The 65592-nt window shown below is 51.3% G+C and overlaps 1 protein-coding gene across 1 annotated transcript; it reads left to right on the top strand.

Annotated features, from left to right (window-relative positions):
- Window positions 1-18690: 18690 nt before the first annotated feature.
- LOC142906304 (uncharacterized) lies at window positions 18691-43921 on the top strand. The gene is made up of 14 exons (XM_076053846.1): window positions 18691-18694; window positions 19994-20182; window positions 23363-23623; window positions 29840-29958; window positions 31588-31695; window positions 32698-32878; window positions 33164-33302; window positions 34630-34733; window positions 35356-35444; window positions 36548-36701; window positions 37521-40355; window positions 41051-41325; window positions 42566-42663; window positions 43495-43921. The coding sequence occupies exons 1-14, from the start codon at window positions 18691-18693 to the stop codon at window positions 43658-43660; spliced, it is 4722 nt and encodes a 1573-aa protein (XP_075909961.1). The 3' UTR covers window positions 43661-43921.
- The last annotated feature ends 21671 nt before the right edge of the window (window positions 43922-65592 follow it).

The following is a 65592-nucleotide window of genomic DNA, read 5'->3' as shown; positions in this document are numbered from 1 at the left end:
ATGTGCAGTGTTGAGTCTATGTGCAGTGTTGAGTCTATGGTGCAGTGTTGAGTCTACGGGCAGTGTTGAGTCTATGTGCAGTGTTGATTCTATGGTGCAGTGTTGAGTCTATGGGTAGTGTTGAGTCTATGGTGCAGTGTTGAGTCTATGGTGCAGTGTTGATTCTATGGTGCAGTGTTGAGTCTATGGGCAGTGTTGAGTCTTTGTGCAGTGTTGAGTCTATGTGCAGTGTTGGGTCTATGGTGCAGTGTTGAGTCTATGGGTAGTGTTGAGTCTATGGGCAGTGTTGAGTCTATGGTGCAGTGTTGAGTCTATGGTGCAGTGTTGAGTCTATGTGCAGTGTTGAGTCTATGTGCAGTGTTGAGTCTACGGGCAGTGTTGAGTCTATGTGCAGTGTTGAGTCTATGGTGCAGTGTTGAGTCTATGTGCAGTGTTGAGTCTATGGTGCAGTGTTGTGTCTACGGGAAGTGTTGAGTCTATGTGCAGTGTTGATTCTATGTTGCAGTGTTGAGTCTATGGTGCAGTGTTGAGTCTTTGTGCAGTGTTGAGTCTATGTGCAGTGTTGAGTCTATGTGCAGTGTTGAGTCTATGGGCAGTGTTGAGTCTACGGGCAGTGTTGAGTCTACGGGCAGTGTTGAGTCTATGGGCAGTGTTGAGTCTATGTGCAGTGTTGAGTCTATGGGCAGTGTTGATTCTATGGGCAACGCTGAATCTATGGGCAGTGTTGAGTCTATGGGCAGTGTTGAGTCTTCGGGCAGTGTTGAGTCTTCGGGCAGTGTTGAGTCTACGGCAGGGGTCACCAAACTTTTTTCGCAGTGGGCCGGATAACTGAAAGAACGACGAGCGCGGGCCGAATAATAAATAAATATTCCTGGAGCGTCGGACCTGTGTTGACAGCTGGAAAATCTGGAGGCGGGAAAGATGCGTGTTTGTGTGTGTTGTCATGGAAACCATGGCAACGTGTTGCCATGCCGTTGCCATGGAAACCATGGTAACCTCAGAGCGTAGGCGGAGCTACCACAAGCCGGGGAAGTACTTGGGATGGCGCGAAATAAGTAAACATTAGAATAAACAAGAAAATCTAGATACAATAATTTAAAATTTAAAATAGTAAATTTAAGGAACATAGCAGTCAGGAGGTCTCCGCACGCGTGAAGATCTCCTAGTATTCTAAACATAATTTTTTAATTTAAATTGTATCACAACGTCTCGTGTTACATACGTTTTATCAAACAAATTCAAGTACCGTCGGAGGGCCTGATGGACTGACGTCGCGGGCCGGATGCGGCCCGCGGGCCTTAGTTTGGTGACCCCTGGTCTACGGGCAGTGTTGAGTCTATGGGTAGTGTTGAGTCTATGGGTAGTGTTGAGTCTATGGGTAGTGTTGAGTCTACGGGCAGTGTTGAGTCTATGGGTAGTGTTGAGTCTACGGGCAGTGTTGAGTCTACGGACAATGTTGAGTCTGCGGGCAGTGTTGAGTCTATGGGTAGTGTTGAGTCTATGGGCAGTGTTGAGTCTATGGGCAGTGTTGAGTCTATGGGCAGTGTTGAGTCTACGGACAATGTTGAGTCTATGGGCAGTGTTGAGTCTATGGGCAGTGTTGAGTCTACGGGCAGTGTTGAGTCTACGGGCAGTGTTGAGTCTACGGAGAATGTTGAGTCTATGGGCAGTGTTGAGTATGGGTAGTGTTGAGTCTATGGGCAGTGTTGAGTCTACGGGCAGTGTTGAGTCTATGGGCAGTGTTGAGTCTACGGGCAGTGTTGAGTCTATGGGCAGTGTTGAGTCGATGGGCAGTGCTGAGTCTATGGGCAGCGTTAAGTCGATGGGCAGTGCTGAGTCTATGGGCAGTGTTGAGTCTATGGGTAGTTTAGAGTCTATGGGCAGTGTTGAGTCGATGGGCAGTGCTGAGTCTATGGGCAGCGTTAAGTCGATGGGCAGTGCTGAGTCTATGGGCAGTGTTGAGTCTACGGGCAGTTTTGAGTCTACGGGCAGTGTTGAGTCTACGGGCAGTTTTGAGTCTTCGGGCAGTGTTGAGTCTATGGGCAGTGTTGAGTCGATGGGCAGTGCTGAGTCTATGGGCAGCGTTCAGTCGATGGGCAGTGCTGAGTCTATGGGCAGTGTTGAGTCGATGGTCAGTGTTGAGTCTATGGGCAGTGTTGAGTCTATGGGTAGTGTTGAGTCTATGGGCAGTGTTGAGTCTATAGGCAGTGTTGAGTCGATGGGCAGTGCTGAGTCTATGGGCAGTGTTGAGTCTATGTGCAGTGTTGAGTCTATGGGCAGTGTTGAGTCTACGGGCAGTGTTGAGTCTACGGGCAGTGTTGAGTCTACGGGCAGTGTTGAGTCTATGGGTAGTGTTGAGTCTATGGGCAGTGTTGAGTCTATGTGCAGTGTTGAGTCTATGGGCAGTGTTGAGTCTATGGGCAGTGTTGAGTCTATGGGCAGTGTTGAGTCTATGGGCAGTGTTGAGTCGATGGGCAGTGCTGAGTCTATGGGCAGCGTTAAGTCGATGGGCAGTGCTGAGTCTATGGGCAGTGTTGAGTCTATGGGTAGTTTAGAGTCTATGGGCAGTGTTGAGTCTATGGGCAGTGTTGAGTCTATGGGCAGTGTTGAGTCTACGGGCAGTGTTGCGTCTACGGGTAGTGTTGAGTCTATGGGCAGTGTTGAGTCTACGGGCAGTGTTGAGTCTACGGGCAGTTTTGAGTCTTCGGGCAGTGTTGAGTCTATGGGCAGTGTTGAGTCGATGGGCAGTGCTGAGTCTATGGGCAGCGTTCAGTCGATGGGCAGTTCTGAGTCTATGGGCAGTGTTGAGTCGATGGTCAGTGTTGAGTCTATGGGCAGTGTTGAGTCTATGGGTAGTGTTGAGTCTATGGGCAGTGTTGAGTCTATAGGCAGTGTTGAGTCGATGGGCAGTGCTGAGTCTATGGGCAGTGTTGAGTCTATGTGCAGTGTTGAGTCTATGGGCAGTGTTGAGTCTACGGGCAGTGTTGAGTCTACGGGCAGTGTTGAGTCTACGGGCAGTGTTGAGTCTATGGGCAGTGTTGAGTCTACGGGCAGTGTTGAGTCTATGGGCAGTGTTGAGTCTATAGGCAGTGTTGAGTCGATGGACAGTGCTGAGTCTATGGCCAGTGTTGAGTCTATGTGCAGTGTTGAGTCTATGGGCAGTGTTGAGTCTACGGGCAGTGTTGAGTCTACGGGCAGTGTTGAGTCTACGGGCAGTGTTGAGTCTATGGGTAGTGTTGAGTCTATGGGCAGTGTTGAGTCTATGTGCAGTGTTGAGTCTATGGGCAGTGTTGAGTCTATGGGCAGTGTTGAGTCTACGGGCAGTGTTGAGTCTATGGGCAGTGTTGAGTCGATGGGCAGTGCTGAGTCTATGGGCAGCGTTAAGTCGATGGGCAGTGCTGAGTCTATGGGCAGTGTTGAGTCTATGGGTAGTTTAGAGTCTATGGGCAGTGTTGAGTCTATGGGCAGTGTTGAGTCTATGGGCAGTGTTGAGTCTACGGGCAGTGTTGCGTCTACGGGTAGTGTTGAGTCTATGGGCAGTGTTGAGTCTACGGGCAGTGTTGAGTCTACGGGCAGTTTTGAGTCTTCGGGCAGTGTTGAGTCTATGGGCAGTGTTGAGTCGATGGGCAGTGCTGAGTCTATGGGCAGCGTTCAGTCGATGGGCAGTTCTGAGTCTATGGGCAGTGTTGAGTCGATGGTCAGTGTTGAGTCTATGGGCAGTGTTGAGTCTATGGGTAGTGTTGAGTCTATGGGCAGTGTTGAGTCTATAGGCAGTGTTGAGTCGATGGGCAGTGCTGAGTCTATGGGCAGTGTTGAGTCTATGTGCAGTGTTGAGTCTATGGGCAGTGTTGAGTCTACGGGCAGTGTTGAGTCTACGGGCAGTGTTGAGTCTACGGGCAGTGTTGAGTCTATGGGCAGTGTTGAGTCTACGGGCAGTGTTGAGTCTATGGGCAGTGTTGAGTCTATAGGCAGTGTTGAGTCTATGGGCAGTGTTGAGTCTACGGGCAGTGTTGAGTCTATGGGCAGTGTTGAGTCTACGGGCAGTGTTGAGTCTATGAGCAGTGTTGAGTCTATGGGCAGGGCTGCTCAATGCACAGAGGAACTTGATTCTAGTGGAGGGATGCAATGAGAGGGGAAAATCGAAAACGGGATTGGGCACAGGGAGAAGCAGACACACAGAGAGAAAAAGACACCGCGCAGACCCAGCTGTTCGGGTGACAGCGAGAGAGAGATCGGGTGAGGACATGGGAGTCTGGGTGTTTCAGTTTTCAGTTTTATTTATTTGGTATAGCCCTGTGAGCCATTCGGATCTTGAATCGGGTGCAACCGCAACAAACAAAAAAACATTAACACGACCAAGAAAAACATCTTAAAGTCACTCTGTGACTATACAAACAGAAAATCCAGGAAAAAAACAGCTAAATATTCCTGAAAAGCACCATACACCAACGCTGTGTGCAAAAATCCCAGTGGGATGCAAGTCAAACGACAACAACAACCACAATACAACTTAGATTAAGGCCATCAGTCTAACTCCGTACTACGACAAAACACACACGTGGCAAAACCAAAAAACTTTTCGACATCACCAAAATAAAGCCATAAAAGCAATGTAACAGTGATCATAGGAACTGTCGCCGAATTTTCACAATAAACTACATAAATAACATGTAACACCAAACCCTAGAGCCATAGCTGGCTGCATGAGTCACTCCACAACAACAGGAGCATCAGTCGGAGTATCAAATTTTTCAATGCACCTTTAAGATCAGCAGACTAAATCAAAATACACATAATACTTTGCAGCGGTCATCCGGAGCGAAACATTTTATTTTATTTTAGGCCACTGAATAGCAGTGGCAGCTAGTGGTGTACAACTCTTCCAGAGCAGTTTTGAGTGAAGATCTCATAGGTAGTGATTCAAGTTGCAGTTTATTGGCAATAGCATTCCAGACCCTGGGGGCATCAATAGCAAAGGCCCTTCCTCCAGTGTTTGTACGGCAATAGGGAATGTGAAGCTGGTAAATGAGCGAAGACCTGAGGTCAAATTTGTTCTTTGAAACAGAGAGGAGATCCAGCAGGTAGTCTGCGGATTTTTTTGTAAGTACATCGTGAATAAATAAGATCTGGTGCACAAGCCGTCGAACATTAAGAGATGTTAAGTTTGACCCAATGCAGAGATCACAGTGGTGAGCTCTATATGGGCAGTTCAATGCAAATCTTAAGGCCGAGTGATAGATGGAATCAAGCTTCTTCAGGACAGTACTTGGGGCTGATTTATACACGATGTGACAGTAATCAGGTAGAGGCAGTATGGTAGCTTTTATCAATTCCAAACGGAACATAGGGGGGAAGCAGTGCTTGTGTCGATACAGAAAACCAATTTTTTTTGTCTTTTTACCAATATAATCAATGTGATCTTCAAAATTCAGTTTTGAATCCAGGATGACCCCAACATACTTATAGATCTTGACTTGCTCTATATGATAATTATTTAAGGAATGTAATTGGGGAAAAATAACTTCCTGCTTTAGTCCTGGTGAGGTATTCAGGACTAGTTTAAGAGCAACTAGCTGATGTTGTAGTTTGTTGAAATCACCCTGGAGCTTAGCAATCACGTCATCTGGAGAGCGGCCAGCAGTAATCAGTATCGTGTCATCTGCAAAAATATTTACCCTGGAATGATCCAAGTCAGTGCCCAAGTCATTGGCATATAGACAGAACAAGAGGGGGTCGAGGATGGAACCCTGTGGAACCCCTTTTGTTATCTTAACACTGTTTGAGCTCCAACCATCTGTGAATACAGTTTGGGTGCAAGAAAAGAGGTAATTTTTAAACCATTTTACTGCGTTTTCGGAAAAACCGAGGCAACTTAGTTTACTAAGCAGGGTGTTGTGGTCTACTGTATCAAAAGCTTTGGACAGGTCAAGAAAAAGACAGGCACAGTACTGCTTATTATCAAGGCTGATGTAAATGTGATTCAGAGAGTCTAATGCAGCAGATGTGGTGCTGTATTTTTTCCGGAACCCAGATTGTTTTAGATGTAGTAGATTGTTGGTGGACAGGAAACTGCTAATTTGGTAGTTCAATAATAATAAAAAAAAATCATCAACGGGGACAAAATTGAGATAGGTCAGTAGTTATCTGGATCATCTTTAGGGCCCCTTTTGTGAAGTGGACGGACATAGGAATGTTTCCATTCTAGAGGAACTGATGCTTCTTTGATGGACAGGTTGAAAATATGGGCTATAGGTTTGTATATTAGGTGACCAACAGTTAGTAGAGCAAAGACGGGAATACTATCTGCTCCGGTAGAGGAGGACCCTTTGAGGTAGGACAGTTGTTTCAGAACATTACTTTCGTGGATTGGCTGGAAACTAAATTCGTTTAATGTTTGGACAGGGGTGTAGAAATTTGTATGAGCAGGGGTGACTCCCAATACATTATCAAAAAAATGACCAGCTTCAGAAAAATGAAGGTTAAAATTGTCAACTATTTTTTTGGGATCTGAAAAATATTCCCCATTTCGGTTAAGCTCAACGGGCAGATTATCTGTTTTGGATGCCTTTTCGATACATTTAATTGTTTTCCAGAAAATCCTGGCATTTCCATGTGATTCCAGGAGAGTGGAGGAAAAGTAGGCATTTTTTGCATGCCGTATTTTTTTTACGCATCTATTCCTTAAAATCCTGTATTCTAGCCAGTCATTTACCAAATTACTTTTCTGAGCACATGCCCAAGCCTTGTCCCTAGTTTTCATGAGCTTTGTGATCAAAGGATCAAACCATGGTGGGCGGTTGCCTTTATTTTTAAATCTAACCAACGGAGCATATTTGTTAAGAATTTGGAGAAACGTGTACCTGAAGGTCTCCCAAGCCGTAGTCAGGTTGGGGATATCACAGACCTTGTCAATATCCGAGTGAAGCACATCATTAGTAAATGCCTGAGTGCTAAAGTGTCTCATAGAGTGCTTCTCAACCAATTTAGGGGGGGTTTGGGTCTGGCTGATGATCTCACCCCAAAAATGAAGGAGTGATCACTAAGGTTATTACCCAGAACACCAGTCAGTGCGAAATTGTGACGGGCATTTGTCAATAGGACGTCAAGCAGAGATGATTGTCCCGGATTTTTTAGGTTGGGTCTTGTGGGAACATTTATTAATTGAAACAGGTTAAATTCATCTGAACCCGAGAAGGCACATGACCGGATGAGGTAGTGACGAGGGTCAAAGAGGAGGTGACAGGGACACTTGATGTGGGCCCAGAGTCTCCGATCTTGGCTGTTCGTGTCTGGGAATGGAATCCGCCGGCAAAGTCTTCGGGCTTCGGGATTCACGCACGGCAATCGTGGACCAGGCAGGTGGTTTAGCTGACCTGGTCCAAGTATATGGTGATCCTGTTGAGTGGTTACGTGGCTAGCCGTGGTGGTCGCCATCCTAAGTCGTTATCCCGTCAAGTGGTTATATAGTTACCCCGTGGTATTGAGAACAAACGTGCTGCTGCCTCCCAAGTTCGAGTGTTCGCCTCTGTGTCACATTCAGCGGACACGCAACGGTCCCTGTGTAGCCATAACAGACTGCTGGGGCAAGTGCTGTTAGCGAGCAAAAAAGGCACACGAGGGGGGTGGGTGGCCAGCACCACGCCCGGCCGCCTTTGTCTCCCCAGTGGCGATGTTTAGAACACACCGCACCAGGTACTCAGTTGAGGCTGAGTCGACCTCGGGGAGGCCCAGGACCGGTTCGTAGGAGGGAGGGAGAGAGGAAGAAGGCGGCAGGGGGGAGGAGAGGGGGGGGGGGGGAAGAGACACGAGGGAGGGGATAGAAGGGGGAGGGAGAAGGTAGAGACGGGGGGAGGGAGAATGGGGATGGGTGGGGAGGGAGCAGAGGGAGGGGGTTGGGGGGAGGGAGGGAGAAGGGGGAGGGGGGAGGAAGCAGAGGGAGTGGGTTAGGGGGGAGGGAGAAGGGGGTGAGCAGAGGGAGGGGGTTGGGGGGAGGGAGAAGGGGGAGGGGAGCAGAGGGAGGGGGTTGGGGGAGGAGAGAATGGAGAAGGGGACTGGGGGAATCCCTTCCCTTTGTTGATATTTAAAAAAAAATGTTCGTAAACACAGCAATTTCAAGTTGGCAGTGGGGCGAGCCACCGCCTCGGAAAATGGTAAAAAATTAGCGGTGAATCAATGGCAAGAGGATGAATTATATAATAACATCAATCGTGCCACTACCTCATCGGATGTTTCATCACCCCCCCCACCCCCGGCATGTGTCAAGATTTGGCGTAACGGGGGGGGGGGCGGGGGGGTGTTTGATTCTCAGCGGTGGAATAACCGAGAGCCGGCGAACAGAATCAGAATCTGTAATTATCCCGGAGGAAGTGGATGAGCTATGAGGCTGTTTTTTTTCCCATCGCAGATGTCCAGTAGGGGCGGGTCAAAACGCTACAGCAACAAACCGTGACAACAAACACGATAGGAGTGCAAAGTATGGGAATGGTAAGCAAATCGCTAAAGAAAATATACAAATATAACTTAGTTATTTGATTTCAGTAGTTAAAGCACACTGAGCGATTAGCTTCCTTAATTCAGAAGCTACCTGGCCACAAATGATAGCTCAACGAAGTGGCTTATCGCCAATGTATAAGAAAGGTAAACAAAATTACGTTCTTTAAAAAAAAAAGTACGCAACAACAACAAAAACAAAGATCCCCGTGTAGCCTTTAGCAGACTGTAGGGGCAAGTGCTGTTATCGAGTAGCACATGTCAAGACCGGCACGGCGCACGAGGGGGTGGGTGGCCAGCACCACGCCCGGTCGCCTTTGTCTCCCCTGTGGCGATGTTTACTACACACCGCACCAAGTACTCATTTGAGGCTGAGCCGACTTAGGGGAGACCCACAGACCCCTTCAAGAAAATCGTCGCCGGTGTTGGCCGTGAGCTGCCATTGAACTCGCGTCGCTGGGTTCAACTTTCGCTAAGAGGCGACGTTTCGGGCATGAGCCATTCTTCAACATTTAATTTTCTATGCAGAAGGGTCATTGACCGAAACGTCGCCTTATTATATATTGCTTCCTTTTAAGACCACACACGCACGGTGTGTTATTTTTTTTTTATCGACAAACGCGTTGCGTTGGTTTGCTGTTGCTGTTGTTGTTGTTGTTATCTGTGCCCATGTACGATTATCGACGCAGCAGCAGCAGCAGCAGCTGCAGGTGGTAGTAGCGGCATCATCGACATCATCGACATCTCACCAACGTTTAACAACCCACGATGAAGCCTGGAGAGCTGAATGGAGTTCAAAAGAACGGCCACGCTGTGAAAGACACAAACGCGCAGAAGATTCCCTGGGGGGGGGTTTCGTCTTCCACGGCGCTGCTCATGGTCACACCCTAAACGGCATCCACTGCACAAACCAAGAGACCACGCAAAGTGCAATGACGCAATGCCTCGGTCCAAAAAATACGAAGGAGACATCACAGCAATGATGACGACGATGATGACGACGACGACGACGATGATGATGATGAAGATGATGACGACGATGATGATGACGACGATGATGACGACGATGACGATGATGCTGATAACGATGATGATGATGACGATGATGATGACAATGATGATGACGACGACGACGACGATGACAACGATGATGATGATGACGGAGATGATGACGATGATGACGACGATGATGATGACGACGATGATGACGACGATGATGATGATGATGACGATGACAATGATGATGACGATGATGATGACAATGATGATGATGACGACGACGATGACGACGACGATGATGATGACGATGACGATGACGACGATGATAACGATGACGACGATGATGACGACGATGATGATGATAACGATGACGATGATACGCTACTCCGCTACTCCTGACGCCCGGTTATCTGCGGCTTGACCACGTGAGTTTGAGATCGCAGTCGCCGCCTCTGCGTCTTACGTCGGCAGCCGTACGACGAGAAGGATCACGCGGATTAATCGTTGATCGTGCCTTCGTGGACGGCGGGTGACACGGAAAAGCACGCCTGGACTGCGTAGTCGGCACCGCGCCGGTTTCAATTTTCGCGCAAGGCAAATCTACCGGGTGCTCGTTTAAGGCTTAGTCGACCTAGAGGGGATGGAGAGGGGTAATCCTAGGCAGGGCACCAGAGGAATGGTCACGTGCCAGATGTTCAGAATCCACGTGACGCTGAGGCGCGCTACGTGCAACGGGCGGTGACATCGGCAATTATGAGACAGTAAAGAATCAGAATCTGTATTTATCCCGGAAGAATCCCGATAAGCTTTAAAGCTCTTTTTAACGAATGTCCAGTAGGGGGTACAACCACAGACAGTGCAAGCGCACGATAGGAGCGCACACGATGGGAATGTTAAGCAAACCGCTAAACAAAAATATACAGATAAAACTAAACTGTTTCACTTTGGTCCTTTCGCTAAAGTCACGTAAGAAATAAAATAAAATAAACAAAATAATAGAATACGACGTTTCGATTGCAACACCAGCAGTCGTCTTCAGGTACGAATGAATGAGAAAACCTAGTAAACTTAAAAATAGAATGCAATACAACACAGAGAGTCGTCTAACATAACAGTCAACACCCCACCTGGTTGATTACGTTAACGTAATTACGTTAACGTAATCAACGTAATCAATCAGGTAGGGTGTTGTAATCAATCAGGTAGGGAGTTGTATTGCATTATTTTTCTAAGGCTACTAGGTTTGTTTTCTCATTCATTCTATTATTTATTGTATTTTATTTCTACGTGACTTTACCGAAAGAACCGAAGAGTAATAATGCCTGCAGTCACGAAAGCTCCGAATCAAGTTTTTTTTCTAACTATTTCATTTCGGCAGAAAAAGCCCACCGAGCTGTGAGCTTCATTGTTTTCAGAAGCGACCTGGACACAAATGATAGCTCAACGAAGTGGCTCGTCACCACAAATGTGGAAACGCACAGCGGCCAAACGCTCTGAACGCGTGACGCCGATTACTGAACGTGGAGTGGGGAGCGAAAAAAAAATAACCGGCGGACCCAGAGACAAGAATCCACGCGACCACGGGGGGGAGAGAGAGATGAGTGACATTCAAGCTACAAATATACAGCAGGCGGCAGGGGCAATACCCTGAGCCGACAACGCTGGGATTTGTGTTTTGTTATTTTAACAAACGCCGCTGACGTCGCGGGTCATGGCCACGCCCATCGCTCGCTTCCCCCCCCCCCCCCAAAACGTCACAAGTACGACGGTCACGTGCGCCATGACGGCACGTGGCAATTAAGTCGCCTTAACTCGCTGAGCCTGCTAAAGAGACGCAGCCTCTCCCGCACCCCCCGCACCCCGCGATGACACCATTGAGATCACAACAACAACAAACGACGATGACGTCACCGCAGCACTAGTGCCAGGCTAGGTGCACTTTTAGGCTATCACGCGAAGTGTCGAAGGCTCCCGCCGCTGGCAGGAGGTCACGGGACAGATCCGGCAGGCGCCATGGGTTGACTGACCGAGATGACTGGCAGATGCACGCCAGATGCATGCGTTCCCCACTGTGCCAACGTGTTGCGTTTTATCCGCCCGACGCTCCGCTCGCTGTTGTGAGCATCGCTCCTCCGCTCGTCGTTTGTTGCTGGAGGGCGACCGCCTCGCAAATCCCCATCAGCGTCCTTCACGAACCTCCTCCATAGAGGCAAAGACAAAGATCCCCCCGTATAGCCTGTAACAGACTCTTGGGGCAAGTGCTGTTATCGAGAAACTATGAAGGACGGCACGGCACACGAGGGGGTGGGTGGCCAACACCACGCCCGGCCGCCTTTGTCTCCCTCGTGGCAACATTTACACACCGCACCACACACCGAACCAGGTACTCATTTGAGGCTCAGTCGACATAGGGGAGGCCCAAGACCGCTTCAGATAATCGTCATTGGTGGTGGTGGTGGCCGTGAGCTTGAATCGAACTCGGATCACCGGGTTCGTAGCGCTGCGCGCTAACCACTACAAAGACAAAGATCCCCCGTATAGCCTGTAACAGACTTTTGGGGCAAGTGCTGTTAGCGAGCACCTATGAAGGCCGGGACGGCACATTAGGGGGTGGGTGGCCAGCAACCACACCCGGCCGCCTTTGTCTCCCCAGTGGCGATGTTTACGCACCACACCAGGTGCTCATTTGAGGCTGATTCGACCTCGGGGAGGCCCAGGACCGGTTCACATAATCGCCACTGTGGTGTTGGTGGCCGTGAGCGGGAATCGAACCCGGGTTTCGTAGTTGCAGCGTAGCGCTTAACCGCTACACCGCCGCGTCCACCTTCGACGCTGAATTCCCACCATACCACCACGAGCACCCCGCCACCGAAGCTATCGCTGTCACGGACAGAAGAAAACAAATCACCAGTAATTGCGCGTGTGTGTGCCTGGGTAGGCGTGCGTGTGTGCGCGCGTATGTGTGTGTGTGTGCCTGCGTAGGCGTGTCTGTGTGTGTGTGTGCGCGTGTGTGCGCGCGTGTGTGCGTGTGTGTGTGTGCCTCGCATTATGGACTAAATGGGCGATAATGAGGGCTTATATGTGCGAGGTCCCAGAGGGATAACTACGCGCGGCTGAGTCCAGATCACGGCCACCAGTGATGCGAGTGGTCGTTCGCACGTGCCGGAAACCTACGGCGTGAACTTCAAGGGAATATTTACATTCATATAAATAACTTGAAAAAGAAGGAGAATAAATCCACGTGGCAAATTCGGTCGAATTATATGAAAAAAAATACCCCCCCCCGCCACAAAAAAAAATCACAGTAGATAGCGCGGAGAATTTGAGAGAGTGGAACTCTTGGTTTGGGAGTGGATTTTTTTTTATTGTTGTTGCTTCATTTGTTTCAAGTGATTTGGCTACGTTTATCACATCCGTCAAGCCCACTCGTCCGTCATGTTCTTCCGGAGTGAGTATTGACCTAAAGCTTTCGTGACTGCAGGAATTCGTGTTCTTTGGGTCTTTCGTTAAAGTCACGTCGGTAGGTTCAAAATAAAATATAACAAAATAACTGCGACGTTTGTGATGGCACCACAAGCGATCGAAACGTCGTCGTTTTTTTGTTTGTTATTTTCTTTGAGCCTATCTCCGCGACTGTACCGAAAGACCCAAAGAATAGGAGTGAGTATTGAGAACGTTTCTCGTGCCTTGTTGGTGGAATAATTGCAAAAAGGGCCTTTGCCCGAAACGTCGCCGATGATATAGATATTTATTTTATTTTAAGGCCGCTTTATTATTGACACGTGTGTATGTATGTTGCACTTATTTGGAACCTTACGTAGCCAACCGTGCTAAGCTGAGGTGCAGGGGGAAGGACAACAAACGGTTCTAAGGAAATTAGTTCGTCAATTTGGATGATGATTTCAAAGGGCACAGCTCCAGCGGCTTCCGAATATCGGCAGCAAGAATGTTCCAGACGGCCGCAGAAGCAGCGCGTCTTGAAAGCACGCGAAACGCTGACAGCCGTTTTTGTTCGATGGTTACCCAAAAAAGCCTGCTGCGACGATGACCGGAGTTTGCGTGTGTTTGCTTATTAGGAATATCGGCCACGTATCGAGTGGACTTTGAGATGCTGCCGTTGACCTACAAGGCAACCCAATGGTTTAGCAACGCGACATTTGCGGTCACTGATCCGTTGTCGACCTCTCTCCAACGAGGTTCCCGAGATCTACGGATCGCACTGCAGCTCAAAGGACTCCGAGGCTACGGCCTCCGTTCCGGGGCTCATCGGACTTTTTGCCACCGTGCAGTTGCCAGACTGTGTGGAACGACGCTTTGTGTGCCGTTGCTAATCTATTATCGGGCGATCGGAGTCGTTAGAGCTGGCTAAGCTTCGTCTTGAGTGAGTGGGTGAGTAGGTGGTTGCGTGAGTGGATAAGTGAGAGAGTGAGTGAGTGGGTGAGTAGGTGGGTGAGTGAGTGGATAAGTGAAAGGGTGAGTGAGTGGGTGAATGGGTAGATGGTTGAGTAAATGGATACGTGAGAGAGTGAGTGATTGGGTGAGTAGGTGGTTGAGTGAGTGGATAGGTGAGAGAGTGAGTGAGTGGGTGAGTAGGTGTGTGAGTGAGTGGATAAGTGAAAGGGTGAGTGAGTGGGTGAATGGGTAGATGGTTGAGTAAATGGATACGTGAGAGAGTGAGTGATTGGGTGAGTAGGTGGTTGAGTGAGTGGATAGGTGAGAGAGTGAGTGAGTGGGTGAGTAGGTGAGTGAGTGAGTGGATAAGTGAGAGGGTGAGTGAGTGGGTGAATGGGTAGATGGTTGAGTAAATGGATACGTGAGAGGGTGATTGATTGGGTGAGTAGGTGGTTGAGTGAGTGGATAAGTGAGAGGGTGAGTGAGTGGGTGAGTAGGTGGTTGAGTTAGTGAATAGCTGAGAGAGTGAGTAATTGGGTGAGTAGGTGGGTGAGTGAGTGGATACGTGAGAGGGTGAGTGAGTGGGTGAGTAGGTGGTTGAGTGAGTGGATAAGTGAGAGGGTGAGTGAGTGGGTGAGTAGGTGGTTGAGTGAGTGGGTGAGTGGGTGAGTGAGTAGGTGATTGAGTGAGTGAATAAGTGAGAGGGGGAGTGAGTGGGTGAGTAGGTGATTGAGTGGATAACTGAGAGGGTGGGTGAGTGAGTGGGGAGTAAGTGGGTGAGTGAGTGGATACGTGATGAGGGTGAGTGAGTGGGTGAGTAGGTGGTTGAGTGAATGGATAAGTGAGAGGGTGAGTGAGTGGGTGAGTAGGTGGTTGAGTGAGTGATTAAGTGAGAGGGGGAGTGAGTGGGTGAGTAGGTGATTGAGTGAGTGGATAAGTGAGAGGGTGGGTGAGTGAGTGGGTGAGTAAGTGGGTGAATGAGTGGATAAGTGAGAGGGTGAGTGGGTGAGTAGGTGGTTGAGTGAGTGGATAAGTGAGAGAGTGAGTGAGTGGGTGAGTAGGTGGGTGAATGGGTGGATAAGTGAGAGGGTGAGTGAGTGGGTGAGTCGGTGGGTGAGTGAGTGGGTAAGTGAGAGGGTGAGTGAGTGGGTGAAGTAGGTGGTTGAGTTAGTGAATAAGTGAGAGAGTGAGTGATTGAGTGAGATAGGTGGGTGAATGAGTGGATACGTGAGAGGGTGAGTGAGTGGGGTGAGTAGGTGGTTGAGTGAGTGGATAAGTGAGAGGGTGAGTGAGTGGGTGAGTAGGTGGTTGAGAGAGTGGATAAGTGAGAGGGTGAGTGGGTGGGTGAGTAGGTGGTTGAGTGAGTGATAAGTGAGAGGGGGAAGTGGGTGAGTAGGTGATTGAGTGAGTGGATAAGTGAGAGGGGTGGGTGAGTGAGTGGGTGAGTAAGTGGGTGATGAGTGGATAAGTGAGAGGGTGAGTGGTGGGTGAGTAGGTGGTGAATGGGTGGATAAGTGAGAGGGTGAGTGAGTGGGTGAGTCGGTGGGTGAGGTGAGTGGGTAAGTGAGAGGGTGGGTGAGTGAGGGTGGAGTAAGTGGGTGAAATCCTACTTTATCTACTAAGTGGATAAGTGAGAGGATGAGTGAGTGGGTGAGTAGGTGGGTGAGTGAGTGGATAAGTGACAGGATGAGTTAGGATGTGAGTGGTGAGTGAGTAAATGCCTATTCACCGCGCCTAGTTCGAGCCGTTTACCCCTATATGTTCATGTTTAACCCGCTCTTCTTTGTCTATTAGTTTATTGTCCTTCCCCCGCACTCCGATTAGCACGGTTGGCTGCGTACGGTGCAAAAGAAGTTCAACACACGTGTGCATGCATTTCCGTACCCGGGGCACATCGGGATCTACGGATGAAATGCACCCTTTACAGCCGTGTAATGTTATATTGACATTGTGCGTGGCACCAGCGACACCTGCTGGTAGCAGTCATTATAGATGTTTAACACGAAGGCTTTCACGACCAATATCATCCATAATACAGTATAGGTTTGGTTTAGATGAGTCGTTAAACCCGCCACCACCAGACACAGCCAATTATTAAGGTTTGTCATATAAACAGAACATGGCAAAATTTGTCTGTCCTCCTGATGATGCTGGTTGTAATTACTGGCGAAACGTCGTACTCAGATTGTAAATGTCGTGGCTTGGCTCTTCAACACACCGGTGTTGCTGTACTAGTATACTACACTATATACTACACTATACACTACACAACACACGAGTGCTGTACTAGTGACGAATTGGCCACGTTCTGTTTACGTGACAAACCTTACTAGTTGGCTGTGTCGGGTGGTGGCGGGTTTCACGACACATTTATACATTTGCGCGACCTAACCCCACCAAAAAAAAACCTGTATTATGTATTATAGATGTGTTTGAATGAATGAATTCTCGTGTCGTAGATTTGTTTTTTTGACTTGCCATCAGCTGCGACGAGAATTGCCCCCTGCTTTTGTTCGTGGAGTTTGTTGGGGCGGTTTTTTTTTTCCCCCCCGAGGGATTCTTTATCCGATTATTGGCCACGGCTGATCTCGAAATTGCCTCTTGGCTACGCATCTCACTGCGGGGATGTCCCTTTGCGAAAATAAGACACAATGCCACGCTCTGCACGAGACGTCTCGCTGCGTTGAGGATGTCTGTTTAAATTTATATTGAAAAATAAATTATTATTTTATTACCTTTTTTCTATCTACGTGGCTCTACCGAAAGACCCAAATAATTTGAATTCCTGCAGTCACGAAAGCTTTAAGTTTAAGATGTCTGTTTTATAATAATAATAATGATTTACATGTATTTTATGATAGCGCCTTCCACTCGTGTCCCAAGACGCCCTGTGAGAATGTGGATCATTGAAAGGCCAGGAGGGAAAGAGAAGCTCAAAAGAGGAAACTCCCTTAAGAAGACGTGGGTTTAAAGGCGAGCCTTTGATGAATCCGCATTATCGGATAGGCAATTGTACTGCAAATCGCACAGGGGGTGGTCTCTGTCGCGGATGAGACGTCAGTGCGTGAGTGAGCGTCGCCACACATTATTTGAAACCAGTGGGGGGTTGACACAGTGCCGGATTATCCGCCGGAGCAAAAGTGGCTACACATGTAGTCGTAGTAGTAGCTATACATGTAGTAGTAGTAGTGGCTACACATGTAGTCGTAGTAGTAGCTACACATGTAGTAGTAGTAGTAGCTACACATGTAGTAGTAGTAGCTACACATGTAGTAGTAGCTACACACGTAGTAGTAGCTACACATGTAGTAGTAGTAGCTACACATGTAGTAGTAGTAGCTACACATGTAGTAGTAGTAGCTACACATGTAGTAGTAGCTACACATGTAGTAGTAGTAGATACACATGTAGTAGTAGCTAGACATGTAGTAGTAGTAGCTACACATGTAGTAGTAGTAGCTACTACTACTACTACACTTGTAGTAGTAGCTACTACTACATACTACTACATATGTAGTAGTAGCTACTACTACACATGTAGTAGTAGTAGCTACACATGTAGTAGTAGCTACACATGTAGTAGTAGCTACACATGTAGTAGTAGTAGCTACACATGTAGTAGTAGCTACACATGTAGTAGTAGTAGCTACACATGTAGTAGTAGCTACACATGTAGTAGTAGTAGCTACACATGTAGTAGTAGTAGCTACACATGTAGTAGTAGCTACACATGTAGTAGTAGTAGCTACACATGTAGTCGTAGTAGTAGCTACACATGTAGTAGTAGTAGTAGCTACACATGTAGTAGTAGTAGTAGCTACACATGTAGTAGTAGCTACTACACATGTAGTAGTAGCTATACATGTAGTAGCTGCTACACATGTAGTAGTAGTAGCTACACGTGTAGTAGTAGCTACACATGTAGTAGTAGTAGCTGCACGTGTAGTAGTAGCTACACATGTAGTAGTAGTAGCTGCACATGTAGTAGTAGCTACACATGTAGTAGTAGTAGCTGCACATGTAGTAGTAGCTACATATGTAGTAGTAGTAGCTACACATGTAGTAGTAGTAGCTACACATGTAGTAGCTACTACTACTACACATGTAGTAGTAGTAGCTACGGACCCCGCACTTTCAAGGGCCCCGCGCTAAACGCTCTCAAGCTATCGATTCAGGTTCGGCGATTCCGCACTTGCTCTATCACTATAGTACTGTACCGCCCTTCAACTTTTATGAACGACCGGGTGTTTAAGGTTAGCGATTTGTCGTATTATCTGGCTGTATGGCAAATGAAAAAAGCAATTACTTTACTATGCAAGTAAAAAAAATGTGTGTTTTAATATTTACGCGTTTTTAATGTTATTTAGGGCCCCTTTATAACGTCATGCTACAGGGCCCCGCTCTTAGCTTCATCCGGCACCGGTTTGACAGCAGCGCGATGATGATAATGATGATGATGGGGGGGAGGGGGGGGGGAGTGTTTGCCTGTCGTCAGGGGGCACGCACTCAAGGCCACCGAGGGGCCGACAAGTGATGAAGAACGCTGGCGTAGAAGATGCTCCTGCAGACATCAACGGGGCGTGCACGGCGTTGCATCGTTGTTACAGAGCCCCATCTGTCTACAAGATGCGTGGCGGTGGCCCATTGCGCAGGAGATGTCTCAGTGGCGGAGACGTGTCTGTGGGGGACGTCTCAATTGTGTTTGGCGTATCTCTGTGCCGAAGGTGTATCGGTGTGCACGCTCGTGCCTGTGCTTAAGATGCCTCTGCGCAGACGACGTCACACTGTGTAAGGGATGTATGCGCAGACATGGGTCTGCCTGGCAGATATGCTGGCGCAGAAAACGTCTCTGTGTTGGTGTATCTCTCCGGGTACTTTACAAATAGCCGTTGATGAATCACGGAGCCTTTCGCCGTTGCGTGAAGATCGCCCTCGTGCCGCACAGGGACAGCTGCCGCTGGGGGTGCCCCTAGGCTAGACCACACCGCAGGCCGGGTCTGCGAGACTGCAGCGGTGGCGCCTTCCCACGTGATGATCGTCCCCCCCCCCCCCCCCCGTGCTTGCTATATAAGAACGATGGCGCAAATACCACGTGTGCTGAAACTGAACATGTCAATACGTACAAATCGATTGGCCCACATCAGAGGCGGACTCGATCGTGGCATCGTCTCACCGCCAAGTCTTAGACCGGAGAACAGCGCCACAGTCATTTTGTAATCGCCGAATAGAATGCGGCCACTGAATCGCGCGCATTCGGATGCGAATCCGCGGCCGTCTGGAACGCTCTCCCTTCCCATTGTGGAAAGCTGCTGGAGCTACGCCACTTTTAAATCATCATCAAGATTGACAAACTCATTTCTTTTAGAACTGCTTTTTTTTTTCCCCCGTGTGTGTTTAGTTTATTGTCCGTCCCCCGCCACCTCCGAATTCGCGTGGTCGGCTACGTGCGGTGCGAAAGAAGTTCGGCATCATACATCAGTGTCAAAGACAATGCATGTATTATTATCGAAGCATGTTTGTGCGCATGTTTTACCACACTCATCCGTTCATGCAGACCTGATGATGCCCTGCAATGGGTTTGTCTATTTGGTGTTTGAACATCCGAACACCTCCTGCACTATCATCATCATCATCATTGCCGGAGATGACAAAGCCTTTTTCATTGTTCATCAATCGATCCGCTCATCCGCCCACCAGCTCACCCGTTCACCCACTCACCCGCTCATCCGGTCACCCGCTCATCCGTTCAACCGCTCACCTGCCCACCCGCTCACCCATTAACCCGCTCATCCGTTCACCCATTCACGCACTCATACGCTCACCCGTTCACTCACTCACCCGCTCATCCGCCCACCCGCTCATCCGTTCAAACACTCATCCGTTCACCCGCTCACCCGTTCACCCGCTCATCCGTTCACCCGCTCACACGCTCATCCGTTCACCCGTTCACCCGTTCACCCGCTCATCCGTTCACCCGTTCACCCGTTCACTCACTCACCCGCTCATCCGTTCACCCGTTCACCCGCTCATTTGTTCACCCTCCCACCTCGCTACACCCATTCCACCCTCCCCCCCGCTAACCCCCCTCCTCCTCCCCCCCACCGCGGCGCAGGGCGCCTCAAACTTCGCGCCCTCAACCTGCTGAGCCGTCGCAGCGACGAGAACCGCGCGGCGCACCGCACGGGGCGATTCGCGTGCGACGAGGCGGTGCTGCGTCGCGGCCAGCCCTTCCGCCTGCACCTGCACTTCAACAAGGCCTACGAGGCCGAGAAGCACGCCCTGGCCCTCGTGTTCGACTACGGTGAGCCCCACTCCCCCCCAGCTCACACCCCCCAGCTCCCCCCCCCAGCTCCCCCCCCCCAGCTCCCCCCCCCCACAGCTCCCCCCCCAGCTCCCCCCCCCAGCTCCCTCCCCCCCCACAGCTCCCCCCCCCCCCACAGCTCCCCCCCCCCCCATTCTCCGTTAGATCCTTACAATTTTCCGAACAATAACAACAATAACAACACTGACAACAACAATAACAACAACACACGTTTATTATTGTTCCTGTTGTCGTACATCTGTTGTCGTACATCTGTTGTCGTACATCTGGCTATATCTGTGTTTTTGGGTGAGATCGCGTGAACGTGAATGTTGTCGTTAAAGCCACCAGCACCACCACCACCACCCCCACCACCACCAGCACCACCACCACCCCCAGCACCACCACCCCCACCACCCCCAGCACCCCCACCACCATCACCCCCAGCACCACCACCACCAGCACCACCACCACCACCACCCCCAGCACCCCCAGCACCCCCAGCACCCCCAGCACCACCACCAACACCCTCACCACCACCACCACCACCATCACCCCCAGCACCACCACCACCCCCAGCACCCCCAGCACCACCACCCTCACCACCACCACCCCCACCACCCCCACCACCCTCACCACCCCCAGCACCACCACCACCCCCAGCACCACCACCCCCCCCCCCCAGCACCACCACCCCCCCCCCAGCACCACCACCACCCCCACCACCCTCACCACCCCCAGCACCACCACCCCCACCACCACCCCCATCACCACCCCCACCACCCCCACCACCACCACTACCCTCACCACCCCCACCCCCACCACCATCCTCACCACCACCCCCCACCACCATCCTCACCACCACCCCCCACCACCCCCCACCACCACCCCCCACCACCCCCCACCACCCCCCACCACCACCCCCACCACCCCCACCACCCCCACCACCCCACCCACCACCACCACCACTGCATGTCTCTCTCTCGTTCTCTGCCCGTCATCGCGTGTGAATGCCAGGTCGCTTCTGGAAGAAAAAAAAAGGAGCTCTATAGCGGCTCAGTGGGGCATTACACCTGGTCAAATAAATTTAATTAGAAAATAGCTTGTAGTTTGTAGGCGACCGGCCGATGTACCCACGATGTGCTCCACAGCTGCGCCAGGGCACGGTCCCCACCCACATACGTTTTCATTTTAACCCCTTTACAATTACGCCATCGAATTAAGCCCCGCGCCCGCTCTCAGGCCATTAGCGATCTGAGCAAACGCCCCTCTCTCGCTCTCTCCCACACACACGCGCACGCGCGCGCGCACGTTCACTATGCGGCATTTAATTGGGTCTCTCCCACGTCAACTAATTGCGGGATTGTTTGAGACACTGCGGATTTTGTTTTTGTTTCGCCATCTCTTCCCCCTCCCCTCCTCCTCCCTCCGAGCGTTATTGTCAATTGCGGACGACAGATCACCCCACACACCCCCCCCCCCCGCCCGCCCTATGCGGGTTTGCTTTGTGCGGTATCGCACAAAGCGCGGTGCGCACGCCGCTTACCATCTCATGGTCTTCACACATTTTCAGGGAGTGGGAGGGGGGGTGGTGGCCACTTTCGCCAATAAGACATCATCAGCGTGACGGCTCCCCCAGCCGTTATTTGGAACCATTGTGGGGTTTGACAGCAGCAGCAGGATGATGATGATGATGGGAGGCGGGGGGGTTTCACATGTTTCGTACTGGTGGGAGGCCCGCACGTCATGGGGCTGCGCTGAGCGGGCCGCACGCCAACGTGTTGAGTCTACGGGCAGTGTTGAGTCTACGGGCAGTGCTGAGTCTACGGGCAGTGTTGAGTCTATGGGCAGTGCTGAGTCTACGGGCAGTGTTGAGTCTATGGGCAGTGTTGAGTCTATGGGCAGTGCTGAGTCTACGGGCAGTGTTGAGTCTATGTGCAGTGTTGAGTCTATGGTGCTGTGCTGAGTCTACGGGCAGTGTTGAGTCTATGGGCAGTGTTGAGTCTACGGGCAGTGTTGAGTCTACGGGCAGTGTTGAGTCTACGGGCAGTGTTGAGTCTACGGGCAGTGTTGAGTCTACGGGCAGTGCTGAGTCTACGGGCAGTGCTGAGTCTATGGGCAGTGTTGAGTCTATGGGCAGTGTTGAGTCTATGGGTAGTTTATTTACATTATGAGACCTCCTTTGCCAGTAACAAGATATAGGAATAGGTTTTACCCTATAGGAATAGGTTTTACCCTTTTAACTGGCACAAAAACTGACACCTTTATTCAAGGCATCATGGTTGCAATAACCACAACACAGGCAGTCAAAATGCAAACAAAAGAGACAACTCTGATAATAATATGCACTGTCCTTGAATTTGATTGGTCCACACCCGAGACGGCTTTTCTTAGAGCCTAGTCTCCACTGGTGTTGGACCAGAAGACGCCAAAAGGCGTACAACTCAAAAACAGCGCACTATCAGAGTATTGAGGGCTCGGGGTGAGCATTTACATTATGAGACCTCCTTTGCCAGTAACAAGATATAGGAATAGGTTTTACCCTTTTAACTGGCACAAAAACTGACACCTTTATTCAAGGCATCATGGTTGCAATAACCACAACACAAGCAGTGAAAATGCAAACAAAAAAGACAACTCTGATAATAATATGCACTGTCCTTGAATTTGATTGGTCCACACCCGAGACGGCTTTTCTTAGAGCCTAGTCTCCACTGGTGTTGGACCAGAAGACGCCAAAAGGCGTACAACTCAAAAACAGCGCACTATCAGAGTATTGAGGGCTCGGGGTGAGCATTTACATTATGAGACCTCCTTTGCCAGTAACAAGATATAGGAATAGGTTTTACCCTTTTAACTGGCACAAAAACTGACACCTTTATTCAAGGCATCATGTTTGCAATAACCACAACACAAGCAGTCAAAATGCAAACAAAAAAGACAACTCTGATAATAATATTGGCACTGTCCTTGAATTTGATTGGTCCACACCCGAGACGGCTTTTCTTAGAGCCTAGTCTCCATTGCTGTTGGACCAGAAGACACCAAAAGGCGTATAACTCAAAAACAGCGCACTATCAGAGCATTGATGGCTCGGGGTGAGCAACCCCGAGCCCTCAAAAACCCCCTTCAAAAAAACCCCTTCTCCGCTATCCCCCCCCACACCCCCCCGCCGCCCAGGTTCCCACCCGTGCCTCGAAGACGGCACGCGCACGCTCCTGCGTCTGGACCTCCAGGACGCGGAGAGCGGCGCGGCCACCGGCGGCCCCTGGACCGCGCGGGTCACCGAGTCGTGCGGGAGCGACGTGACCGTGGTGGCGTCCGCGGGGCCGGACGCTCCCGTGGGGCTGTACCGCTGCTACGTGCTCACCGACTCGCCCGGAGGGAAGTACAAGTCCCGCAAGACGCCCGTCTATCTGCTCTTCAACCCCTGGTGCAAGGGTGAGCGAGGGTGGCTCCGTGGACGTGCGGGAGGAAGTTCAACACGCGCGCACGGGCTCACTCATCGCGCGGAGAACCCATAGACTCACGCCGAGATTCAGAGACTCACACATACATACAAAGACTCACGCCGAGATTCAGAGACTCACACATACATACAAAGACTCACGCCGAGACTCAGAGACTCACACATACATACATACAAAGACTCACGCAGAGACTCAGAGACTCTCACATACATACATACATAGACTCATGCCGAGACTCAGAGACTCACACATACATACATAGACTCACGCAGAGACTCACGCATACATACACAGACTCACGCAGAGACTCAGAGACTCACACATACATACACAGACTCACACCGAGACTCAGAGACTCACACATACATGCATACATAGACTCACGCAGAGCCTCAGAGACTCACACATACATACATAGACTCATGCAGAGACTCACGCATACATACACAGACTCACGCAGAGACTCAGAGACTCACACATACATACACAGACTCACACCGAGACTCAGAGACTCACACATACATACATAGACTCACGCAGAGACTCACACATACATACAGAGACTCACGCCGAGACTCAGAGACTCACACATACATACACAGACTCACACCGAGACTCAGAGACTCACACACACATACATAGACTCACGCAGAGCCTCAGAGACTCACACATACATACATAGACTCACGCAGAGACTCAGAGACTCTCACATACATACATACATAGACTCACGCCGAGACTCAGAGACTCACACATACATACACAGACTCACGCAGAGACTCAGAGACTCACACATACATACACAGACTCACACCGAGTCTCAGAGACTCACACATACATACATAGACTCACGCAGAGCCTCAGAGACTCACACATACATACATAGACTCATGCAGAGACTCACGCATACATACACAGACTCACGCAGAGACTCAGAGACTCACACATACATACACAGACTCACACCGAGACTCAGAGACTCACACATACATACATAGACTCACGCAGAGACTCACACATACATACAGAGACTCACGCCGAGACTCAGAGACTCACACATACATACACAGACTCACACCGAGCCTCAGAGACTCACACACACATACATAGACTCACGCAGAGACTCAGAGATTCACACATACATACATAGACTCACGCAGAGACTCAGAGACTCTCACATACATACATAGACTCACGCCGAGACTCAGAGACTCACACATACATACACAGACTCACGCCGAGACTCAGAGATTCACACATACATACATAGACTCACGCAGAGACTCAGAGACTCACACATACATACACAGACTCACGCCGAGACTCAGAGACTCACACATACATACATCGACTCACGCAGAGACTCAGAGACTCACACATACATAAATAGACTCACGCAGAGACTCAGAGACTCACACATACAAACATACATACACAGACTCACGCAGAGACTCACATACATACACAGACTCACGCCGAGACTCAGAGACTCACACATACATACATAGACTCATGCAGAGACTCAGAGACTCACATATACATACATAGACTCACGCCGAGACTCAGAGACTCACACATACATACATAGACTTACGCAGAGACTCAGAGACTCGCACATACATACATACACAGATTCACGCAGAGACTCGGAGACTCACACATACATACATAGACTCACGCAGAGACTCAGAGACTCACACATACATACATAGACTCACGCAGAGACTCAGAGACTCACACATACATACATACACAGACTCACGCAGAGACTCACATACATACACAGACTCACGCCGAGACTCAGAGACTCACACATATATACATATACTCATGCAGAGACTCAGAGACTCACACATACATACATAGACTCACGCCGAGACTCAGAGACTCACACATACATGCAAAAAGTTCAACATACATACCACGACTCAGGTAGAGATCCATACTCATACTGAGACCCATAGACTCACACAAACACGCATAGATTCACACAGTGATCCGTAGACTCACGCAGAGACTCAGAGACTCACACATACATACATAGACTCACGCCGAGACTCAGAGACTCACACATACATACATAGACTCACGCAGAGACTCAGAGACTCACACATGCATACATACAAATAAATTTAACATACATACTTCGACTCACGCAGAGATCCACAGACTCACACAGAGACCCACAGACTCACACAGTGACCCATAGACTCACACAGCGAACCATTGACTCACACAGAGACCCATAGACTCACACCGAGACCCATAGACTCACACAGTGACCCATAGAGTCACACAAACACGCATAGATTCACACAGTGATCCGTAGACTCACACAGTGACCCGTAGACTCACGCAGCGACCCATTGATTCACACACATAGACCCATAGACTCACACAGAGACCCGTTGACTCACGCACAGAGACCCATAGACTCACCACACAGGGACCCATAGACTCACACACAGACCCATAGACTCACACAGAGACCCATTGACTCACACAGAGACCCATTGAAACACACACATAGACCCATAGACTCACACAGATACCCATAGACTCACCACACGGAGACCCATAGACTCACACAGAGACCCATAGACTCACCACACAGAGATCCATAGACTCACACAGATACCCATAGACTCACCACACAGGGACCCATAGACTCACCATACAGAGACCCATTCCCTTAGAACTGATTTTTGTGGTTCGTGTTGTCGTCCTTCCCCCGCACCTCCAATTGCCACGGTTGGCGATGTGCGGTGCGAAAGCAGTTGGACATTCACATCCTCGCATTCACCATAGTGCATTGCGGCTCTTCAAATACTGATTTGGATTTAATCTCGCCGAATTCGACAAAAATGGCTCTTCATGTTACAGTTTTGGTTTTCCCGACCCCTGCTTGAGGGTTAGTTTCACGGGTTAGGGTTTAGCGGCCAGAGCTAGGGGTTAGGGTTTTGGTTAGGGTTTAGTGGTCAGAGTTAGGGTTTAGCGGTCAGAGCTAGGGGTTAGGGTTTTGGTTAGGGTTTAGTGGTCAGAGCTAGGGGTTAGGGTTTTAGTTAGGGTTTAGCGGTCAGAGCTAGGGGTTAGGGTTTTGGTTAGGGTTTAGTGGTCAGAGCTAGGGGTTAGGGTTTTGGTTAGGGTTTAGCGGTCAGAGCTAGGGGTTAGGGTTTTGGTTAGGGTTTAGTGGTCAGAGCTAGGGGTTGGTGTTTTGGTTAGGGTTTAGAGGTCAGAGCTAGGGGTTAGGGTTTTGGTTAGGGTTTAGTGGTCAGAGCTAGGGTTTAAGGTTTTGGTTAGGGTTTAGTGGTGAGAGCTAGGTGTTAGGGTTTTGGTTAGGGTTTAGTGGTGAGAGCTAGGGTTGAGGGTTTTGGTTAGGGTTTAGTGGTCAGAGTTAGGGGTTAGGGTTTTGGATAGGTTTTAGTGGTGAGAGCTAGGGGTTAGGGTTTTGGTTAGGGTTTAGCGGTCAGAGCTAGGGGTTAGGGTTTTGGTTAGGGTTTAGTGGTCAGAGCTACGGGTTAGGGTTTAATGGTCAGAGCTAGGGGTTAGGGTTTTGGTTAGGGTTTAGCGGTCAGAGCTAGGGGTTAGGGTTTTGGTTAGGGTTTAGTGGTCAGAGCAAGGGGTTAGGGTTTTGGTTAGGGTTTAGTGGTCAGAGCTAGGGGTTAGGGTTTTGGTTAGGGTTTAGTGGTGAGAGCTAGGGTTTAGGGTTTTGGTTAGGGTTTAGTGGTGAGGGCTAGGGGTTAGGGTTTTGGTTAGGGTTTAGTGGTAAGAGCTAGGGTTTAGGGTTTTGGTTAGGGTTTAGTGGTGAGAGCTAGGGTTAGGGTTTTGGTTAGGGTTTAGTGGTGAGAGCTAGGGTTTAGGGTTTTGGTTAGGGTTTAGTGGTGAGAGCTAGGGGTTAGGGTTTTGGTTAGGGTTTAGTGGTCAGAGCTAGGGGTTAGGGTTTTGGTTAGGGTTTAGCGGTCAGAGCTAGGAGTTAGGGTTTTGGTTTGGGTTTAGCGGTCAGAGCTAGGAGTTAAGGTTTTGGTTAGGGTTTAGCGGTGAGGGATAGATGCCACAGGTCTTGATCAGGGTTCATTCGTTCGGGGTGAGAGTTAGCCCGCGGCAGTAGCTGCCTGCAACCCTGCCCTGCGGAGGCAGCAGCGTGGGTTGGTGGATCACGCTCTGAGATGCTGCCGTGAAACTCCCCTTGTCATGGGCGTGGAGGAGGGAGCCGTACCCCTGGCTCGCCAGCAGAAGTCGCTACCCAATATTCCTCTGTTCCATCTGTATGGGAATCGAGTGTTGCCCCCTTGCACGCGTGAATTTTCTCCGTGTGCTCCCGTTTACTCAGTATTTGTAAACACTCTTGACCCAGCAAGGTGTTATGGGGTTACCTGCCTGAGATGCACCACCTATGCTTCCACTGCGCGTTTTATCCGCCCGGCGCTCCGCTCGTTCTTGTTGTTGAAAGTTTTTTTTTTAATAAAAACTAGTTTTATTTTTTTTATTTAAAGCTTTCGTGACTGCAGTAATTCATATTCTTAGTTCTTTCGGTAAAGTCACGTTGAAGGGAAACAATAAAATAATAAAATATATAAAACAATAAAAATTCTCACGACGTTTCGACCATAACACAAACGGTCGTCATCAGGTGTATCGGTTTGCATAAATGTATCTATTTTTAAACGGCGCGTTTATTTATTTATTTAAAAAAACGTTAGCGCCACGCGCAGCGATTTGGCAGTTTATTTAGAAGGACGAGTCCATCTATGTTCTGAAAAGAGGAGGGGGGAGACGAAAAATTTAATGTATGCTGTCTGAAAGCCACTGTAAGCGTGAACAATCAATTAAGACCTGAAATGGTTTATCAAATCTTTCCAATGACTGCTAAGACAGAATCCATCTTCTCGGTTGAAATTGTCTCTGTGCTTGTATATGTGGATAGCCTCATGAACGAATCTCTCATGGTAGCCAGATGGCTTACAAAGAACCTCTGTCTTGGAAAAGTCAATCTCATGTGAGCCTACTGAATTATAACAATGATCTGCCACGGCCGAGGTGTTGGTCCTACCGTGTTATTTTACCAGCTAATGCCCACCGAGCTGTTTGACTCCTCTTCAAAAACGAACCTGGCAACAAAAGATAGCTCAACGAAGCGCCTTATCATCACGCGGAAATAACCGATAGCGGGCCCAATAATGTGAACGCGCGTTGATTCTAAACGTGGATGGAGAGACTCGGAGAATTACCCACGCGACCACGTGGAGAGAGCGAGCGGAGAGCGAGACGCGCAAACTCCAAATAATCAGCAGGCGTCATCCAGAGTCGGGATCGAACTCACGGAGCTCCTAAATACCAGGCGAGGTAGTGGTTGGTCGTACATGTTATGTGTATATCGTTTATTGTTAAATTTGAATCACAGTTCCTGTGATCACCGTAAGATTGTTTTTTGTATTCTTAGCTCTTTCGGTAAAGTCACGTTGAAGGGAAACAATAAAATAATAATATATATATAAACATAAATATATTGTCACGTTGAAAGGAAACAATAAAATAATAAAATATATAACAATATTTATATATATTATTTTATTGTTTCCCTTCAACGTGACTTTACCGAAAGAGCTAAGAATATGAATTACTGCAGTCACGAAAGCTTTAAATCCAAATTGTTTTTGTAGCTTTATTTTGGTGATTTTGAAAAGTCTTGGTTTAGCCATGTTTGTTTTGTTGTAGTACAGAGTTAGGCTGATAACTTTAATCTAAATTGTCTTATGGTTGTTATTATCTGACTTGCATCCCACTGGGATTGTCTGACTTGCATCCCACTGGGATTTTTGCACACAGCGTTGAAATACGGTGGTTTTCCTGGAAGACTTTGCTGTTTTTTCCTGGATTGTTCTGCTGCGCGTAGTCACTTTGAGATGTTTTCTTTGTTCATGTTTTTGTTTTGTTGCGGTTGCACCCGAGTCAAGAGCCGCACGGCTCACAGGGTTATGCCGAATAAATGGAAACTGAAAAGTCACGTAGTTAGAAATAAAATCAAACAAATCACGACGTTTCGATCGCAACACAAGCGTGAAATCCATACAAAGAGTATGGTTTTCTGCAGTCACGAAAGCTTCAAATCAAGGTTGAAACTGAAAACTGAAACATCTCGTGTCACTGTATCTGCTGCTGCTGCTACTGCTGCTGCTGCTGCGTGTAGGTGACTCTGTGTACATGCCCAACGAGGAGCAGAGAGACGAGTATGTGCTGAACGACAGCGGCGTCATCTTCCACGGCTCTGCAAGCGAGATCTGCACTCGCTCCTGGTTCTACGGCCAGGTGATGGCTGTGGGGGTGGGCGGGGCCGGTGGAGAGAGGGGGCGGGGGGCCGAGTTAGGGGTAACAAAATGTAGACAAAAGATCACCCGTATAGCCTTACCCGGATTTTGGGGCAAGTGCTGTCAGCGAGTTGCACCTATTAAGGCCGGCACGGAACACTAAGGGGACGTCCATAAATGACTTCACGCACCTCGGGGGGTGGGGGGGGGGCTAGACATTTGTGACGATGTGCGACGAGGGGGGGGGTTTGAGAAATGTGACGTCACATCAAAATGCGCAATTTTAAATAAATATGTAATTGTTATAACAACACTAATTGTTATAACAACACTAATTGTGTAATAACAACACTCCTACAACATCAGAGTGCAGCGCCACATTAAATACGCACTACAATGACAATAGTTTAAAGCGATTTAAAGCATGTTTTATTTTCAAAATGTAAATATAGTTTTGTGGGGGGGGGGGGGGGCAGAGCTTTGTGACGTCATATTTGAGGGGGGGGGGTCTGACTTTTTGTGACGCCGTGTGATGTGGTAAAAAATCGTCCAAAATCGCGTGACATCATTTATGGACGGCGTCCAAAGAGTTGGTTGACCCCAACTATGTTTTGTTATTTATGCCAGGCGAGGCCCACTGAGCTATGTAGCTCTTTGTTCAGAAGCGAGCTGGCTCAACCACGTGGCTTATCATCATCACGCGGACATTTATTCGGAGCCAAATACCTGAAGCGCGTGGTGACGTTGATTCTAAATGTGGGGAGAGAGGCACGCAGACTCCAAATATACAACGGCAGGCGTCAGGGTCGAGATCGAAACCCACAGCCTCCTGTACAGGGGTGGAGCCAGGATTTCAGGCCGGGGTGACATTAAACAAATGTTAATTTCAAGAATGATTTAGAGAGTCAGGATGTTGAACTTAGACGCCATCGGTTGGTGACACACTCTGACAACGCAGTTGCACGGAGTCCGCCAGACCGAGTGTCGTACACTTACACGCAGAATGTCACCCCTGTCACCCCCCCACCCCTGGCTCCGCCCCTGCTCCTGTATACCAGGCGAGGGAGATAACATCTCGCCAGAGGGGTACCCCTAAAGTATCGTCACCGCGGGCAAGCTTTTGTATCCCAAGTGACAAAGGCGGCCGGCTGAGTCGTCCTTAGGGAGAGGCCCAGGAAACCTGTTCGGATAATCGTCGCTGTTGTTGGCCATGAGCGGGAATCGATCCCGGGTCGTATGGTTCATAGGGCAGCGAGCTAACCGCTGCACTACCGCTCCCGACAGAACAAGATCCCCCGTGGAGCCTGAGCAGACTACTGGGGCAAGTGCTGAAATTGTTAGCGCACTGCGCTACGAACCCAGCGAACCGAGTTCGGATCCCACTCACGGCCAACGTCAGTGTCAAATATACGCACTGGTCGTGGACCTCCCGTAGATTAAAAAATAAAATCGGCATTAAATTAGCACCTGCACTGGGAAGGCAAAGGCGTCCGGGCGTGGTGCTGTCCACACCACCCCCCCATCATGGGTTCGCCGTCACGGCCTTCACGGCCTTCGTGGCTCGCGAACAGCACTTGCCCCAACAGCACGTGCGGTGACCTTTGTGTCGACCTCTGTCGCGGTGGTGCAGTTCGAACGCGGCGTGCTGGACGCGTGCCTCTTCGTGCTGGACCGCGGCGGCTGCCCCTACGCGGAGCGCGGAGACCCCATCTCGGTGGTCCGGACCATCGCGGCCACGGTGACCACAGCAGTGACCACCACCCCCACACCCCCCACCCCCCCCACCCCCCCCACTCCCCCCACCCCCCCCACCACCCCCCCCCCAACCCCCCCACCACCCCCCCCACTACCACCACGCGTCCCCCGGCGTGTGTCCACCTTCGAATTAGACTCGGGCACGGGGGGGGGCTATCTGAGTGGTGGGCGGGGTTACCCGTGTGGTGGGCGGGTCTACCTGAATATTGGGCGGGGACTACTTGAGTAGTGGGCGGGGCTAGTGAGCTGTGGCCGGGGGCTATCTGAGCAGTGGGCGGGGCTACTTGAGCGGTGGGCCGGGTTCTACCTACGCAGTGGGCGGAGCTACCTGCGCAGTGGGCGGAGCTACCTGGGCAGTGGGCAATGCTACCTGGACAGTGGGCGTGGCTGCCTGAGCAGTGGCCGGGGCTAATTGAGCAATGGGCGGGGCTACCTGGCCAGTGGATCGGGGCTACCCGAGCAGTGGGCGGGGCTACTTGAGCGGTGGGCCGGGCTACCTACGCAGTGGGTGGAGCTACCTACGCAGTGGGCACTGCTACCTGGGCAGTGGGCACTGCTACCTGGGCAGTGGGCGTGGCTGCCTGAGCAGTGGAACGGGGCTAACTGAGCAATGGGCGGGGCTACCTGGGCAGTGGGCGGGACTACCCGAGCAGTGGGCGGGGCTACCCGAGCAGTGGGCGGGGCTACTTGAGCGGTGGGCCGGGCTACCTACGCAGTGGGCACTGCTAACTGAGCAATGGGCGTGGCTGCCTGAGCAGTGGCCGGGGGCTACCCGAGCAGTGGGGCGGGGCTACCCGGGGCAGTGGGCGGGGCTACCCGAGCAGTGGGCGGGGCTACCGGGGCAGTGGGCGGGGCTACCCGGGCAGTGGGGCGGGGCTACCCGGGCAGTGGGGCGGGGTCGTTGTACAGCCATTCGCTGGTGTCCGTGAGGCATGCGCTGGCCTGCGGTCGCGCGACCGAATGAGACGAGCGTGGCGCCGTGCAGGTGAACGCGAACGACGAGAACGGCGTCCTCGTGGGGAAGTGGTCCGAGCAGAACGACTACTCGGGCGGCGCCTGCCCCGACGCGTGGAGCGGCAGCGTGGAGATTCTGCGACGCTTCCGGCGCAAGCGCCGCCCGGTCTCCTACGCCCAGTGCTGGGTGTTCTCCGGTACCACCACCGCCGGTGAGGTCGCCGTTAAATCCACCTACTCTGTCACCAGCATCACCGCCGTCACCGCCGCCATTACCAACGTCACCGCCGCCGCCGCCGCCAGCACCGGCGGCGGCGGCGGCAGCACTCGCGTCCCCGCTGTCGCCACCAAAATCGCCACCACCGTGACCACCGTCGTGTCTCCATGAAGCACCGTCCTATGCTGAGGTCACCTGGAGTGGTGGCCACCACCGCTATCACCATCGTCACCATCACCACCCTCACCGCCAACCCCACCCTGGCACGCTCGCTCCCCAGTGCTCCGCTGCCTGGGGATCCCGGCCCGGACCGTCACGAACTACGCGTCGGCGCACGACACGGACGGCAACATGACGACGGACATCATCGTCGACGAGAACATGGAGGCCATCGAGAAGCTCACCAAGGACTCCGTGTGGTGAGCGCCGCCAATTCCCATGTGATCGGTCATAGGGCACCCCCAGCGGCAGCTGCCCCTGTGCGGCACAAGGTGACTCAACACGTGACCTGCAGGAGGGCATTAGTCTGCCAGTGGAGGGGTTGATGATTGCTGTGTGGTCTAGCCTAGGGCACCCCCAGCGGCAGCTGCCCCTGTGCGGCACAAGGTGACTCAACACGTGACCTGCAGGAGGGCATTATTCTGCCAGTGGAGGGGTTGATTATTGCTGTGTAGTCTAGCCTAGGGCACCCCCAGTGGCAGCTGCCCCTGTGTGGTGCAAGGTGACTCAACACGTGATATGCAGCAGGGCATTATTCTGCCAGTGGAGGGGTTGATGATTGCTGTGTGGTCTAGCCTAGGGCACCCCCAGTGACAGCTGCCCCTGTGTGGTGCAAGGCCACTCGGCACGTGGCCTGCAGGAGAAATCAGTCCGGAAAAAGAGGGGCGATGATTTCGCTCACGTGTGCAATACGCTGACAATTAAGAAATTATACTCCTTGGTTCTTTCGGTAAAGTCACGTAGATAGAAAATTAATAGACACAGCAGGATAACTGTTGACACAGCAGTGTTTGTCTCACCTGATGACGATTGCTTGTGTTGCGATCGAAACGTCGTGATCTATTGTGTTTCTACCCACGTGACTTCACCGAAAGAACCAAAGAGTGTGGGGGATTCCTGCAGTCACGAAAGCTTCAAATCAAAAGTTAAGTAATTAGCGGATCATTTAAAAAAATATATATTTCTTTACTATTTTTATTTTACCAGGTAAATCCCACTGAGCTCTACGAAGGCTCTTTTTCAGAAGCGACCTGGCCACAAATGATGGCTCAACTTAGTGGCTTATATCATGTGGACATTTGTAGCGGGCAACTACTCTAAAGGCGCGATGCTGATTCTAAACGTGGAGCTGGGGAAACACCGGAGGCACCGGATAAAAATCCACGCGACTACGGGGAGAGAAACACGAAGACTCCGAATCGTCGTCAGGTCGGCTGGGCCTCAGCTGGCTGCCTTGTGCGGCGTTTAAACATCGCCGCAAGAGAGACAAAGGCGGCCGGGCGGACGTGGTGTTGGCCACCCACCCCCTCGTGTGCCGTGCCGACCTTCATAAGTGCTCGCTAACAAATCCACGCGACCACGGGGAGAGCTCCAAATACACAGCAGGCGTCGTCAGGGTTGGGATCGAACCCACGACCTCCTGTATACCAAGCGAGGTCGTCAACATCTCACAGCGTGGAGAGAGAGAGAGAGACATGCAAACCGCGGCGCCCCATTTAACACCTCCCCCTCCCCCCCCCTCCGCAGGAATTTCCACAGCTGGAGCGACTGTTGGCTCCAGCGCCCGGACCTGCCCCGGGGCTACGGGGGCTGGCAGGCGGTGGACGCCACCCCGCAGCAGCGCAGCGAAGGTGGGGGGGCGGGGGGGGAGCCCACGGGTCACACAGGGGCAGCTGCCACCGTGGGGTGGTTCCCCTTGGCTCAGCATAGATTTATGCCAGCGTGTGTTCAGGGTCGTTATTGTTCTTTAGTCACGGTGGCTAGGAGATGTTAACTACCTCGCCCGGTATACAGGAGGTCGTGGGTTCGATCCCGACTCTTGACGCCTGCTGTAAATTTGGAGTTTGCGTGTCTCTCTCATCACCATCACAGTGGCTATGAGATGTTAACTACCTCGCCCGGTATACAGGAGGTCGTGGGTTCGATCCCGACTCTGACGCCTGCTGTAAATTTGGAGTTTGCGTGTCTCTCTCCCTCTCTCTCTCCCCGTGGTTGCGTGGATTTTTCCTCCGGATCCTCAGGTTTTTTTTTCACTCCACATTTCGTATCAACATCACCGCGCCTTTAAGAGTATCTGGCTGCAATGCATTTCCAACGTGACCATGATAAGCCACTAAGTCGAGCCATTATTTTTGATGACCAGGTCGCTTCTAAAAAAAAAATAAGCCCTATATATCTCTCAGTTTGACCTTACCCGGTTAAAATATGTACACATTTTGTTTTAGCTTAACAGTTTAGCGTTGTCTCACCCAGGAGTCTATCGCTGTGGCCCAGCCTCGCTCAAGGCCGTCAAGATGGGCCATGTCCATCTACCGTACGACACCAAGTTCGTTTTCGCAGAGGTACGGCCACGGATGTCCTCCTCCTCCTCATCGCTCAAAGTGTGTCCGGGTCGCTGTTAAGGCTGACGTAGGTCGGAGCGCGGCGAGCGGTGAAGCCACAGGCGTGGCGAGAGCGGTGCTGGACGTGGTGTGGCGGTTTTCAGTTGCGCGTGTGATTAATTAAACTGGGTGCAGTGAGTTGATGGTCTCAGCCTGGTCACCAGTTTTATCCCATCACTTTAGCTCCCATCACATTATCTCCCATCGCTTTATCTCTCATTGCTTTAGCTCCCATCGCTTTATCTCTCATCACTTCATCTCTCGTCACCTTATCTCTCATCCCCTTATCTCTCATCAATTTATCTATCTCATCACTTTATTTCTCACCACTTTATCTCTCACCACTTCATCTCTCACCACTTTATCTCTCGTAACTTTAGATCTCATCACTTTATCATCTGTAACGTTATCTCTCATCGCTTTATCTCTCATCACTTTATCTCTCATCGTTTTATTTCTCATCACTTTATCTCTCATCACTTTATCTCTCATCACTTTATCTCTCACCACTTTATCTCTCGTCACTTTATTTCTCTTCGCTTTACCTCTCGTAACTTTATCTCTCATCACTTTATCTCTCATCACATTATCTCTCATCACTTTATCTCTCGTTTTATTTCTCACCACTTTATCTCTCATCACTTTATCTCTCACCACTTTATCTCTCGTCACTTTATTTCTTACCACTTTATCTATCATCACTTTTTCTCGCATCACTGTATCTCTCATCGCTTTATTTCTCATCACTTTATCACTCTTCATCACTTTATCTCTCATCACTTTATCTCTCATCACTTTATCTCTCACCCCTTTATCTCTCATCACTTTATCTCTCTCATCACTTTATCTTTCTCTCGATGCAGCAGTCGTGTAGGAGGGTTCCAGATGCGGTCAGCGAATAGCCAAAATATCCGATGGCAAGTTCGCGAATAACGACAGAATACTGCACATCAAAGCGATTATTGTTATCGCAATGAACAGAGGCTCTCTTAATGGACTGGCTCACCTCCACCCTCCCCCCCCCCCCCCCCTACTTCGGTGTCTGCCGATGAACGCGCGCACAGGTGAATAGTGACCGCATCTTCTGGCAGCGCGGGACTGACGGTGTCCTCCGCAAGGTGAACGTGGAGAGCGACAGCATCGGCCAGTTCATCAGCACCAAGGCGGTTGGCAGCGCCAGCCGCGAGGACATCACTCACCTCTACAAGTTCCCCGAGGGTACGGCCAGCTCCAGCGCCTTGGCAAGGGCGGGGGCTGGGGCGGGGTGGGGTGGGGCGGGGTGGGGCGATGTGGGGCGGTGTGGGGCGGTGTGGGGTAGGGCGGTGTGGGGTGGGGTGGGGCGGGATGGGGCGATGTGGGGTGGGGCTGGGGCGGGGTGGGGTGGGGCAGTGTGAGGCGGGGTGGGGCAGTGTGGGGTGGGGCTGGGGCGGGGTGGGGTGGTGTGAGGCGGTGTGAGGCGGGGTGGGACGGTGTGGGGCGGGGCTGGGGCGGGGTGGGGTGGGGCAGTGTGGGGTAGGGTGGTGTGGGGTGGGGTGGGGCGGGGCTGGGGCGGGGTGGGCTGAATTCGGCAGAGTTTGGGTGGGGCGGGGTGCGATGCGACGAGGTGTGATGGGGCGGGGTCTGGTGGGGTAGGGCTGGGTGTGGTGGGGCGGGGTGGGGCTGAGTAGGGAGGGGTGGGGCGGTTGCCCCGGGCACCCCAGTCCGACAGGGAGGTGCCACACTGCACGTGCAGCCGAATTGTCGGAGCAGCGGCGGCTCGAATATCTGGGGATGAGGCGGGGGCCTTGGCGTCGTGAGTGGGCGGAGGAGCTCTCGGATTGGCACGTTGCCCCCGGGTGCCAGAGTGGCTCGCGATGGTGTCCTGTGCCCATTATCATCAATTTTGCTTTCACGCTAATTCTGCGATGGGACGTGAGGTCTGGCACGCCGAGCCCAGAACGCCTCGGTACCACCCCGGAGCTGGAGAGATGACCGCTTAGAACGAGCGGCATCGTCCATCTTACCCTCCCCCCACCCCCCACCCCCTCTCACACGCAGGCTCGCGGGAGGAGAGGATGGCCGTGGAGCGAGCGTTGAGGTTCGGCTCTGGAGCAGCGCTGGACGGCGACCAGGACAGCGACCGGCACAGCGGCCAGGACACGGCCTCAGACGACGTGGGCCCGTGCAGCGAGTCCGACGTCAACACCGCCCCCGCGCGCGACCCGGCGACGGCCACCGTGGCCGGAACCGCCGCGGCCTCGGATGGCGACGGCGGAACGATCGTGGCCGCGCTGGAGGAGAGCGCGCGCGAGGTTGCGGCCTTCGTTCGGAACGCGGGGAAGCCGGCCCGCGCGTGCTCCGCGGTCGAGGAGCCGTCCTCGCCGAGGTGCCAAGAGACGGACGAGTCGGTGGGAGGAGGAGCGGCGGCGGCGGCGGCGGCGGTGGCCGGCGCGCGACCCGCCCGGCGCCCGGCGCGCGAGCCCGAAGATCGGTCGAGCAGCGGAGAAGACGACACGGACGACGACGGCGACGTCGGCGACGTTGGTGACGTTGGTGACGATGACCGTGCGGCGAAGAAAATTCGGTGCCTGGAGCCGGGAGAATGCCGCTACCGGAGGTGTCTACCCATCTCCGAGATCGGTGACACTGACGATACCGACGATGACGACGATGACGACGATGACGACTGGAACACCAGCAGTTACTTCAGCAGAGCCTTCTCAGCCACTCGCGCTCGTGGCTCCAGAAGCGCCGTCAGACACTCGGCAGCCGCCGGCACCAAGGGGTCACCGGGCCACGATGGAACGCCGTGGCGCAGTGGCGGCGGCGTTTGCCAGCCCGGGGCCTTCGCCAAAATTTCCGGGAGCCTCGCCCCCTATGCCACGTTGACCGCGAGCCACCCCGCGGGACGTTACCCCGTCAATGGCGAGGACGTCCACGCGGTTGGGGGAGACGACCGTGAACCGGGCGAGCTGAGCGTTCCGGCCGGAGGCGCCGCTTCGACGAGCGGCCATGGAGCGGCAGACTCCGCCGCCGTTGCCGCCCGCATGAGGCCCCCGGTGCCACCCGCGGCTGCAGTCGCCGCCGCAGCCGCGGCTCGAAGCTCCGTTGGCGCCACCGCCGAGCCGGCCACTTGGCCGTCTTACCAGCCGCAGACATTCATGGCCATGGGCGCCGGGTCGGGGAAGAGTGAGCCATGGACCGCAGAGCATCGAGACGATGGCGTCGCTGTTGGAGGAGGAGGAGCGGGAGGAGGAAGAGAGGAATGGTGTGGATCGGCCACCAGCAACTTCCGCTTTGCCAGCGCCAGGGAGTTCGCAGCCACGGGCCCCGCGGATATCGCGCCGACGCCGCCCCGGGCGGTCGGCAATGCCGGCCCCGTGCTCCGGCTCCCGGCGGAGGCGGCGGTGGTGCCACAAGCCTCCGCGGGATTTGGGGCGCGTTCGCTGTCAGCCGGCGGGCGCCATTGGTCCAGCACCTACACGGCGACGGAGGCGGCCCCTGCGGCCGTCTCATGCGCCCCGGCGTGCTCGTGGGGTCCTCCGCTCGGCACCGGTGGCACCGGCGGCCGGGCCCTCGCCGCGCCGGGGCAGTCGCCGTTCGCGCCGAACCTCACGACGCGGGGAGGCCAATTTCTCGGCCGCGGGCCCGGCGTGCACGACGTCGGCGCGCTGCTCCGGCCGTCGGGGGTGGGCAGCGGCCTTCTCGAGCGCGGGGCTGGCGGCCGCGCCGGGGAGCCGTCGGCGGGGCCGCTCGCCCATGGAGGCGCGGACGAGGGGTCGCGGGCTTCGCCGGGGGTTCGGAGACGACGGTGCGAGGAGGAGGAGGAGGAGGAGGAGGGGCGCCCCGGGGATTGGTGGGCTGCCGGCACTGGCGGCGCGCACGGCGGTTGGGGCGCGCGCTCCGAGGTGCCGGCGGCGGTGGCGACGGAGCCGCACGCCACAGCCGGGGGGCCGTTGGCGGAGGCGCGTGACGGCGCCCCGGCCGTGACCGTAGCCGGGGACTGGCGGTCCCTCCTGCGCGGTGTGGCGGCGAATCCGGCGGGGAGCGACGCCGCGGGCAGTGGCGGCGGCGTCTACGGCATCGCCGGGCGAGCCGGCGCGACGTTTTACGCGGACCGGCTGCGGTGCCTGCTGGCGGAGAACGATCGGCGCCGCGCGGAAGTTGCGGCGGCCCGCAGGCTGCTCTTCCGTGGCGCGGCTTCAGGCGACGAGGCGATCGTCGGAAAAGCGGCGGCGGCCCCGGCGGCGGCCCCGGCGGCGGCCCCGGCGGCGGCCCCGGCGGCGGCCCCGGCGGCGGCCCCGGCGGCGGCCCCGGCGGCGTGGGCCAGCGACCGTGTGATCGGGGCCGCGGGATCTTCGGCGCCCGTCGCCAGTGCAGAGTTCGCGAAGCTGCGCCAGGAAGAGACGGAGCAAACGGAACATCGGAGTCTTCAGCAGCAGCAGCAGCAGCAGCAGCATTTCCATCATCACCACCATCATTACTATCACAAGCATCTGCAGCAGCAGGCTGGACAAGATCATCTTCAACATCAGCAACAGCAGAAGCAGCTGCAGCAACATGACCAACATGAACATGGGCATCAGCTTCAAGAGCAGTGCCATCATCAACAAGACCATGAGTATCATCATCAGCAGCAGCAGCTTGAGAAGCTGCAGCATCATCATCATCATCAGCAGCAGCGGCGATGCCGGGACGTGGCGGTGGCCGTGTTCCTGCAGGAGGGGATCGTGCTGGGATCGAACTTCGCGATGCTGGTTCGCGTGACGAGCCTGAGCGACGAGGTGCGGTCGGTGAGCGTGCAGCTGCGCGGCCACGTCGTCACGCTCATGGGCAAGACGCTGGGCGTTTTCAAGGAGGAGAGCTTCGCCCTCACGCTTTGCCCCTTCGACGGTGAGCCAGGGACGGGTGTCGGTGCACGCGAGTGGCCTGGGGTGCAGAGAGAGATGGCGGGGGGCTGGCGGGGAAGGGCGATGGAGGAGGGGGCTCTCGGTCAATCACCTGCACTCGTTGCCGACTCACCCCACTCGCTCACCCATTCTCTCGCTCCCACTCGACCACACACTCAACCCTCTTGCTCACTCACCCACTCGCTCACCCGCTCACCCACTCGATCGCCCCCACTCGACCACCCACTCAACTCTCTTGTTCACTCACCCACTCGCTCACCCACTCGCTCACCCACTCGATCGCCCCCACTCGACCACCCACTCAACTCTCTTGTTCACTCACCCACTCGCTCATCCACTCGCTCACCCACTCGATCGCCCCCACTCGACCACCCACTCAACTCTCTTGTTCACTCACCCACTCGCTCATCTACTCGCTCACCCACTCGATCGCCCCCACTCAACCACCCACTCAACCTCTTGCTCACTCACCCACTCGATCACCCATTCGTTCGCCCTCACTCGATCGCCCACTCATCCCTCTTGTGCAACCACCCACCCACCCACTCACCCGATCACCCACCCGCTCGACAACCCATTCGCTAGCCCACTCGATCACCTCCTCAACCTCTTGCCCATGCACCCACCCGCTCACCCAGTCGATGACCCGCCCGCTCGACCGCCCACCCACCCGCACAGAGCAAGACGCCCTCATCACGGTCACCCCGGGTGAGTACATGGACCTGCTGGCCGATCGCTTCGCCATGATGGTGTCGGTGAGCGCCAGCGTGGCCGAGACGGGCTGCTCGCTCCACAAGCTGCACACCTTCCGGCTGCGCGAGCCGCGCTTACTGCGCTCCCGCTGGGCCTCCAACCCCGCCAGCCTCGCCGTCACCACCACCACCACCGCCGCCGTCGCCGCCGTCGCCGCTGCCACCGCCACCACGGCCGCTGCCAAAATCGCCCACGGCCCCGTACGTTTGTTCTCCTATGGGCAATGGTGGTCTCTGGGTGAAGTTGGTCTATGGGTGAAGCTGGTCTATGGGTAATGTTGGTCTATGGGTAATGTTGGTCTATGGGTAGTGTTGGTCTATGATTCATATTGGTCTATGGATAATGTTGGTTTATGAGCAATGTTGGTTTATGGGCGATATTATTATACGGGCAATGTAAGTCTATGGGCAATGTTAGTCTATGGGCAATGTTAGTCCATTTCTCTCTACGTGTGAGCCACGTCCATTCTCAACGGCGATCACGGCCTTCCTTCCACTCAGCACTGGGCGTGATTAATACCGTACTCAAAAGCCCTCAAATACTCTCTGGAATCGACGGCCAAACATTTCCCCCAACGCAGCATCAGCAGCAGCAGCTCGCTTGCCGAACTCGTCAAGGAGCGTAAACCATCGCTATCCTTGCAGCAGCGGCGGCGGCGGCGGCTTTCGGCTCAGCCGTCGAACAAGGACGGTGGTCACCACATCGTGCGGCGCTTTCAGATGCGCTGTTTTCTGCGTCTGGAACGCTCGTTCTTCCGATGTTAGGAAGCCACTGGTGATATGCACTTGGAAATCATCAAAATTGACGAACTAATTTCTTTACAACTGCTTGTTGTATTTGGTTTGTTGTCCTTCCCCAGCACCTCCAATTAGCGCGGTTGGCTACGTACGGTACGAAAGAAGTTCAATATACACTAGACTAATAGGGGTTTTCCCCTTTTTTCTGGCAACAAAACTGACACCTTTTGCAAGGAATCATGTTAACATTAACCACAATACTTGCAGTCGAATGCAAACAAAAAACAATACTCTGATAAGTTATGCATTGTCCTTGAAACTGATTGGTCCACACCAGAGACAGCTTCTCTTAGAGCCTAGTCTCATACGGTGTTCGACCAGATGACGCCAAAAGGTGCACAGTGCACCGTATGAGACTAGGCTCTAAGAAAAGCTGTCTCTGGTGTGGACCAATCAGTTTCAAGGGCAATGCATAAATTATCACTGTATTTTTTTTTTTGCATTTGACTGCAAGTATTGTGGTTAATGTTAACATGATTCCTTGCAAAAGCTGTCAGTTTTGTTGCCAGACAAAAAGGGGAAAAACCCTATTAGTATACTTTGGTACTGGCAAAGGAGGCCTCATGGTATACACTGCACTACATGCACCCTCCTGCGCTGGAGGGCCACTGCACTGGTCAAATGTAAACGTTCCCTTGGGCAGGTGGCTGACCAGAGCTGCCGTGGGGAAGACACCGGCGCGGTGAGCGTGGCTTCGGCGAGGGAACACGGCGTTCGGGAGGAGTTCGGTGGAGTCACTGGGTACGAATAACTCCCTCGGCGCTTTTGTCCGACCTGCAGGGCTCATCCAGCAGTGGATTGATTAGGGGCTTGTGTGTGAATGTAAAAGTAAATTCCATTAGCTCGTTTGCAAAGTCGCGAAGAAATGAAAAATATATATATATTTGGTCACTATTTTGTGACGGCAGTGTTTGTGGAAGTTATCAATGCGCAATGCATTTATCGATGTGTGCCATCAATCAGGAAATGTCTACTGATCGGAAGTAAGTTATCATTAAGCAATGATGATTGTTCAATCGTGGCTGTATGGACGCTGCTACACAATCAGAATATTTATTCATGCTGCAGGAGGAATCCGATGAGCTATGAAGCTCTTTTTTTACAGTTGTCCAGTAGGGGGCACGGGATCAGAACGTTACAACAAACAATACAAAAAAAGTGGCTGTAAGGGATCACGGCACACACCCCAGAGGCTCGCGGGTTTAATTCCATCTCATGGCACGGAAGTTGCAACAATACGGGGGGGAGGGGGGGGGCAGGTTTATTAAATTTATACCAACCCCAAGCTCTTACAATAATAATAACCACAACAATAACAACAACTTGCAATAACAACAACAGCAACATCCTCGCCAAATTCAATAGACCAGTTTATAAACCACCTGATCTCTTTCAACACCTTCAACGTTTGGCGCTTGCGTGCATTGCCGGCAAAAAAAACCGTGGCATTATCATTTTTTTTCTTTTCTGGTTGGCCCTCAGTGGGCCCCTTCCCCACCCCCCACCCCCTCCCAACCTGCGTTCGGCGAACCCGTGGCGGAAAGTAGTAAATAAATCGCGCCTGTGCCGCAGGCCCGGGCGCCTCCTGCTGCCGGCGTACGCCGTATACGTGCCGCTCGTCGTGCAGGGCCGGCGCGGGGGCCTCTTCGCCAGCACGGACTGCCTGTGGCAACCGGCAGCGGGGCCGGGGCGAGCCGGGGCTGAGTGCGGGCAGGATGGCAACGGGCTCCTCGTGTAGGGAACCCACCCCATCCCACCCCACCCCACCCCCCTCCCACCGCCACCCCATCCCACCAACGGCTGCAAGAGCTCACGTTGGGGACCGTCACGCGCGAGAGAGAGACGGAGAGATGTGGTGCCACCTACTCTTGTCACGAGCCACGGGGAGGATTCGGATGATGTCCGACGTTTCGCACCCACCCACCCACAACCCGTCCGCCCACCCAGCCGGCAGCTGCTGGGCTGTGCTGCGCCTGTATAATTAAAACGACTGCTACTAGACTACTATTTTTATTTTTTGATTTAAAGCTTTCGTGACTGCAGGGATTCGTATTCTTGGTTCTTTCGGTAAAGTCACCACGTAGAAGGGAAACAATTAAATAATAAATAAATATGACGCAATAAAATTATCACGACGTTTCGACTGCAACACAAGCAATCATCATCAGGTGTGAAAACCACAGCAAGAAAATTTGAAAAAAGTGGCGGTTTTTTTTACGTTAGCACCACGGAGAGCGATTTGGCAGTTATTCAGATGGACGAGTCCATCTATGTTCGGAAAAGAGGTGGGGGGAGACGAAAATAATGGATGCGGTCTGAAAGCCACCGTAAGCGTGAACAATCAATTAAGACCCGAAGTGGTTTATCAAATCCTTCCAATGATTGCTAAGCCAGAATCCATCTTCTCGGTTGAAATTGTCTCTGTGCTTGTATATGTGGATAACCTCATGAACGAATCTCTCATGGTAGCCAGATGGCTTGCAAAGACCCTCTGTCTTGGAGAAGTCAATGTCATGTGAGCCTACTGAATTATAACAGTGATCTGCCACGGCCGAGGTGTTGGTCCTACCGTGTTTTAGGTCTGCTTTGTGTTCACGAATGCGGTCCGAGACATGTCGGCTTAGCAATCATTGGAAGGATTTGATAAACCATTTCGGGTCTTAATTGATTGTTCACGCTTACGGTGGCTTTCAGACCGCATCCATTATTTTTCGTCTCCCCTCCTCCTCTTTACCAAACATAGATGGACTCGCCCATCTGAATAACTGCCAAATCGCTCTCCGTGGTGCTAACGTAAAAAAAACGCCACTTTTTTCAAATTTTCTTGCTGTGGTTTTCACACCTGATGATGATTGCTTGTGTTGCAGTCGAAACGTCGTGATAATTTTATTGTTTTACATTTTTATTTGTATTTATTATTTTATTGTTTCCCTTCTACGTACCGAAAGAACCAAGAATACTATTTTTATTTTACCAGGTAAGACACACCGAGCGATACAGCTCTTTTTCAGAAGCGACTTGGCCACAAATTATAGCTCAACTTAGTGGCTTGTCACGTCGCAATTTGTAGCAGCGGAACACTCGACGGGAATGTTTCTAAATGTGGACGGAAAAACTGGAGGACCCGGAAAAAAAAAAGATCCACGCAACCATGGGGAGAACACGCAGACTCCACATATACAGCAGGCGTCAGGCTCGGGATCGAACCCACAAACTCCTGTATACCAGGCGAGGGAGTTAACATCTCACTGCAGCGTGCAGGCAGTGAGGGTCGGTTGGAGGCCCTCAACGGTTCCGGCTCTGGGTTCGAATCCAGATTCAGCCGCCCACTGTGATTTAAAACCAGGTTCCCAAGTTGAGTTCATAAGTTAAATGTCCGGTCACCAATTGACTCGCATACAGACCCTAGACTCGCATGCGCACCCACATAGAGTTGCATCGAGATGCACAGACTCGCACAGAACTGAGTTGCCATTAAAACTAGGTCCTGAATTTTCACCCCTTCGTGCCGCACGTGGGTTTCACCGGATAGTCCAGTTTCCCTCCGTGTGTATAGCCACTCGTTATGAATGGAGTTGGCGATACATCCACATATAGGACCGCAGAGCTTGGGCAACCCTTGGCGCCGGTTGCGGCCGCCTTCCTTCCCCACTTGTCGGGGGCTTTCCGCGAGCCTCTGAATCATTCCCTGTCCAAGGGTGAACGAAAGCTGCGTGCGTTTAAAATGTGTTATTTTTATTGTTGTTGTTGAGATGCTCCCAGCACATGGAGCGAAGAGTCTTTCAGGACACGGAGCGAAACGTCGGACATCGTGCCGAACAGCACCCCACAGGGCGTGTTTTTAGATTCGATTGGTGTGGAGCGGGCGTGACACAAAGCTTTATATTAGTCCATTTATATCAAATATATATAAACATTTAAATGAATATATTTATCTTGTAGGGTCTCATTGGGTACGGAGACTCTTGTATGAAGAGAGTCCTATCTTAAGATGTTTGGTCAAATCATACCCCTATTATATATAATGTATGCTTAGAGTTTCTGCGAGGTCAATAAATCACTGCAGTTGAGAACCCGGAGCCGGTACCGTTGAGGTCCTGGGTTCAAATCCCGGTTCAACCTCCCACTGTGATTAAACCAGGTTCCCAAGTTTAATTGACGCTATCAGCCCGGTCACCAATTGACTCGCATGGAGACCCTAGACCCGCATGCGCACCCACATAGAGCCGCATCGAGATGCACAGACTCGCATAGAATTGAGTTGTCATTAAAACAGCGTCCTCAAGTGTAATGGGTTGATGGTATCAGCCCGGTCACTAATGACCGAAAAAAATAAAACACCCCAATCACGTTACTTGTATTTCTGCACCTAATTTATAAATCGGTTTGTTCACACACACACTCACGCAGCAGCCGACACGCCACGGCTGCGTACATCATTTCGGAAATACATTTGAAATATAAATCTACATAGGTAGAATGGTGGCACGGGCTGCGACACATTGCCGAAAGGGAAGGGGGTTGGGGTGAGGGTCAAACGGTGCTGTTGTATACAATGAAACGCAAATATCAATGGCTCTTAGCCACAATCGAGAGATCGAGATGAATGACTGTGGACATAAAGCGCACGGACCATCAAGCGCTGGTCCCCTAGTAGAGACGCCCCGCGTGGTAAGAGGCACGGTCGTGCGGCGGCGGGTGCAAATGATGAGCGTTGGAAATTTTGGAGGAGCGGGACGTGGGGACGACGGGGGGGACTGGTGGAGTGATGCAGGTGGGAAGAGAAGAGAGAATGCAAGAAAGAACGAGTAGAAGGGAGCTTGCACGGAACAGAAGGAGGAGGAGCAGCAGCAGCAGCAGCGTCTGTTTTCACAGTGGGCGGTGCGGGCGGTCACGCGGAAATCACGTGATTCACAGGAGCGTTGGGAAGAGTCGACGGCACGGCCGGCCTCCTCAAAGAGTGGGCGGTGCCGGGCGCTCCCCGAACCGCCGCCCGTTGTTGCGCGCGGCTCGGAACTTGACGCAAGAAACGGATCTCGCGCTCGGCCGCGCCGTTGAAGTCCCCTGCTCGTGCTGGAGGGACGCGCGCTGATCCTTGGCGGTGATGGTCGAGGCGGAATGAGTGCAAGGTGCGGCTTCGCGGCATTCCGCGCGCTCGTAGGTATGCGCAAGGCCCATAAGGCGGTCTCGAGCTGAATTCCGGCTCTGGGATTTGCAACATTCGGTTTGACTCGCGCGAACGAAGCCCTCGCGTGCAGAGCGGGTGGGGAACGTGCTGCCCTCTTCTGAGTGTGCCTGGACCTTTAACCCCCCCCCCCACCCCACCACCACCCACCACCACCACGGGCTGAACGATTTGGGAAAAAATATCTAATTGCGATTTTTCTGACAGATATTGTGATTTGATTTGCGATTACATGTTTTTTTTTAAAGTCGAGCTTCAGTTCAATATTCACTGTGTAATAGATGTAAAACACGTGACGGAGCATTTGCCACGTGATACCATCAAAATATTAACTGCTCTATATATTCTAATGCAAGGATGAGAACTTAAAAGATATTAATTGCTTCCAAACATGTATTTATTCAAATGTTTTAATTGAAATAGAACGATCAAACATGGAACAATTGTTACGTTAAATAAAGAAAGTTATAATAATAATAATAAAAATGAAACAATTCCAATAACAAACTAATAGGACTTTTCAAATCGCAAAAAAATTGCAGCCTTTGCGATTTGCTAATCGCACTGTTTCAAATCGCGATTAATCGATTTGAAATCGATTAATCGTTCAGCCCTAGCGTGGACCAGCGAATCACCCGAAGAAGAGGGAAGAATAATAAGAAGAAATCTCAGTGGTAGCTCTGTGATATCCATTTCCTCCTGGGCCGTTCTCCAATAAGGCGTTTGTAGTAGTTCTGCAGCGTCGACTTGTCCTACACGTTTGGAGCATGTTCTGTTATGCCACCTTCCACAGACTGAAGAAGGGAGGACGAAGGATTTGCACCGATGCAGAAAGGGGATGAGGAAGGGGAGAAGGAATGACCAGGCCAGGATGTCGGGGATGAGAGGGTGATTGATTATGATGATGATGAGAGGGCAGCATGGGAAGAGAAAAATAAAATAAAATAAAGGAAGAAACGAGTAGAAGGGAGCTGTACAGAAGAGGAGGAGCAGCGTCTGTTTTCACAGTGGGCGGAGTCAGGGAGATGGGAGGGATTCAGAGTGGGGGTGGGGGTGGGGGGGTCACACAGAAGTCACGTGACTTACAAGAGAGGCTAGAGCTGCTTTAGATACGGTGTGTGGCGTATCGGATAATGATGATGATGATGCTGCTGCTACTGCACGAATGCATGCGTACAAATAAAGAGGCACATCTGATTTGCGTTCGTCTGCTGTGTCGATCAGAGAGTTGCGATGTCAGGCGGATGCTGTGAGCCCAGCGGTGGATCGCAATCTAAGCGCAGGTCGCTACATTTTTTGTTTTTGCCCGTGGGATGTCGGAACAAATCCGGAATGAAACGCTGACGGAAGCGGACGTGCAACTTTCGTCACGAAATAAAAATCCCCGACTGAGAATGCATGCATTTTTAAATAATAATAATAATGGCTATCTACAGATGGTGCTAGCACTTGCAATGTGTATCGTATCCGATCATTCCTCACTTAATGCGGCAGTCAGGCTGCTTACCCGAACCCATTACATACCTGTCAACCCCTTTATCAGTGCCCTACCTTTATCGCAGACCAATTCAGACCTCATTGGTTCACCACGTGTCCCTTATGAATCTCAAAGTTCATCCTACAAAGTCCCATCATGAAACGGGTGTACGCCGAAGGACCCTGCAAACTCAATTTATCTGTACAAGAATACAGGGTAAACCGTGTGGGGTTCATGGGTGTGCTTTCCATTACAGTGAGGGAAAAAAGTATTTGATCACCTGCTGATTTTGTACGTTTGCCTACTGACAAAGAAATGATCAGTCTATAATTTTAATGGTAGGTTTATTTGAACAGTGAGAGACAGAATAACAAAAAAAAATCCAGAAAAACGCATGTCAAAAATGTTATAAATTGATTTGCATTTTACTGAGGGAAATAAGTATTTGACCCCCTTTCAATCAGAAAGATTTCTGGCTCCCAGGTGTCTTTATACAGGTAACGAGCTGAGATTAGGAGCACACTCTTAAAGGGAGTGCTCCTAATCTCAGCTTGTTACCAGTATAAAAGACACCTGTCCACAGAAGGAATCAATCCCAATCAGATTCCAAACTCTCCACCTTGGCCAAGACCAAAGAGCTATCCAAGGATGTCAGGGACAAGATTGTAGACCTACACAAGGCTGGAATGGGCTACAAGACCATTGCCAAGCAGCTTGGTGAGAAGGTGACAACAGTTGGTGCGATTATTCGCAAATGGAAGAAACACAAAAGAACTGTCAATCTCCCTCGGCCTGGGGCTCCAAACAAGATCTCACCTCGTGGTGTTGCAATGATCATGAGAATGGTGAGGAATCGGCCCAAAACTACACAGGAGGATCTTGTCAATAATCTCAAGGCAGTTGGGACCATAGTCACCAAGAAAACAATTGGTAACACACTACGCCGTGAAGGACTGAAATCTTGCAGCGCCCGCAAGGTCCCCCTGCTCAAGAAAGCACATATACATGCCCGTCTGATGTTTGCCAATGAACATCTGAATACTCGTTGGTTCTATTCGGTAAAGTCACGTAGGTAAAAAATAAAACAACAAAAATCACGACGTTTCGGCCACAACACAAGTGGCCTTCATCAGGTGAAGCCAGACTGTCTAGAGGACAGCGCTGTTCACTCCAGCGCTGTCCTCTAGACAGTCTGGTCCCTTCACCTTATGAAGGCCACTTGTGTTGTGGCCGAAACGTCGTGAAAGTGTTGTGGTCAGATGAGACCAAAATGGAACTCTTTGGCATCAACTCAACTCGCCGTGTTTGGAGGAGGAGGAATGCTGCCTATGACCCCAAGAACACCATCCCCATCGTCAAACATGTAGGTGGAAACATTATGCGTTGGGGGTGTTTTTCTGCTAAGGGGACAGGACAATTTCACCACATCAAAGGGACGATGGACGGGGCCATGTGCCGTCAAATCTTGGGTGAGAGCCTCCTTCCCTCAGCCAGGGTATTGAAAATGGGTCGTGGATGGGTATTCCAGCATGACAATGACCCAAAACACATGGCCAAGGCAACAAAGGAGTGGCTCAAGAAGAAGCACATTAAGGTCCTGGAGTGGCCTAGCCAGTCTCCAGACCTTAATCCCATAGAAAATCTGTGGAGGGAGCTGAAGGTTCGAGTTTCCAAACGTCAGCCTCGAAATCTTAATGACTTGGAGCAGATCTGCAAAGAGGAGTGGGACAAAATCCCTCCTGAGATGTGTGCAAACCTGGTGGCCAACTACAAGAAACGTCTGACCTCTGTGATTGCCAACAAGGGTTTTGCCACGAAGTACTAAGTCATATTTTGCAGAGGGGTCAAATACTTATTTCCCTCATTAAAATGCAAATCAATTTATTACATTTTTGGACGTGCGTTTTCCTGGATTTTGTTGTTGTTATTCTGTCTCTCACTGTTCAAATAAACCTACCATTAAAATTATAGACTGATAATTTATTGGTCAATGGGCAAACGTACAAAATCAGCAGGGGATCAAATACTTTTTTTTCCCTCACTGTACATGGGCTGGCACCGCCACCATCTGCAGACTCCCCCCTCCCTTATGTGCGCTACCTCGATCCAGGCTGTGTTTCATGACGGTGAGCGTCCACTTGGACGTTGTCTGCGCGCCACGGATTGTGGGATTTCCCAACCGCTGGAAATTAGCTCATCCGAGAATTGTGGGTACTTTTAAAGTCTCTCCTTAAAAGCCACATCTTCTTGAGCCAGTGTATTCTTGTTAGCTTCTTCTCCGTCTCTGTTGGCCTTTCCTCATTCTTACAATGCGCCTTGCAAATACATGCAAAGTATTATTGATACAACAATGTAAATTATTAGTAGTAGTAGCAGTAATATCAGCGATGTCAATTCTTATCAGCGCAACGCGGCGCCTTCCATCAGGGACGGCTTTTCGCACAACGCGGAAGGGGCCGTCCATAAATGACGTCACAAGATTTTGGACGATTTTTTACCCCACCCCCCCCACCACCCTTCGTCATACGGCGTCACAACAAGTCAGACCCCCCCCCTTCAAATATGACGTCACAAAGCTCTGCCCCCCCTCCCCCACAAAAAATACAACATGCTTGAAATCGCTTTAAACTTTTGTCATTGTAGTGCGTATTTAATGTACCGCTGCACTCTGATGTTGTAGGAGAAAACATTATTAAAAAAGTCTATTTGATTAAATAGAACGTTTTGATTTAAAGCTTTCGTGACTGCAGTGATTCATATTCTTGGTTCTTTCGGTAAAGTCACGTTGAAGGGAAACAATAAAATAACAAACGTGACTTTACCGAAAGAACCAATAATATAAGTAGAACGTGTTGTCTATATTTATTTAAAGTTGCGCATTTTGATGTGACGTCACATTTCTCACCCCCCCCCCCCCCCCCCCATCGTCACTCATCGTCACAAATGTCTAAGTGCGTGACGTCATTTATGGACGGCCCCTTTGAGGATGGATAGTGCTCGGATGGGTGACCGCCATGCACGAACAGGCTCTGATCGTTTACATTATGAGACCTCCTTTGCCAGAAACAAGATATAGGAATAGGTTTTACCCTTTTAACTGGCACAAAAAGTGACACCTTTATTCAAGGCAGTTAAAAGGGTAAAACCTCTTTCCAAGGTTTCTGATCGGTTGCTTCGGGACCACGAGTTTGGGCAGCAGATGGCAGTGCAGCAACATCCACCGTTACACTGCACTTCTATGCCCCCGCATCTAACATCAACGATGCAGGCCCTCATCCAGCAGAGGATTGACAAAAGGGTTTCATTCACACGTTCTGTTTATAGACGTATATACATTCATTTGGGTTTATAGAGATATAGGTTTGCATCGATTTTTTAAAGTTATCTATTGAATTATAGTTAAGACAATAACAACAACCACCGTTCGCCACTAATTTATTGTATACAGGAGGTTGTGGGTTCGATGCCGACCCTGACGCCTGCTGCTGTATATTTTTGAGTTTGCGTGTCTCTCTCTCACTCTCTCCCCGTGGCCACGTGGATTTTTTTCAGGGTGCTCCTGGTTTTTCCGCTCCACATTTAGAATCAACTTCACGCGTTCAGCGTCTTTTCCTGCTGCAAATTTCCACCTGATAAGCCACTTCGAGCGATCATTTGTGGCCAGGTCGCTTCTGGTAAAAAAAAAACAGTTTTAGATGCACCCCATCTCAACTGTGCCAACTTGCTGCGTTTTAGCCGCCCCTGGCGCTGCACTCGTTGTTGTGAGCGTCGCTCCTCTGCCCATCCGCTGCCAAATTGCTTCACCCCCCCCCCCACACACACTCCCGATCCTCCCAACCTCATAGCCACTAATTAGTCTCAAGAGGTCCAGTACTGTTAGCGAGTGCCAATTGAGGCCGGAACAGCACACAAACAAGCAGAGTGGCCGGCAAAGCGCCCGGCCGCCTTTGTCTTCCCAGTGCCCATGCATTCAAACGAATACCACACCAGCCGCCTTTGTCTCCCCCAGTCATGTTGATTTCACGCGCCGCACCAGGAACTACGAATGCGCGCGCGCACGTGTGTGCGCGCGATTGGGAGCGGTGGTGCAACGGTTAGCGCGCTGCGCTGCGAACCCGTCCACCCGAGTCCGATTCCCGCTCACGGCCAACCAACACCGACGGTGACGAACATCTGAACTGGTGCTGGGCCTCCCCTAGGTCGACTCAGCCTCGAGTGAGCACCTGGTGTGGTGTTGTAGTAAACATCGGCAGTGGGGAGACAAAGGCGGCCCGGACCGTGGTGGTCACCACCCCCCCCCCCCACCCTCCCCGTCTCGTTCTACGTTGGTGGCCTTCACAGGGGCTCCTACTCGCTCACGGCACTTGCCCCAACAGTCTGTCAAGGCTATACGGGGGGGGGGGGGGGGGGTGGGATCTTTGTCTTTGTGTTGCACAATGACGCGATGGATAAACAAACATCGCCGCCTCGCAGGGGTCGTCGAGGGGGGTGCCACCGAGAGGAATGGACAGGGAAGTGTCCCTACAGCATCGGGGGTCTCGTTAGGGCGAGATCGGGGGTGACCCTACAGCACCGGGGGGGTCTCGTTAGGGCGAGATCGGGGGTGTCCCTACAGAATCGGGGGTCTCGTTTGGGCGAGATCGGGGGTGACCCTATAACACGGGGGTCTCGTTAGGACGAGATCGGGGGTGGCCCTACAGCATCGGGGGTCTCGTTAGGGCGAGATCGGGGGTGACCCTACAGCATCGGGGGTCTCGTTAGGGCGAGATCGGGGGTGACCCTACAGCATCGGGGGTCTCGTTAGGGCGAGATCGGGGGTGACCCTACAGCACCGGGGGGGTCTCGTTAGGGCGAGATCGGGGGTGACCCTACAGCATCGGGGGTCTCGTTAGGACGAGATCGGGGGTGACCCTACAGCATCGGGGGTCTCGTTAGGGCGAGATCGGGGGTGGCCCTACAGCATCGGGGGTCTCGTTAGGGCGAGATCGGGGGTGACCCTACAGCATCGGGGGTCTCGTTAGGGCGAGATCGGGGGTGACCCTACAGCATCGGGGGTCTCGTTAGGGCGAGATTGGGGGTGACCCTACAGCACCGGGGGGGTCTTCGTTAGGGCGAGATCGGGGGTGGCCCTACAGCATCGGGGGTCTCGTTAGGGCGAGATCGGGGGTGGCCCTACAGCATCGGGGGTCTCGTTAGGGCGAGATCGGGGGTGTCCCTACAGCATCGGGGGGGGGGGGGGGGGTCTCGTTAGGGCGAGATCGGTAATCCGCCCGATTCCCCATCTCCCTTATCAAAACAAAACCCCCAGGGGGCACGCCGGCAACCACCACTCGGCCAAATAAACAAACGCACGAGCGCGCGCGCGCGCACTTCCGAATAATGAAAACAAAAGGCAAAGACAAAGATCCCCCGTATAGCCTCAAGAGGCTGTTTGGAGTAAGTGTTGTTAGCGAGTAGCGCCTATGAAGGCCGGAACGGTACACGAGGAGGTGGGTGGCCAGCACCACGCCCGGCCGCCTTTGTCTCCCCAGTGGAGAGGTCTTTACGCACCGCACACTCGTTTGAGGCTGAGTCCACCTAAGGGTAGGCCCAGAACCGGTTCAGATAATCGTCACCGGTGGTGTTGGTGTCAGGCGTTTGCGGGAATCGAACTCGGGTTCGCCAGTTTTATAGCGCAGCGCGCTAACCGCTACACTACCGCTCCCCCACACAAACACACACAAACACACACACAAAAACACACACACACACACAAGCACACACACAAAAACACACACGCACACACAAACACACGCACACACAAACACACACACACACACACAAACACAAACACACACACACACACAAACACACACACACAAACACACACGCACACACAAACACACACGCACACACAAACACACACACATACACACACAAACACACACGCACACACAAACACACACGCACACACACAAACACACACAAACACACACGCACACACAAACACACACAAACACACACGCACACACACAAACACACACAAACACGCACACACAAACACACACAAACACACACACACACAAACACACACAAACACACACGCACACACAAACACACACAAACACACATACAAACACACACACAAACACACACGCACATACAAACACAACACTTCCGAATGATGAAAACATTAACAATCGGCTCACGGGTGGATTTTGGGGAGGGGGGGCACGGGAAGGGAGCAACACCCCCCAAACTGGACACCTTGATTAATTTATTTTCAGTAATAAAAAATAAGGATATTAAAATATACATTTTATATGCACCCCCCGTTTCCGAACGTGAACCCCCTCGACCCGACATCGAAGTCAAACTCCGCCGATGAATAGACTTTAACACCCTTCTGGGCGAGAACGCTGGGAGGTGTGAAGAAGATGTTCCAACGCCAACTAGGCACAGCTATTGCAAGAAATCGTGCACTGCATTCACCTTACACAAACGCGCACGTTGTGGTGAACATGCAGACACACACACACGTGCGCGCGCTCCGATAATGACGTGCGCATTGTCTATGAGACTGATTGGCCTACATCAGAGACATCGTCAGCAGCAGCCTTCTCGGTTCTGTCGGTAAAGTAACGTCGAAGGGAAACAATGAAATGTTGAAAAACAGGTCCCTGCAGGGTGGGCTGGTAGGAACATTGGGATTTTGCGCAATTTTATGACATTGTTACGTAAAATTGTGCAAATTGAGAGCGTCTTCCCACCTTTTTGCCCTCAAAATCGTTGAGGGTTCTTCGGACAAATTAACCTCTGTAGAGGAATGGAATGGTGAAATCCTTATTGACTGAAATCTGCTCATTTTGGAGCAATAAATCATAAAATCGTTAAGGGCTGGGCCGAAAAATGACAACAATTGCATTTTAAAATGAGGAATTGTTTCCCGGTATACGGTAGTATGGGGCTTTTGAAAGGGGACGGACGGACGGACACATTAATCTATTGCAGGCTGGTACACTCAGTTTACAACTTCGTTCCTACCAGTAACAATAAAATTCTCGCGGCGTTTCGATTGCGACACAAGCAATCTTCGTCAGGTGTGAAAACCGCTTACGGTGGCTTTCAGACAGCATACATTAATTTTTCGTCTCCCCCCTCCTCTTTTCAGAACATAGATGGACTCGTCCTTCTAAACAAACTGCCAAATCGCTGCCCGTGGCGCTAACGTTTTTTAAATAAATAAATACAAACTCCGTTGAAAAATAAATAAATGAAAGCAACCCGCCACTTCTTTCAAATGTTTCTTGCCGTTGGTTTTCACACCTGATGATGACCGTTTGTGTTATGGTCGAAATGTCGTGAGACTTTTTATTGTTTTATATATATATATAATTATTATTTTATTGTTGCCCTTCAACGTGACTTTACCGAAAAAGCTAAGAATATAATAATAATACACCTAATGACGAATGCTTATGTTGCAATCGAAACGTCGTGAGAATTTTATTGTTTTATATTTGTATTATTTTTATTATTTCCCTTCTACGTGGTGACTTTACCGCAAGAACCAAGAATGTGAATCCCTGCAGTCACGAAAGCTTTAAATCGAAAATAAAAAATCAGCAGCTTTCTCACCGGCCAGTGTCAGACCAGAGGACAACGCCCAAAGACGAACGGCACAAAGGGGCCGTCCATAAATGACGTCACGCACCTATGGGGGGGGGGGGGGTCAGACATTTGTGACGATGTGTTACGAGGAGGGGGGGGGGGTGAGAAATGTGACGTCACATCAAAATGCGCAACTTTACATAAATATAGACAACACGTTCTACTTAATTAAATATATTTTAATACATGTTTTCTCCTACAACATCAGAGTGCAGCGCCACATTAAATACGCACCACAATGACAATAGTTTAAAGCGATTTGAAGCATGTTTTATTTTTTTGAGGGGGGGGGGCAGAGCTTTGTGACGTCATATTTGAGGGGGGGGTCTAACTTTTTGTGACGCCGCGTGACGAGGGAGGGGGGGGGTGGGTCAAAAATCGTTCAAAATCGCGTGACGTCATTTATGGACGGCCCCAAAGGCAATTGCAACCTCTCAAAGTATTAGTGGCTCGGGTTGAGCGTTTTTTTTTGTGTGTTTTGTTTCCCCAGTATCAACACGATGGGAAAAGCAGTAAGAATAGGCTGGACAACCTTGCTGGCAATGACACGGGCAGCTGTTCAAACACCACGTGGATACCAATTTCAAGGCGTCAAATCTGCATTAAGCACGCACGTGCTCGTGGTAAAACACGCGAACACAGCGCGCTCTGATAACACGGTGTAGCACGATTTTTGTACCTGGGTAGTAAGTGTTATTTTCTAATTGCTTATGCCTCAAAAGTATAGAAAATGGCTATTATTATTATTCCCCACGAACTTTGCTTTTTTGACCGGGACTTTACCGTGAAGGAATGACACAAATGCACACCACGTGTTGTCTTTGACAATAGGTAAATCTCATAATATCACTGTACTGGTCACAAAAAGCAAAGTTAGCGGGGAATAATAATAGCCACTTTCTGTACTTTTGAGGCATAAGCAATTAGGAAATAACACTTACTGTCCAGGAACAAAAAAATAATATGAACAAAAAATATTTATAAAAAAATATATATATTTTTTTAATACACAGTGCAATAGCATGCGCGATTGCCTTCGAGACTGATCGGCCTCCACCACAGCTGCAGCCTTCTCCAAGGCCTCTTCTCACCAACGGCGTCAGTCGCGACCAGAGGAAAAAACAAACGACGTCACACTTCCATTGTGACGTCTCTGCGTCACGTGGAGGTTGAGGTGGCTGGGCGGTGTTGGGGGTCGGCGAGCTAATCCGTGCATCTGCCGTTCCTCCCAATGGCACTGCGATGATAATGGCAACAACAGCAACGGTTGTAGCCAAGCGGAACGTTGCATTCGCGGCCGCTTGTTTTCAATCCACTGCTGGATGGTGACGACGACGATGGCGGCGGCTCGTCACGCCATGCCGCAACCGTCGCTCGGTGCACGCACCACGTTGAACTTCTTTCGCACCGTACGTAGGCAACTGCGCCGATCTCGTCGGGAGAGGAGAGAGAGCGAGAGAGCGCGAGAGAGAGAGAGAGGGGAGCACGACTCAGAGGCGCCAGGAGGATGAGGAACCGCAGACAAGTGGCGAGGGAGCAGCCACGCGGTGGTGGTGAGGAGCCGACGCTATCAAGAATTGCCCAATCTCTGCTGTCCTCTATGTATGTGTCTAATGACGACTTGACACACTTCTCTTGAGATGGCTCTTTATTGAAGACACGTTCGCTTGACATCAGGCGGAGAGACCCCCCACTGCAACAGCCCCGAGTCTCCCGCGCATCTCCCCCTTATATACCGACACGAGGCCACGCCCCCCTTCGCTCCACCGGCAGACTCCACCATCCTCTCCCGTCGCCTGACCACGCTCCCTTCTCGAACATTCCCGTAGCCACCAGTCCCTTTGCGCTCACAGCTGACTCCCCTGTCATTACCGCCCGTGGCCACTAGTCCCTTCGCACCCACAGCTGATACCCCCGTCATTACCTCCCATGGCCACTAGTCCCTTCGCACCCACAGCTGATACCCCTGTCATTACCTCCCGTAGTCACCAGTCCCTTCGCGCTCACAGCTGATACCCCTGTCATTACCTCCCGTGGCCACCAGTCCCTTCACACTCACAGCTGACTCCCCTGTCATTACCTCCCGTGGCCACCAGTCCCTTCGCGCTCACAGCTGACTCCCCTGTCATTACCTCCCATGGCCACCAGTCCCTTCGCGCTCACAGCTGACTCCCCCGTCACTACCTCCCGTGGCCACCAGTCCCTTCGCGCTCACAACTGACTCCCCTGTCATTACCTCCCGTGGCCACCAGTGGCCACCAGTCCCTTCGCACACACAGCTGACCACCCTGTCATTACCTCCTATGGCCACCAGTCCCTTCACACTCACAGCTGACTCCCCTGTCATTACCTCCCATGGCCACTTGTGCATTCGCACTGCAGGCTGACTCCCCTGTCATTACCTCCCGTGGCCACTAGTGCATTCGCACTGCAGGCTGACTCCCCTGTCATTACCTCCCGTGGCCACTAGTGCATTCGCACTGCAGGCTGACTCCCCTGTCATTACCTCCCGTGGCCACTAGTCCCTTCACACCGCATGCAGGCTCGATTGTCATTGCACATGTAACGGTGGTATCGGTCGATGAACGAGTGTATATACACGTGGGAGGAAACCAGAGCACCGAGAGACATCACACAGATGGGTGGGGGTGGGAAGGGTGGCGTTCACACGTGTGCTGTGTTCACCTGGCGAGCAACAAGAAGTTCAACATACATCTCTGCGGTGATCCAGCAACGCCCGTTGCTGCTGCTTCCACGTAGCCGCGTGTTTTGTGTTTTGTGTGTGTGTGTGTGTGCGAACAAGCGATAATCCCTCCAGGTATAGGTGCCCCGTGCGCGTTTTTAATCCGGCAGTCAAAGCACAGCGACGGAACGGAGTGGCAAAGCGGGCTTCAGGGCGAGAGGTGAATGCACGCAGCTGAAGCGCGGCAGGGGGCCGACAGGGACGTCGTGCACCTGGACCCAGGGGCCGGCAGCCTGCGGCTCCAGAGACGCTTGCGGTGACTCTTTTAGCTGCCCCCCCCCTCTTGTGGTTCTTTTGCCTGCCCCCCCCCCTCTTGTGGCTCTTTAGGCTGCCCCCCCCCTTGCCACTCTTTAGGCTGCCCCCCCTTCTTGTGGCTCTTTAGGCTGCCCCCCCCTCTCTTGTGACTCTTTAGGCTGCCCCCCCTCTTGTGGGTCTTTTAGCTGCCCCCCCTTCCCACTCTTTTGGCTGCCCCCCCTCTCTTGTGACTCTTTTGGCTGCCCCCCCTTGTGGCTCTTTAGGCTGCCCCCCCTTGTGGCTCTTTTAGCTGCCCCCCCTTCCCACTCTTTTGGCTGCCCCCCCTCTTGTGGCTCTTTAGGCTGCCCCCCCCCCCTCCCATGCGGGCAGCAGGTTTAAAAAAGAAGAAGAAGAAGAACTGTAATTTTGATTTAAAGCTTTCGTGACTGCAGGGATTCATATTCTCGGTTCTTTCGGGAAAGTCACCACGTAGAAGGGAAACAATAAAATAATACAAATATAAAACAATAAAATTCCCACGACGTTTCGACTGCAACACAAGCAATCATCATCAGGTGTGAAGACCACAGCAAAAAAAAGAAACGTCGTGAGAATTTTATTGTTTAAATATTTGTATTATTTTATTGTTTTCCTAACTACGTGCCTTTACCGAAAGAACCAAGAATAACAACTGTAGTGTTAAATATAAATGTGTGGGAAAACGAGGCCTAAATAGGGCGCCGTTTATTCCATCGCCGATTGTATTTATAAAGACAGATTTTGTGTCGTCTGCTGGTGTGTTGCCCGCCTCTGCGTTGCGTGCCCAATAAGTAGCTCTGCGTGTGATTGCGGCTGTTCAAACTATTGTTGAGCAAAGACACACGCAACAAAAAAATGTCTCTCTGCTTCGTCTTCGTCTTCTGCTTCTTCTTCTTCGAAAGGTTTCCAACGGCTGTGACTGGGCTGGAGCAGTGCGATGCCAATTCCAAAGTGGCGTACGGTGTGCCCAGACGTCCCGCGTGTCGTGGTTGTCCCTGCAGCAGGCTGCACGGTCGAATGATTCCATCCACCTTATTTTTGGTTCTTTCGGTAAAGTCACGTAGAAGGGAAATAATTAAATAATAAAATTTATAAAACAATAACATTCTCACGACGTTTCGATTGCAACACAAGCAACCGTCATCGGGTGTGAAAACCGCAGCAAAAAAATGTTCACACCTGATGATGATTGCTTGTGTTGCAATCGAAACGTCGTGAGAATTTTATTGTTTTATTTTTTTATTATTTTTTATTATTTCCTTTTTCTACGTGGTGACTTTACCGAAAGAACCAAAAATATGAATCCCTGCAGTCACGAAAGCTTTAAATCGAAATCCGTCCACCTTCTTTGTTGCCATTATGCTATCCTGGAATTCGCGTTGTAGTCCTATCGTCAATGTATCGTTATCATCATCATCATCGTCGATGTCGTAATTATCAACACACTGCGTCGTCATCATCGTTGCCATCACAACGCGACGTCGTTCTCAGCATCGTTACCACCGTCACACCACAGAATCATCGCATCATCAATCATCACACCGCATCATCGTCGTATCATTACCATCACCGCACCAAACATCATGCATCGTACTACATCAGCATCATTACCATCGTCAACACCACATAATCATCACATCGTCATTCATCACACCGCATCATCATCTTTGCCATCAATCACACCACCCTACCATCATCATCATCATTACCCCCCCTCCATAACGATACATCATCATCACCACATGATTATCATCACCACCACCACCATAACACTACATCACGCTACATCATCATCATCATCATCCCAAACTCGGCTTCTTGTTATTGTTCTCAGTTCATCCCGAGTCTCTGGGCTGGTGCGAGCTCTCGGAATCGTCCGATCCAGGAGGGAGAGGGGAGCGATGCTGGCGACACGTGCGTTGCTGTTCGCATTGGGACTTCCCACAGCCGCCTTCACCTTCACCACAGGTGGGACGGACAGAATCAGCATCCCTACTTCATAGGCAATAGAATATTCCCACAGCCGCCTTCACCTTCACCACAGGTGGTACGGACAAAATCAGCATCCTTACTTCATAGGCAATAGAATATTCCCAAATCCGCCTTCACCTTCACCACAGGTGGTACGGACAAAATCAGCATCCTTACTTCATAGGCAATAGAATATTCCCAAATCCGCCTTCACCTTCACCACAGGTGGGACGGACAGAATCAGCATCCTTACTTCATAGGCAATAGAATATTCCCAAATCCGCCTTCACCTTCACCACGGGTGAGACGGACAGAATCAGCATCCTTACTTCATAGGCAATAGAATATTCCCAAATCCGCCTTCACCGTCACCACGGGTGGGACGGACAGAATCAGCATCCTTACTTCATAGGCAATAGAATCTTCCCAAATCCGCCTTCACCTTCACCACAGGTGGTACGGACAGAATCAGAATCTTTATTTTATACTGGAGGAATCCGATTAGCTATTTTTTTCACCACAGATGTCCAGTAGTGGGCAGGCACAGAATGTTACAACAACAACAACAAAAACACGACAGAGGCACAGAGTACAGGGAAGCTAAACAATTCACTTAAATGTGTAAATAAAAATAAACTTTCCTTTTTAATATTAACAGGTGAAGCCCACTGAGCTACCAGCTTATTTTTCAGACGCCACTTGGCCATCACACGTGACAGCTCAACGAAAGTGGCCTGATCACGTGGACATTTGTAGCTGCAAAATCATCTGAACAATAACAGACGCACAATTCTAAATGTGGAGGGTGAAAAAAAATAAGACCGGAGGACGCGGAGGAAAATTCCACGTCTACCACGCATACCGACTGCGAAGACGACGGCCGGTGTCTATAAAGTTAGACAAATATAACAAACAAACAAAACAAAGCTAAACTTTTCATTTTTATTTTGCCAGGTAAGGCCCACCGAGCGATGCGGCTCTTTTTCAGAAGCGGCCTGGCCATCACAAATGACAGCTCAGCGAAGCGGTTTATTGTAGGTAAAAAATAAAATAATAAAAATCACGACGTTTCGGCCACAACACAAGCGGCCTTCATCAGGTGAAGGGACGAGACTGTCTGGAGGACAGCGCTGGAGTGAAAAAAGCCACTCCAGCGCTGTCCTCCAGACAGTCTCGTCCCTTCACCTGATGAAGGCCGCTTGTGTTGTGGCCGAAACGTCGTGATTTTTGTTATTTTATTTTTTACCTACGTGACTTTACCCAATAGAACCAAAGAGTATGGATCCTAGCAGTCACGAAAGCTTTAAATCTAGAATCGGTTTATCGTCATCATCGATCACATGGAAAAAGGTTATAGCGGTGACGCCGATTCAAAATGCAGAGGGGAAAATACCGGCGAGCACCCGCAGAAAAATCCACGCGACCCACGTGTGAGGGAAGAGAGAGAGAGACCGCAAACTCAAAATATACATCAGCCGTGGGGGGGGGGGGGGGCAAAGTGCACGAATGATGTCGTCTTAAATTAAAAAAAGCAGCATACATTTTCGTCGCTCAAAAGCTGCTCCTACAAACGAAGACTCGGCAGGGGGGATCCCCCCCCCCCCAAAAAAAAGGTTGGTCCGCCTAATGGCCTAAATGCGGCCCTGTGGGCCAACACAGGTGATTGGGGGGGGTAGGGGGGTAGGGGGGGTAGGGGGTAGGGGGGGGGGAGTGCGCTCCCCACGATCTACGCCCACCGTTGTATCCCCACAGTGGAACTTCTCTCGCCCGACGGTGCCACGCGATGCAGCGGCTCGGAGGAGCGCGCCCTGGGGGGCCTCGTGGAAGGCGGCGCTCTGCTGGGGGCCCCAGGGCGATGTTCGTTCACCCTACGGGCAGCTCGCGATGGGCAGGTGCGTGTGACCCTGATGTTTACGGGTCCAGGTTCAACGCATCGTCAGATTTGCCGGGTGGTTGTGGTGGTGGTGGTGGTCGTGGCGGCTGCTACGTTGCGGGGAGCGGTGGTGCTGCGGTTAGCACGCCGCGCAACGAAACCCGAGTTCGATTCCCGCTCGTGGCCACCAGCGCCAGTGGCGATTATCCGAACGGGTCCTGAGCCCTCACCTGGGTGGACTCGGGCTCAAAAAGAGTACCTGGTGCGGTCGTGTAAACATCGCCACTGGGGAGACAAAGGCGGACCCGGGTTGTGGTGCTGGTTCGCGAACAGCACTGCCCCAACAGTCTATTTAAGGCTGTACGGGTGCGGGGTGGAACTTTTGTTTGAGCTGCACGTGGCTGCCCGTGATGCTGCCAACGTGGGGTCAACCTGGGTCACCAGAACGGGAGAGTCCCCACAGAGACATCAGCGGGCAGCGATGATTGTGGTACGTGTACGCGTGATGTCTGCGTGTGTAATTCCTATTGAGTCATTGAAAATTAATTTCTTCAGAACTGCTGCTTGTTGTTGGTGTCTTTAGTTTGTTGTCCCCCCCCCCCCACATCGTGTCTCCGATAAGCACGGTTGGCTACGTACGGTGCGAAAGAAGTTAAACATAAATACTGCCCATAGATTCAACACTGCCCATAGAAGGGAAATAATAAAAAAACATAGATGGACTCGTCCATCTATGTTTTTTTTTATTATAAAATAACGAGTGCATCTATGTTTTTTTAATTATTTTATTGTTTCCCTTCTACGTGACTTTACCGAAAGAACCAATAATATGAATCCCTGCAGTCACGAAAGCTTTGAATCAAAATTTTACTGCCCATAGACTCATCACTGCCCGTAGACTCATCACTGCCCGTAGACTCATCACTGCCCGTAGACTCAACACTGTCCGTAGACTCATCACTGCCCATAGACTCAACACTGCCCGTAGACTCAACACTGCCCATAGACTCAACACTGCCTATAGGCTACCACTGCCCATAGACTCAACACTGCCCATAGACTCAACACTGCATCTCCAATCAGCACGGTTGGCTAGGTACGATGCGAAAGAAGTTCAACATACGTAACCGCTAATCTCCGCAACTAGCAGGCGAACGGACTACCGCCGGGTACAGATAATACTCCTAAAGCCCATCATCATCATTATGATTATTATAATTATTATAATGATGATTACGATCACTCTGGTGATAATGCGGATGATGATCGTGCTGCTGCTTATGATGATAATACTGCAACCAATGATGTCGCTTATATAAAGCTGCCGATATTGCCGAGGATGATGATGCCGATGGTGATGATGATGATGCGGATTATGATGATATTGCCAATGATGATGCCGATTATGATGACGATATTGCCAATGATGATGATGCCGATGGTGATGATGATGCGGATTATGATGATATTATCAATGATGATGATGATGCCGATGATGATGACGATATTGCCAATGATGATGATGATACCGATGATGATGACGATATTGCCAAAGATGATGATGATACCGATGATGATGACGATATTGCCAATGATGATGATGATACCGATGATGATGACGATATTGCCAATGATGATCATGATGCCGATGATAATGACGATGTTGCCAATGATGATGCTGATTATGATGACGATATTGCCAATGATGATGCTGATGCCGATTATGATATGATGATAATGATGCTGATGATGACGATATTGCCAATGATGATCATGATGCCGATGATGATGCCGATATTGCCAATGAAGATGACGATGATGCCGATACTGCCAATGATGATGATGATGCCGATATTGCCAATGATGATGCTCATGATTCTTATAACGCTGCTGATGAGGCTGATCATGATGACGATTATAATAATAATGACATTGCCAATGATGATGTTGATGCCGATCCTTATTACGACAATGAGGCTATTGCCAAATGATGATGCTCATATATTCTCATGACGCTGCCGACGAGGCTGACGATGACGACGAGGCTGATGTCGATGCAGGCCATGCTGATTCTGGTGCGTCGTTTCGTCGTGGATGCGGACAACTGCACGGACAACGCGCTCGAGATATACGAAGGGCGACTCGGTAGTGGTAACCTTCACCTCGGCGCATGCCCGTCGCTAGTGGTGGCCTCAAGGAGTGGATACCTCTTCCAGCTGTGAAATGTTCAACGAACTTTCATTTTATTTCATTGTACCAGGCAACGCCCGCCGAGCTGCGTAAGCTCTTCTTTTAGTACTTTTTTTCTTCAGACGCGATCCGGCCGTCGCAAAATGACAGCGCGCCGAACGTGGGCTCGTCGTCACGTGGAGATGTACAGCAGCCAAATGGCTCCGAACGCGCGATGTTATTTCTAAGATGTGGAGGGAGAAACATTGAGGGCCAGGAGAACAATCCACGCGACCACTTAGAGAGAGAGAGAGAGCGAGCGAGAGAGA

This window comes from Petromyzon marinus, chromosome 63 (assembly GCF_048934315.1).
Source record: "Petromyzon marinus isolate PM22_M1 ecotype Great Lakes invasive population chromosome 63, UKy_Petmar_22M1.pri1.0, whole genome shotgun sequence".
In the NCBI taxonomy this organism is placed as follows: domain Eukaryota; kingdom Metazoa; phylum Chordata; class Hyperoartia; order Petromyzontiformes; family Petromyzontidae; genus Petromyzon; species Petromyzon marinus.
Note: the sequence above shows the minus strand (reverse complement) of the source record. Positions and strands in the feature narration are given on the sequence as shown.

Coding starts and splice junctions, on each gene's coding strand:
- LOC142906304 (XM_076053846.1), top strand. Junction 40,356..41,050: donor CACGCTTTGCCCCTTCGACG/GTGAGCCAGGGA, acceptor CCACCCGCACAG/AGCAAGACGCCCTCATCACG. Junction 42,664..43,494: donor GAGTTCGGTGGAGTCACTGG/GTACGAATAACT, acceptor CCTGTGCCGCAG/GCCCGGGCGCCTCCTGCTGC.